General features: G+C 39.3%; 1 protein-coding gene across 1 annotated transcript; it reads right to left on the bottom strand.

The window, feature by feature from the left end:
• Positions 1-29978: 29978 nt before the first annotated feature.
• LOC114471915 (E3 ubiquitin-protein ligase TRIM39-like) lies at positions 29979-40945 on the bottom strand. The gene is made up of 2 exons (XM_028460901.1): positions 40880-40945; positions 29979-31427 (listed from the first exon to the last, which is right to left on the bottom strand). Exons 1-2 carry the CDS (start codon positions 40901-40903, stop codon positions 29979-29981), a joined length of 1473 nt encoding a protein of 490 aa, XP_028316702.1. The 5' UTR covers positions 40904-40945.
• Between the last annotated feature and the right edge of the window lie 31144 nt (positions 40946-72089).

Raw genomic sequence — 72089 nt, 5'->3', positions numbered from 1 at the left:
CCTTGTTGTAGTACACGACCCCAATGTGTGACCCTATAAGTTTTAAAACATTCTGATGTGTAGTTTCAAAATAAAAGCTTGTAAAACTTTCAAATATGAGACTTATTACATATGATTTTGAATTCATTTTTTTTTTTTTTTTAAAAAAAACGCCCTGTTATTACAGTCTCATTCCACTTCAGGGTTGTAGTACACAACCTCATGATGTGACCTGATACGTTTCAAAACATTCTGATGTGTAGTTTCAAAATAAAAGGCCACCAAAGTTTCAAATATGAGACTTATTACATATGATTTTGAATTCATTTTTAAAGAAGTCACTCTGTTATTACAGTCTCATTCCACTTCAGGGTTGTAGTACACAACCTCATGATGTGACACTATAAGTTTCAAAACATTCTGATGTGTAGTTTCAAAATAAAAGCCTGTCAAAGTTTCTTTTTTTTTTTTCTTTTTTCTTTTTTGCACATGCTCTCAAAGGTCAACACTACAAGAACTGTAATCTTTTTAAGACAGCAATGCATGTTTAGTTATTGCAATTAAATAAATTAATTGATTTTATTGCATAATTGTGACCGTCATCAGCCCATCAGGACAGTGTTACACCTAGGTGAGGGGGTGATGGGGGAGGTGGAGGGGGAAGGAAACAGGTAGGAGGGACTCAAGGCTGGAAATGGTCAGGAAGAGTTGATTTTTTTTAAAGTGAGAGTGACATGTGAAGTTGTAGTTGTGCTTATTGTGTTGTGATATTCAGCCAGTCCCCTCCCCCTCCCTCTCCACCTAGGTGTAACACTGCTCTCCCTTTTTATATCCTCCCTATAATAAAAGGTTTCTTACCCTTCCTTAGGGAGGGCTGGTGATGGTCACAATTAAGCAATAAAATCAATCATTTATTTTATTGCAATAACAAAACATACATTGCTGTCTCATAATGGTTGCACTTCTTGTAGTGTTGACCTTTGACAGCATGTGCAGACAAAAAAAAAAAAAGCAGTAATTACATATGGTTTTGGATAACAAAAGATGAATAAATATAGAATTGCATTTTATTTTGACTTAATTTGTCATTGTTTGTACTGGACATTGAAATGAGCTTCAAAGAGAATTAACATACACAATCTGGTAAAAGACAAGAGTGCTGTGTGGTTCCTACTCCTACACTCTTCATGTACTTTCCAGTGTTTTGCAGACATTCTCTTTGTTAACGTGGTCACCGACCGGGACTCGTAACATAGGCAGGACCCTAAAAGCTCATTCTGTACATTGCTTTGGTTAAAAGTGGTTGCTAAATGAACTACTTATCTTGTAATATAACCCTGAGTAAGATAATGTACTTTCATGTGAGTAACTGAACTTGTAAGATTCATGTTTTTAAAAAAATATATTTTATCAGATATTATGGACAAATCAACACAAAGGGGGAAAACCCAAGATGTATTAATTGTAACGTTATTATACGTTAATATTACCTTGTTCTGATTACATTTTCCCACATGGTGAAACACATTTATTAGCTCTTTTAATATGTCACCAGATACCAAAGCACAGCTATTAATTGAAACTCAAATTTGCTAATTAAAAATTGTTTTTATCTACAAATTTGATTAATCGATTAAATCGTTTTTTTTACCCAGCCCTAGTCTGTAGATGTTGCAGGAGGTGAAGTAGGAAGGTGCTGAGTCATTGCACAACTTGATTTATTTTAGCTTAACAAATTGTTATATCATGATTTTAATTGTCATTAATCATTAATAGCCTCTGTAAAAAATAACTATTTATTTCAATAGTTTTTTTTAAAGCTATAAGGAGCCATTGCATAGAGTCAAAGAGCCACATTAGGCTCCAGAGCCACAGGTTGCAGACCCACAGCTGAACATCTGGCCTGGCTTTTACTTCATGACTCGAGCTGTTGGTAAAAGCAAAGTCAAATCAAAGACCCGCCCACAGAAAGGGATGTGGGCGGGTCATTCTGTCCAGGCTGACGAGTTGATTGCCGATCACACAATTCCTGCTTGTATTCACTATGTATTAGCAGGCTCGGGGAGTAACGGATTACAAGTAACAGTGTTACGTAACAGGATACAAAAAGCATGTAACTGTAATCTGTGACAGTATATTAAAAAATGTGTAATCAGATTACATGTTGTTTTTATAAAAACAGGGATTATTTCGAGGGATTACATTTTAAAAGCAAGCAGAATATGCATCAGTGCATCAACACACAGTGCACGTTCACTACAACAAATGAACACGTAAAACAAGCTGTAACAATCTTGTGATGACGTAAACAGCGCGGACACCGTGCGCTTGTCTGGAAACAGACCAACGTGTCCGTGGACTCACAGAGCTGAAGAGTTTTCTAAACAGAGTTGATGGATCAGTACGTGTGTTTTATGTTTCTGTGTCACATCAACACTGTAGTACCGTGGGACCTCTACACAACAATCTGAAGCAGGGCACGTATGGTGTTATATTTATGCCACAACTCTGCTGTCAGTGCACATCTGAACTTTATCACGACTGTAAATGGTCCACGTTATAAAGATTATCTGTTGATTGGATTAAAAGTAAACCAGCGAGTTAGACATGTACACAGAGCTGTGTGTGCATCTAAAGAAATAAATATAACCAATAGAAGCTGATTTTTCATCAATAACTTTAATGCACTTTGTGTTTTAATTAGATAACATATTTAATGTGACTCTTCCAACAGCTCAGTTATAGGCCTGTACAACATTATTTAATGTATGAGTGGGGTCAGGTTCAACTATTTTATTTTATATTGTTGGAATGTCTGTGCTAAATAAACATTTTCTTATTTTTAATTTATTTATTCTTTTAAGCATTAATATTCATTCATACAATTGCAATGTTTTTATTTTAGTGGTTAGTACTAGAGATGGGCGATATTGACAAAAAAATGATCATGATAATTTCTAGTATTTATCACGATAAATAAAAACTCTAAATAAAAAAATTCACAACTTAGTGTAAACAGGTTCCGTACAAACAAATAAATGTGAATACATCACTAGACACATTTAAAAGGCTACAATAACTGCTGACTCTAACAGCTCATGAGCTGATATTTTATGGAATATATTTGTGCATGTGGATCACTATTAGTGTTACTGTATGTAATTCATTTATTTCCTCACTTGAAATAAAATTATTTAAAAAAAAAGCACATTAAAATCACAAATAACTTCAATAGTGTTTTTACTGCTGATGAAATATAATTAAAAATATTGCGTTTCACAAGTTGGGATGAATGAATATTAGTTATTATGTTAATATTTATTTCACACAACGTGTGACATGTTTAGCTTCTATTCTTCCATACTAGTGTTTAATCTGACCATTAACAAATCAATGGCTCTCTGTGGTTTTATGACAGTAAAAGATGTTTTTTACTTGGTCTGTTCCTTATATGGAGTGGTTAGCGTTAGCACTTAGGTCAGTCTGTGTGTCGGTGTGTTAGCTTAGCATAGTTAGCTTTGGGTGGATCTGATGGAGGAACTTAGATTGGTTCCCTTTGTTGGATGGTTGTCTGGTTTTAGCCAAGTAGTGGTTCATGATGTATCACAGCTTCTGGTAGCCGTGACACACACACACACACACACACACACACACACACAGACGGCGGTGTGTGAGGGGGGCGATGGCAGTGCTCACCGTGCAGAGCTTCTGTAAACAACGTTCCGCTCCAGAGAATAATAAGTTGTTGACAACAATCAGGGGCAGTTTTGGTCCATGGAACATATTTTTTTGGGGCATTCTTGGCTAAATTAAGGAACAAATGGCCCGTGACCCTCGCTAATTTCTGACATGGGAATTTATCGTTTATATCGCGGTATGACAAATTCTTACCGGTGAGAATGTTTTTGACGATAAATCATGAACGATAAAATATCGCACATTCCTACTTAGTACACATTCAGAGCCAGAAATGCAATGGGGGACTAATAATTTATTTTGGTGTTTCAGTTTCGGCCAAAAAATTTAATTTGCACACACTGCAGCTCTGCCCAAAAGGTTTTGTAAGGATGTGATTGTTATCACAGTTTTAAAGGCTTTTTAATGGAGGTCATAGTAACCTGTAGACAATAGTTGATGCTTAAGATAAACAATCAAACTTTGTGGGAACAGAATGTGTTAACACACTGTGATTCTTTCCCCGCTTATGCCCCACCCATTCCACAGCCTTCCAGCCGATCAACACTCAGAACACATGTAAACAAGACTCACATTGGCAGAGAAAGCTGCATATAAACATGATGCCTTCATGACCATAGGAAATCATAGTTGTTCCCTGTGCTCCAGCAGCAAATAGGGATGTAACGATTCACTCAACTCCCGATATGATTCGATTCACGATACTGGGTTCACGATACGATTCTCTCACGATTTATTTTACAAAATGGGACTGTAGACAAATTTTTTTTTTTTGGGAAAAAAACTAGAAAATACTGTACTATTTTCCTTTTATTTTTCATTGTCAAAAGAATTCCTTGATAAACTATTCAAAACAATACAATTTAACTAAAAATAAATCTTGAATGAAATAAATAAAGGAATAATACAAATGAAAATGAAGCCTATTAATTTAAATTCTGGTTCTATAATAAACAATGCAAAACTACATAATAGTTTTTTTTTTTTTTTTTTTAAAGTGCAACTGAAAATGTATTTTGTGCCTTAACAATTGGACTTTAAAAAAAAAAAAAACGTGATTGTACTGATTTACGTCATATTTGTTTGGACCAGCAGAGGGTGGTAGTAACACAGTGGTCGGTTGACATGCAGATATCTAGCAGTGAAGAAGAGAAGCTATGCTAGCAGACAGAGCTAATAGAAAAACGTGACTTTTACAGATATTCAAGTAATATTACAGATATTCTGTCGGTGCTAAAGGGGTAATGAATCATTTATTAACATATTTAAGAGTAGAAGGCAGCCAGAAAGAAAGTATTAGCAGACTCCGCCTGCCGCCTACACTTGTGGATAGCGTCCTCTGCTGGTTAAGAAAAGTACTGCGATTCAATTTTCAGAAAATCGATATCAACCGTGATACCTCTGAATCGATTTTTAACTGCCTTGCGATTAATCGTTACATCCCTAGCAGCAAATGATGAGAATGAGCCAAAAAAAAGTGAAAAATGAAGTTTTGTCAAGTTTACTATTCACAGGAATTAAAAAGTATTTTCTTACATTTACCAAAGACCTGACTTATTACACTTTAAGACAATTCAGAATTCTTTTAATTTCTGGATGTTTGCTTTTATTTACAATTATTTATTTATGTTTATGGTTGTGTCTCTTATTATACAGTTAGATTTGTTGCGCAATCACTGGAACATTAGAACAAAACCTTTGTGAGACTCAAAGGAATGAGAATGTGTTGAGTTCACAATGTGTCTGTTACCACTTTATTTACACAGCCTGTCCTGTGCTTTGAATTGATTTAAGTCATTGCAGTTTTGGTGTGTGATCTGATGATATTAGATCATTATGGATTACAACATGACGACGATCTCCCAAATCACAGAGATCTTAGAACCGTCTGTAGTTCACATTTTAACCCTTGAGGTGCCTTGTCTGCATCATATGTCTGTGGTTCATACACAGAACATTCGAAGGTTTTTTTTTTCTGCTAAATCACATCATTTACTAGTCAGCATGTCAGCATTACAGACATTACAGATTATTAAGTGCTTAAACAGGTCATAAGGACGCTCTGCCCCCCCCCCCCCAGTGCACAGACACACTCCATCAGTTCTGAGTGTTGAAGCACTGAGACATGTTTGAGGAAACACTGCATGTATTTCTCTTCTCTAACTAACTCTCTGTTGCTCCACAGTAACAATGGGCTGTTTACACTTTCTTAAAGAGACAGTGTCCTGAATGTGATTTACTTTAAAAATGACTTTCAACAACTCAGAGCTGCCCTAAAAGAAGCAACACAACAGAATTTAATCACATTTCAGCCTTAATGAAGGAAAAAGTCAAAAGTGACACAAAATGTTGATATTGTGCTGCTAGTGATTAATAAAAGGGTCTTTTTGGCTCCACTGACTTTGGCCCATTATTGTTTTTCTTGTGAAACAATATAAAAAATAAATGGAGTTTATATCACCATTTTAAGGAAAAATGTGAATATTGGTCCATATCACCCAGGCCTAATGTAATCAAAGCAGTAACTTTTTTATCTTGTAAAGGATATGATTGTCTAAACTGTGTGAAATGAGGCGTTCAAACACTGATTAAAATAGGATTTTATTCATGAGTGTGTTACCTCAATAACAAATAGATATCACTAGATTAGGTAGATATCTGCTACCTAGTTATGTAACAAGTGTTGCTAATGCTACATCACTTTAGTTAAGCAAAGTAAAAAGACTGAGACTAAAATAACATTAATCGTACTTTGAACCAGTTTGATAAATTGCTTACATACATTTTAAATTATCTTTTTTTTTCCTTTTTTTCCATTTAGGGCGATGACTTTAAGTACGTGAATTGGTTTGTTTTATTAGTAAATAACTTTAAAATGGACTAAATTATTTGAATGAAAAACGTTGTGATAAAATCGCGATATGATATTTTTCCCATATTGCCCACCCCTATGCGCAGGTCATGTTAAATAAAACGTACATGATTAATGTAGCATGAGATTCAATTATTAATGTAAATATTCATATTTTTACTAATGCACCAATATAAAGCTGTAGTTTCTACTATTTGCATCATTAGTTTTAATGAGAATGTTTTCCATATCCAAGTAAAACTGGTACTGCTTGATATCCTTAACTGAATCAAACATCAATCAAAAGTGAATCAAATCGTGAATCAAATCAAATCGGGCCCTTGTGATTCAAATTGATATCCAGCCCAAATGATTCTGATACCGTTGCTATTTTTATGACACCACGGTATTATCGTATTACCGCCCAAGCCTAGTGTGCGCGCGCGTGTGGAATGAATTTCTCCCCAACGCGGTGTCAGTTTGATCTGAAACTTTTTTAACAGCTTCCACATAGTGGTGTAACACTACATCGATCAGAATCAGAATCAGCTTTATTGGCCAGGTACAGTTTAGAACAATACGAGGAATTTGACTTGGTAGTTGCAGTGAAAGAATACACGAGCCGGGGTCTGCAGAAACTTCCTGGTGATAAGAGATGAGACAACCTTGGCTTTAGCCTTGGCTAGCTGGGGAGCCGAAAGGGAGATAAGCAATGTGTTTCTGATACAGGCTATGTCAATTTTCGATAGCCTTCTGTCCTCGGTCTCTTTGCTGTAATCCAATGAGTGGCCTAACTTCCACTTCCAAGCCGGGTCTCCAACTTCTCCCAATTGTTATCCATAACGCGTAAACGATCGGAAAGCAGCTCTTGCTTGCTTTTGATATCGATCAACACATGAGTCTGAGTGTTCAGAGCTCTGCTATATCCTTCAGAAATCACTGGCAGCTTTTCCAAAACAGTCGCCAGCGTAGTATGGACTTTTTGATAGATTAGGAAACCGCCAGCTCCGATCAGCAGCTTGGACATGCGGGTTCACCAACCCCGGTTCTTTTTGTCGAAAAAAATCTGATTGATAGCACTGAGAGGCCAACTAATTAATTCCATTATTCCAGTTTTGGATGAGTTGCAGAGAGAGGCTCTTGTTAGGCTCACAGGACCAGACAAAAGCAGCAGCTGGGAGAGATAAGAACGGAAGGAAGGGAGAAACAGAGAGTGTGACTGTCCTTGTCGAGAGAAGCAAGAAGATCCACATCCACTTTAGCAATAACTGAGGCGCATCGCGCTGGCGGTGTCAAAAAATGGTGACCTGGGGCACTCTGGGGGGCTGGGTCGGTACGCCTGGGGGCTGGTGGTGCGGCGTGCAGCGTCCCCTCGTTGCCCAGGGCGGCCGGGGGTGTGATCGTTGTCCTCGGGCGTGCTGCTCCCGGTGCTGCTTTTATTCCGGGTCCTTCTGGCCTGGGGTCCGGTCCCTGCTGGCTCTGGGCCCACTGGCACTGCCCGCCGGCTGCCCGTTCGTCGCGGCTTTGGCCGTCTGCTGGGCGTGGGCCTTGGCTCCTCTGCTGGGATCTTGGGCGGGGGGCTCTCTGGGCGCTTTCCTCAGTGGGGGGGTGAGGGTGGTGGGGTGGATGTCGGTGGGGGGCCTTGGGGTTGGGGGTTGGGGCGGTTGCGGAGTGCGCTGGCTCCTCAGCTTCTAGGTGCTTTCTCGGGTGTGTATGTGGAGGGCGGTGGCTGCCTCTCGGCTTGGTGTCTAGGAGGCGTCTGGGGGGCTGCTCGGCCGGGGGGGGTTGCCTGGGCTCGCTGGCCCCCGCTCTTTCTGTTATTCTGGCTGCGTCCTCGAGTCCAGGGCAGCCCTTGGGTTTACAGTGGCAGTGTATTGCACATACATCGGTCTACGATGCATTAGCATGCCTTGGACTGTGGGATAAAACTTGTAGTGGGCTTAACTTTAGACACGTTGATCCTAAATACCTGTTTCAGGTATTACTACTCACTCCTTCCCTCTGCCCACAGCCACCACCATTATAGTTAAGCCTCACGTCTACAACTTCACATCTCACTTTACAGTAATCAGCTCTTCCCCACCCTTCCATTTCTCTTCCTTGAATCGCTCCTCCCTGCTCTCTTCCCCCTCCACCTCCCCTCCACCCCCTCACCTAGGTGTAACACTGCTCTCTCTTTTTATATTCTCCCTTTAATAAAGTGTTTCTTACCCTTCCTTAGGGAGGGCTGGTGATGGTCACAATTATGCAATAAAATAATGCAATTTATTTAGTTGCAATAACAAAAAAATAAAAAATAAAATGCATTGCTGTCTAAAAAAGATTGCACTTCTTGTAGTGTTGACCTTTGACAGCATGTGCAGACAAGTAAAAAAAAAACTTAAAGCTGCTCTGGGTTTAATTCAACATTTGCTTTTTTTTTTTCTTTAACCATTTATTTACAAATTGTACAAGTGCTAAATTCTCCAGGTGTTCATAAAGGGTAATGGATTTAATTTATTTCCATGTACCAGTTTTCTACAAGTTCCTAAAAACGTTAAACTGAAAGCTGCTCTGGGTATGGAGCATTTGCCCTCTTTTTTTTTTTTTTTTTGTTTGACACATTCTTATCTAAAAATTTTACTTATAAGTGCTAAAGGTAACAGATTTAACTTGTTTCCATGTACCAGTATTCTACAAGTCTGAAGAAGAAAAAAAAAAAAGATATGGAATTTGCTGGTTTAAAAACCCTGCATGTCTTAAAGTTGGGTTTCCCAACCAGGGGTACGCGTTCCCCTAAGGGTACATGAGCACATTGCAGGGAGTGCGTGGAAAAATTAAGAATTAATTTTTAAGATAATAAAAAAATATTCTGTGCTTGTGCGCTACGACTTGTTTTTAAAATTTAAATGCCTGTTTAAAGGGGACATATTCAAAGAAGCTCCTTTTGTGGTAAATGTCATAAAAGTTGTATATAACACAGGCAGGTTCTTTACTTGTTTTGTATTTATTTATTTATATTACTTTTCATTTACTTCTTATTTTTTTTCTCATTTCAACTATTATTTTTCTTTAATAACAATATGATCATAATATATCTAACTAAAAAGCAAGGGACGTGTGTGTGTGGAGCAAATATCTCCCGGAAGCGGTGCGAGTTGGACCTGAAACTCGGTCGACGAGTTCCAAATATCCTGAGTGTGTGTATCTGTTATTTTGGAGTAATTTGGTTATTTCCAAATGTTTATTTTAATTTTATTTCACTTCTGGACGGCCCCAAAATGAAACCTATTCAGCTTTTGACCTCAGGGTGTGAGGGGGCGCTAGAGCACCATCTATATCTATTTCACTGCACAGCTCACTTCCGGTGTGTGCGTGAGCTCCTATGGACTTCTCTTTTCTCTTTTGAGGAAAAATACTTTTTACTGTTTCTTATTTGGTGATAATGTTTCAAAACGTTCATTTTCATGTTAGTTTGATCGTACGCTATTTAGACCGGACAGACCTCACCCGGAAGTTATTGACGGCAATGGTTGCTGTGTTGAAAGCTGCACAGTTTTTCCCGGCGTATGTGTGAGAACCAACGGAGGAGATTAGAGTCTCAGGTATAGTCTCACACCCACACACACACACACACACATAGATCAGGTGGGCTTCACTATCGATCACCGTCTACATGACATGCGTGCAGGCATGTGAGTGTTGAGTGAATAACGGACCACCATTTAGTCCGGTTACAGTCTGTGTCACTACACCCGTCCATAGGGTGGTATTGACTGTAGTGTTACAGTCAGATCTAAGCGTTTACATGTTACATAGTGAAGGTCACCTGATTACTGCAGCTTCTCTCACGACACACCTGCCTCTACATCTAACTACTGACAATAGAGAAGTTTAGTGAAAGTTAGGCAGGTACACGTGGATGGACTGGTGCGTATGAATTTAGAATGGATCCCCTCCCTCCGCCCCCAAAACACACACCAAACAACAAAAATATGAAAATGACTCAAAATACACAAAACTAAATATTAAAACAAAAAATAGACAAAAGACAACAGAAATGCAAAAAACTACACTAAAACAAGATACAAAATGACTCCAGAATCACACTACAAATGCAACAAAAAACAATAATTATACAAAAAATTGCACAAATGACGTAAAACAAAAAAACGAAACAATATTTATACAGGAAGTACACAAAACAACAACAGAAATGCACAAAAATATACAAAAGGCTCCAAAAACACACGAAATGACTCGAAACAACAAAAATATGAAACTGACTCAATATACAATAGACTTGTTATGTTAGACTGCTGCTGTTTTCTGCTTTGATGATAATTGTTGTATCATATAATGATATCAGTGTGTTTCTCTCTAACTCCTCCAGGAAGCTGCACACTCCCACCAACTTCCTCCTCCTCTCTCTGGCTGTGTCAGATTTCTCTGTGGGTTTCCTTTGGATTTTTCAGATCCTGCTCTTAGACGGCTGCTGGGTTCTAAGTGCAGGCTGGTGTGTCTTTAATGCAGTTGTAACTGCTACTGCCACCTCTGCTTCAATAGGAACTGTTGTGTTGATATCAGTTGATCGTTACGTGGCTGTTTGTGATCCAATGCACTATCAAACTAAAGTTACTCTAAACAGAGCAAAGATAGGCATTGTCCTGTGTTGGCTGTGTTCTGTGATCTTTTACAGTGCAATGTTCAAAGATAATTTAGAACATCCAGGTAGGTTTAATTCCTGTGCTGGAGATTGTAAAGTGTATATGCCATTCATTGGTGAAATTGTGAATCTTTTTCTGAATGACATCATTCCAATCAGCATCATAGTGGTCCTGTATGTGACAGTGTTTATGGTGGCTGTGTCTCAGGCCATGCGCTCTCATGTTACAGTGGTGACACTTCAGAGTTCACTGAATGTTAACAGGTCAGAGCTGAAAGCTGCTAGAGCTCTGTGTGTAGTGATTGTTGTGTTTCTAATGTGTTTAACTTTACATTGTTTCATTTACAACAGGATTTGCTGATATCAGAGCAACATCTTTTGCTTCTGTTTTATGTGTGGTACTCTTCAACTCTCTGTTTAACCCTGTGATCTATGTGTTTCTGTATCCCTGGTTCAGGAAATGTGTTTTTTCTCTTCAGATCCTGAAGTCTGGCTCCAGTGAGGCCAACATACTGTAAATATTATAACAATTTACTTATTTTGTTTATGTTTGAAGATTTGTCATGACTGTGAAAGCATGGTGGAGTGAACTAACTTAAAAAAAATAGCTTTTAAGTGATCAATCTGTTGTTGTTTCACAGACCTGACATGTTTTGATATTTTTATGTAAAACTGATCTGAAGTACAATCAGAAGTTGCTGATGTGGAGACAAATGTGCACCAATCACAGGCACAGCAGGTTGATTTCTGTAGAGTTCAACAAATGATAGAAATGATAAAACATACATGTTTCATATGTGAATAAAACACCTCATCTATTACAGTTTGTTTAAAACATAGTGTAAAGGTTAGTTAAAGTTAGGCAATTAAGAACAGTGAAGCAGGAAACTATCAAATATGAACCGATCACACTTTACCTGTTGTTTACGGTGTAACTTTTATAGACTTATGAAATAAAAACTAACTGTGAATTAAAAGTGCTTGTGTCCTCATTTCTGGGAAAACACCACATCACACAGCTGTTCATTAATGTCTTGAAATGTAGTGAAATGTACAGATGCAAAGAATAATACAGTATGTTTAAACATTTCACAGCAGTTTTATTCATCTCAGTAAAAACATTAGTTTTTTGGTGGAAGGGGCTTTAAACTCAAAGTCTGTACAGCACAGACTATAAACTATAAAATAATTAATCCCACAATGAGGAAAATTCAAAATCATTGACGATGAAAAAAAACTGACAGCTGTGTGCAGTTGAAAATATGACGTGCTACAAAAGTAAAAAGGTTAGAAAGTGTAACTGACAATAAGAAGAAAGGAAAACAATGCTTTGAAATGAAAAAATAATTCATAATTAAATACATATGAACTTAACTCTGTTAGCCTTATTGAGTGTGTGAGTAGAAAGCACACTGGTGTGTAGTATGTAGTGCAGGGCTATTCAACTACATCTTGCTGTGGGCCTTAATGTTGGAAGGCTATGGTTTGTGGGCCAGACATTCCTGACACAGTGGCTCTTTTTTTTACCTTGTCTGCACATGCTGTCTAAGGTCAACACTACATGAAGTGCAATCTTTTTACAACAATGCATGTTTTTTTTTTTAATTGAAATTAAATAAGTGACCAGCAGCAGCCCTCCATAAGGAAAAGTAAGAAACACTTTATCTAAAGAAGGATATAAAAAGAGTGGGCAGTGTTATACCTAGGTGAAGGGGAAGGGAACAGGGGAGAGGGAGTCAGAGTAGGAAAATGGAAGGGGTGGGGAAGAGTTGACTGTTTTAAAGTGAGAGTGAAAGCCTACGCTGGCGACAAGCCTAGCCAGCCAGACCCCCGAGGGCACCCACTTGGCACCAGAAACCCCCGAAGGCAAGGCCCCCAAGGGAGAACCTTCCCCCAACCCATGAACCGGCAACCATCCAGCAGGGCCACGCAGCCTCAGAAGGGGAAAGGAAAGCAGCCCAGGCCCCACCGCCCACAGGACAACACGGTGCACTCCGGTTGGACGACTGTGACATCACGAAAAAGAGGAGTTCTCGATATTTATATAATCGCACAAGAATGTAGTTAAAGGTATGTGTTATAAACGCAACAATAAACAGATAAACAGGTCAGTGTTCCTAAGGAAGGAGAACAAGAAGGTTGGACTCTCTGGATTTTTCATAGCCACATTTTTTATCAACAGCCAACAGAGAAGAGATAAAACTGCACCAGTAAAACATGAACTAAATCAAAGTTGCTTCAGTTTACAGTGTAGTTACAGTATGAGAGGAAACAATATAGTGAATGTGATTTTGTTTTTACACATGATGATGTTTTGGTGATGTAGTTACTTGAAATATAATCTCAAGTATTTTATTTTGAAAAGTAACCGGATATTTTATTGCGGAGTATGTGGTTAACTTCCTGTTTAGCTTAATTTGCTCTGTGCGGATTGACGCGTCATGCTCCGGTGTCCACCAGAAATAGAAGTCCTGCGTATATCTGGCGGAGGACATCGGACTACCGCAGCTGGGAAAGAGCAGACGCATCGCAGTGGACCCGGTGGAAGTTAACGCATAGACTGGAGTGGAAGTCAATCAGCTCCGGTGACACAGCGGAGACGTAACGCAGCAGAGCCGCATTCAGTGGAAATTGGGGGTAAGCCTAGCATTAGCAAAAACCTTGTATTAGTGTTAGCCTAACAATAGCATTAACCTATCAATAGCATTTACCTAGCATTAACATTAGCTAATAATAGTTAAGCATTAGCAAGAACCTATCATTAACTCATTCAGTGCCAGCCATTTTCCATTTTTTGCTGTGAGCTGCTGGATACTTCTTATCCCTACATAGCGCCATAATCTCCCTCATCCCTGCTTCTCTCTTCTTAGCTAATGGTAGCATCAGTGGCTAATCTGTCATCTAAAGGTGCGCTGCTGCCACCTTTAAGACACCAGTTGTCACTACATCAACAGAGAAGCCTGATATTCACAGCAGAACTCCGTCACAGCGTATCCTAGCAACCTCCATGAAAAAATGCAATTGACGAGTTTTTTCGCCAATGGCACTGAGCGTTTGGAAATTACAAATGATCTCATCAATGGTACTGAGTGAGTTAACGTGCAGTGCCCATAGTATGTATATATTTAGCACTGTAATATAGGCTAGCATACATCTGCAGTTTGCTGAGAGAGAGAGAGAACTACAAATTAAGTTTCTTCTCTTGATTCTTGTTTTTTTATTTTGCCATTGAAAGAAGCCATTACGTCTCAAAATAACTTCACTAATCAATCGATCCAATTCATAACACGTGTTATGACAAAAAACTTCACAGAACGCAGGTAAAAGACCTTACTCTTTGTTATCTAATTATTTCACGACTTTGATGCTTTAGACTCACATTACATAAATCAATTCTGTCTTGTATTGTTGAGTATTAGAATATCAAAAGTTATGTCCAACCCTCCTCCTTTATCTGGACTTGGGACTCTGAGAGAAGCTATGACATCATCATCAGCAAAGGAACTTTGTTTTATTCATGACAACCTAGGACATCATTAACACATTTCTTAACATTGAGCTGTTGCAAAGTTGCATTTATTAACGATATCATTGCAGTCCACACAAATCCAACGTTGCACTAACCAAGCAGCGGCCATGTTGAAAGTCTCAGCTCTGTCTGTCCCTAAACCGCAGGATTCGTTGCTTTCATAGATAGATGTAACATTAGCATTACCTAGCAAAGGCATTAACGTAGCAATAACCTAGCATTAGCCTCGCAATAGCAATGATAATGCAGTAGAACAGGAAAAAAATGTATAACCAGTTAGAAGTCATTTAAATAGTAGTATGTGCTGAGCTGGCTCCCGGATATAGGTACATTTCCTGTTTCAAAATAAAAGCTTCCCAAATATACAGCTGTTGGTGTGGGTGTGTGTGTGTGTGTGTGTGTGCAAAAGAGCAGCAAAAGAGCAGAGCAGAGCGGAGCTCACAGAGGAATTTATTTACTAAACATGAACTTTTTCTTCTGAGAAATGATACGATACCTCAACATCAAACTCTATCATTTACCATCTGACTCTGGCTCTGAGGTAATCATCTACTGCTTTTTTATTTGCTGGCTCAACTGGAAAGCTAAGTAGCAGGCTAGCTAGCTACAAGTAGCAAGCTAACTAGCAGAAGAATGGCTCTTTCCACAACAGAATACAGCAGTCTTCTCCAAAAGATTACTGAACTGGAGACTACAGTGCGAGGAATACAAGTAAACATTGAGGTTAATGGACACTGTGGATATGATAATGATACGACTGTGCCGCTGTTTCAAAACAGCGGAGTGGATAAAGCTAACTCGCAACCAGCCCGTGCTAACAAAGCTATCAGGCCTAGGGAGGATCCTGTTCCCGTTGATAAGCCAACAGGTGCGAGTCCTCTTTGGAATACTCTGGGAGCTAAGCCTAAGAAAAAGTCATATCCACTTCAAAGGCTAACGGGCCGAGCAAAGCGCCCTGATATCAATAATGAGACGGACTGGCCTGCACTGGCTTCGCAGACTGCAGCCTCAACATCGACTCCCTTGTCTGCCCAGGCACAAAAGTGGACATCTGCTAAAGGCAGGAGTATCACCAAGTCACAAACCCAGTTTCATGTAGAACTGGGTAATCGATTCGCCCCACTGCTGAATGACCAAGGATCTGGCTCTAATGAGGTCAACACACAACCTTCTGGAACTGCGAAGACTGAAAGTGCTTCAGGAAAACAAAAGCGACATGGTAGGCCAAAGCAACAACCTCATACACTGATAGTGGGAAACGTTTCTGTTAAAGATGCTCAGAAGATGTTTAGCAGCAACGTGAAAGTGATCTGCTTACCTAATGACACAGTATCAGACCTGGCTGACAAAATCTTGCATATCGTTGCAGATTACCCACATTTGAAAAATGTTGTGATTCATTTTGGGTTAAATGATTTAGCCAAGGAGGAGTCTGAGGTGTTAAAGCAGGATTTCACCCATCTGCTAAAAACTGTGAGCTGTTTACTGCCTAAAGTGTTCATCAGTGGCCCGATACCTCCAGTCCGCAAAGGAGATCTGAAATTCTCAAGGATTTACTCTTTGAATAAATTCTTCGGCTTGTGCTGCCCTTTCACTAAATTTTATAGAAAATTTTCCTATTTTTTGGGAACGTGGTCATCTTTTTAGAGCAGATGGACTGTGTCTAAACAAGGCTTGAGTAAAACTCTTCACATCCAACTTGTTTTACTTCACCAGTCACACTGCTATCAGTTCTAATAAAGACAGAGGACAACATGTACCATTGGAGAACAAAACAACAAGGAAAGAACATGGAGTCGATGAGCTTCCAGCAAGAAATAAAAATCGCCAAAATGAAGAGGTCAACCCAACCCCCACATCTCAGGACCCACCTGCTTCACCCCAAAATTCACCTACTTCCACCTCATCCAGCTTCTCTCCTACCCCTGCCTTCTTGGATTTAACTGCCCAGATGAACGAGCTGGTTCTGGCTGGCACAAGACTGACACCCCACCCTTTACCCCACCATGGTCAATCTGCACCACCCATCCCTCTTCGACGATACCAGGCTCAGGATCACTCTTCTCCTCAGGCCAGCTGTGTTCATCTTAGAGCGACACAGGTCTGATGTGTGCTGGGTCCGGACTGCAATAGCTCTATTTTTAGGAACAACCAGAAAAAGTCAGGGCCCTATGGAGTTAATGCAGCTTCTTTAATTCCTGTGGTGACAGGTAACACAGGTAAAATTGTGAAATTAAAGAAAAGCAAAAAGCTTTATAGAGATAAAAATTTGACTCCTATAACATGTCATCCAAAAAGTCCACCAGTGTCTCCAGTAAAGTCTTTAAAATTAGCTCTTCTTAATGTTAGATCTCTTGTTAACAAGTCACTAATAATTAATGATTTTATTTTGACACATCACTTGGACTTTTTATTTCTTAATGAAACATGGTTGAATGATGGTATCAGTAATACTATTCTCAATGAAAGTGCACCACAAGACTTTATTTATTTAAATAAGTGTCGTACTTGCAGGAAAGGTGGTGGAGTTGCTGCCATTTTTAAATCAATATTTCAGTGCAAAGAAATAATATTTGGGGATTTTATCTCCTTTGAATATATGTCATTCTTACTGAAGGGTGATTCAAGAGTTCTGTTTTTAGTCGTTTATAGACCCCCAAAATATTCTGGAGAATTCATGGATGAGTTTGCTGAACTGCTGTCAGTTGTATGCACTGAATACAACATTTTAATAATAACAGGTGACTTAAATATTCATGTAGACAATAACATGGACAATACTGCCAAAGAACTGTATGCTTTAATGGATACTTTTGGTCTTACACAACATGTGACTGGTCCGACACACACTCAAGGTCACACTTTGGATCTGGTTATCTCTAAAGGTGTTGATATCTCTGCTGTTGATGTAAGAGACTTAGCTCTATCTGATCATTTCTGTGTCTTTTTTGACCTAGAGACTGTAACATCTGTTCCCCCTACTTCTGTGTGTTTAAAGAAAAGGTACATAAATGAGAACACAAGTGCACAGTTTATGGAAGCCATAGCAATGACACCAACATTGAGTGCTGAGACAGTTGATGATCTTCTGGATGAGTATAATAGAAACGTCTGTAATGTCATAGATGTGGTGGCTCCAATCAAAACTAAGAGAAAACCAAACACACAGAAAACACCTTGGAGGAGGACTGAGATAATGCAGAATTTGAAATCTGACTGTAGAAGAGCTGAGCGTAAATGGAGATCAACAAAACTCCAAATTCATCTAGAACTGTACAAAATAAGTCTGCGAAAATTCAATGATGGCTTGTTCAAAGCAAGGCAGCAATACTTTTCTGAAATTATTGCCAAAAATGTCAACAACTCTCGCACGTTGTTTTCTGTAATTGAAAAGCTCACAACCCCCCCAGATCAGATAGCCCCTGAATTACTGTCAGCTGGAAAATGCAATGAATTTGCTGTATATTTCAATGAAAAAATACAATCAATAAGGTCAAACATCAGAACAAACCAGCAAAATCACAAAAAGCTTGAACAGCTTCAACCACTGAGGGATGAGTCAATTACAATGTTAGAGTTTATTACAGTGAACCCAAAAACAATAGAGGAGACTGTTCAGCAGCTGAATCCATCAACGTGTTGCCTTGACACAATACCCTCAAACTTCTTTAAAACTGTTGTAAAGTCAATTGTCACTGATTTGTGTCAGATAATTAACTGCTCATTCCAATCAGGCACCATACCTAAATCCCTGAAAGTAGCTGCTGTGAAACCTCTGTTAAAAAAGAGAACACTGGATGCCTCTATACTGGCTAACTATAGACCAATCAGAACCTTCCATTCATAGCCAAGATCATTGAGAAGGTGGTCTTCAACCAACTGAGTCAATTCTTAACATTCAACAAAATATTTGATAAATTTCAGTCAGGTTTTGGTTCTCATCACAGCACAGAAACTGCTCTGATCAAAGTGATCAATGACATAAGGTTGAACACTGATTCAGGAAAAGTATCTGTTCTCATTCTATTGGATCTAAGTGCTGCATTTGACACTGTAGATCATACAATTTTGTTGCACAGATTGCAAACATGGGTTGGACTAAATGGAAAAGTAATGCAATGGTTTAAGTTCTACTTGGAGGAGCGAAGCTATTTTGTAAGCATTGGAAACTTTGAATCTGACAGATTACCAATGTCCTGTGGGGTTCCACAGGGATCTGTTCTTGGACCTCTTCTGTTTAGCCTTTACATGCTTCCTTTAGGACAAATTTTACAGAACTGTAAGGTTGATTATCAGAGCTATGCAGATGACACACAACTATATCTATCACTGAACCCAGATGACCATGGTCCCATTGAGGTGTTGTGTGACTGTTTAGAAAAAATAAACTGCTGAATGAGTGAAAACTTCCTTCAACTAAACCATGACAAGACGGAGGTGATTGTCTTTGGTAACAAGGAAAAGAGGACTGCTGTCAGCAAGTATCTTGAGTCTCGATCTTTAAAAGCTAAAGACCAAGTCAAAAGCCTTGGTGTTCTGATTGACTCAGATCCTACATTCAGCAGTCAGATCAAATCTATCACAAAAACAGCCTTCTACCACCTAAAGAACATCTCCAGAGTGAAAGGTTTAATGGCTCAGAAAGATCAGGAGAAACTGGTCCATGCTTTTATCTCCAGCAGACTGGACTATTGTAATGGTCTTCTGACAGGAATCCCCCAAAAGAGCATCAAACAGCTACAGCTGGTTCAGAACGCAGCAGCTCGGGTCTTAACCAGAACAAAGAGGTCAGAGCACATTACTCCAGTTTTAAAGTCTTTACACTGGCTCCCAGTCAGCCTCAGAATAGACTTTAAAGTTCTGCTGCTGGTGTATAAATCTGTGAATGGGTTTGGTCCAGAATACATCAGTGACATGTTAGTCAGGTATGAACCCAGCAGGTCTCTGAGATCTATGGACACAGATCAGATAGTGGAGCCCAGAGTTCACAGTAAACATGGTGATGCTGTTTTTAGTTGTTATGCTGCAAAGAAGTGGAACAAACTGCCAGCGGAGCTGAAGTCAGCATCACATGTGAACATTTTTAAATCAAAGTTAAAGGCACTTTTTTATCTACTGCATATGATTGAGAGAGAGACTTTTTGTCATGTTGTTGATGTAATGATGATTTTACTGATGATTTTAATTGATTTTACTGATTTTACTGATGATTTTAAATGTTCTTATTGATTTTAAACAATTGAATGTTTTATCATGTAAAGCACATTGAGTTGCCTTGAGTATGAAATGCGCTATATAAATAAATTTGCCTTGCCTTGCCTTGAATCATGGTTTGATCCCACTGTGAGTAAAGCTGGCAGGCAAACAGCATGGGATGGATTCATATGTTAAAAGCATGAACTGTGTCAGTCATTGGTGGATGTCAAAACAGGCATTAAAATCTTTCAAGTGAAGAAATGTAATAATTAAAAAAAGAAGACATTAATAGGGATGTAAATGCTGATATATATATATATATATATGCACAAAACCTAGTGCTCACGGCTCGTCACTGAAACCAGTGACGTGCCGTGAGCACTAGGTTTGGGTAGGCAGGGCGTTGCAAATTGAGACCACCAATAATAATTCCATATATTTCTGCTGGCAAGTGTTAATTCAATTCAATTCAACTTTATTTGTATAAAGCAATTTACAACAGTCATCTCAATGCGCTTATCAAAATATAAAATTCATAATAAGAAAGAAAAAACCCAACAAAATCCACATGAACAAGCATTTAGCCATCTAACAAAACATGAGCAATTATTTAATATAGCCTCCATACTCTCCCAACAAGATATATCTCATGACACGACAGCGCATCGTTGTTTGTGTTGGAAACAGAGAAAATGACAACAACTCAGAAAAGCCTCAGTGAGGAGCATTCACAAAGTCAATCCTTCCTTTCACTGTGAAAAATACCAACAATGTTCTGACCTTACCTTTGCTGAAGCTCTGGTAACTCAGGTGTTGGTCTCTCATCTTTTAAAAGCTGTCGTTTTTCCTCAAAACAAAGTTTCTCTATCGCCTAGCGCTGTCATCCTGCCTGTAGTGTTATCCCTCCCTCTAGCTAGAGAACGTAGCAGCAGCGGCCACATGAAATTAATTCACTAATGTACTGTGAACTTACATATAGCATTTAGCATAGCTCGGTTACGTCCAAAGGCAGCGTAGAGAGCTGCCTTTTTACGTAAATGGTTGTCATCTTGGGAACTGACTGCGTATGTGCAAAAACACATAAAAACACGCTATGGGAACAGAGGTAGAACAGCCGTGTGCTTTTGGGAGGGGGCGTGCGAGACTGTACAGCCGTACCATGAAATAGCGCCGTTTAGTCATTTGGGCTATGAAATGCACAAAATGCTGACACTGTCAAACTTTGTACCCATAGCCGAAAACAAACCACATATTCAGACTCAGAAATAAAACGCGTCCGCTGGTGTCACATTTTCCATGAAATAAGCACTTTTTATACACTGCGATTTAGTTTTTGGCCTCTAGCGGACTCTACCCATGAGGGATGCACATATTCAGACCTTTCTGCTAATATTTATTACGTGTGGCACGATCCGAGCATTTCTGGAGTTTTCCTGTGTTTCGGTCTTTCACACTGCTCTCTCCCATAGGGTTAGGGTTAATACATGGAGGCGGTGCCTTCCTTCTCACTCGTGGGCGTGGTTCCAGCGCCTCTAACTGACACGCCCCCAGCGTTAGAGAGCAGAGGGAAGTGCTTGTTTTAACATGATTTTCAGACTTAATTTTATATACGTAACGATTGGTTTCATCTTTCAGATTTGGCTCAGTGGTCAATGACACATGTGTCTGTGGTGTGACAAACTCATAACACAAATGTATTTGTGCTTTACACGGACTTTAAGCTGGGGGAGCTTTCAGGCACTGCAGGATTTGAATCCATGATGACATGTTACTAATACTAACATTTGTTATTGTGGTCCCAGCAGCTCTTTGGTCTTGCCCGTGTTGGAGTCATTGAGTGTGTGGACAGGTGTCTTTTATACAGGTACCAGTTCAAACTGGTACAGTTAATATGGGTAATGAACGGGGAATAGTAGGGCTTCTTAAAGAAAAACTAACAGGTCTTTGAGAGCCAGAATTCTTGCTGGTGATCAAATACTTAATGTATGCAATAAAATGCATTCTTTTTTTGTTAAATCATACAATGTGTTTTTGTGAAAAGCTCTTTAATTCTAGTGTGAACGACCACTGAAGCAAAAAGAAAGGACTGACTGTGTTGTCTACAGAGATAAACATTCAATATCTGAGGACATTTGGCTGGACCCAAACAAACACTTAGTGGTCACATGGTTTCTATCTGTGGATATAACTGATAGAACAAATGTGTTGCTTTCTCAATATTTACTGTATGCGTTATATCTTTGATGCAATAATCTTTTCATAAAAATGTATTTCTTTTTCAATGTGGACAAGAAAGAAATGTATTTTAATCTCTTGAATGAAATAAATCAATAAACCTCAATGAGAGACCCTTCCATTCTCTTTAAACACATAAGAGGGAACAAAGCAGCAACGTATTTTATGGAGAGATAAGTTCAGACATTTTTGAAATGACGTATTTGTAAAATAGAAATCTTAATTGTAAAGGGATAGAGAATAATGACAAACACAATGTATTATGAAAACCACAGCTATTCTAACATACAGTACATGTTTTTGGGCTATGTGAAGAAGCCAGAGTACTAATAGAGAAATACCGCACAGGCATGATGAGAACATGCAAATTCTACACAGAGGGGTGTCAACCCCATGCAGGCCTGGCTGTAAAGTAAAAGAGCCTCCTTATTTTATTGTTAATGACATAGAGATGGCCAGTGTATCATGATTCAACATATATTGAGTTTTGGCGATATATGTTCATGCAATACATTTTTATTGCACTGAGATGGAGCGTTTGTGTACATGAAGTGTACAAGTGTATGTAAAGTTAAAGGAGTGAACAAGGGTTCATTAGCATGTTAGCTCTCTGAAAAGCTTCAAATCTTTCTAAACAGCTTCTGTAACATCTCACAGCTTCTCCATCAGCTGCTCTGCATTTCATTATGAGGTGCATTCACTTTCCCCAGGAGAGTGTGGGAAAATAGAGTCTCTATAGGAAACCCTAACATATGATCCCTGATATCCAGGTTAGAAGAGTGCTTAGATTGATCAGAAAGAGCTGAACTAGTTTGAAAAACACTTCTTTATCAAAGTCTCCTCTTTACAGTAGAATATATTCAACCATTAGCAGGAGGCAGAAAATCCCAGGTTGAGTGAAGGCAGTACAGGGTGGTTAATTGTTCACCCTCTCCTCTCTGTGTGACCTGACTCACTTTGACTTTCACACGTCATTGAACACTAACTAAACCAGATACACAGACTCATTGTGACCCTGTATTGACTGTGTTTGGGGCCAATCAGCATCACTTCTAGATTGTGGATATCCATCAGATGGTACTATTGATATGTTCAACAGTGATAAACAGTGAATGAAAGCTGCTTCAACTGTTTACTGTTATTAATAATTAAACTTCACTTCCCTTATTAAGAGATTTTATGAACTCACCTGTTCACTGGTGTTGTGGATTATCCTGCAGCTGCTCCCAGGGTTTTCTCCAGTGCTGTTGAGCGTAGGGGACCCCAATGTTGTAGTGATGGCGCCCCCTACGCTCCGTTTTCAGCAACGTAGGGAGATTTTCTGTTGTTTTTTCATTTTTTAATCAATACTATCGTAATAATTGTTGCACACTTGGACACAAAGGGACTTCCAGATGTTCACGGGTTGGTTAAACTCATATTTTAATCTGAATAATCCAGAAAGACATACATCAGCCTCACCATCTATTTAATACAGGCGATCTGGACGGATGTTCCAGTCTTTACCTGAGGACCCCTGCAGCCCTTTAGCTGCCCCTGATGCTGCCTGTGTGTATGTAATAACTGTCCATGTATATAAGCTCTGAGGAGAGCAGACAGTCTGTTCTCCTCAGAGCTTACAAACTGGAGAACACCACCATGTAGTAGTTTTCATTAAAATCCTACATGTCCCATGATTCTTAGCTCTTCTTTGTAGTCCTTGTTCTCCTGGGACGTGTTTTAAAGGTGTTTCTACTGTCGTAGCTGGTCTGTCAGTCTCTCCTCTCATGATGAAGACCAGGGTGGAGCAGCCATTTATAAAGTTTATTAAATTAATTTATTAAAACCATGATAAAGCTGTTATTAAGTCACTGATTCTCAACATGTGGCTCTTTATGTCTTCATTTTAATTATTATTTCCCCAGAAAACCTTAAAAAGGGAAACTTTTTAAACCCTTTTTTTTAATCCTTTTCTTTGGCTGTTTTACAATTTTCTTTGTCCCATTTTTGTCACTTTTCAAAAAAAAAAAAAAACGCTTTTTCTTGTTTTTTTCAGATTTTTGCTCCTTTTGCCAAAAAATATCTCTCTTTTTGACACTTTTATTCAATTTTTGTCTAATCTTTAACCATTGTTAAGCACTTTTCATCCAAATAATCAACCTTTGGCAAAATAAATAGCACTTCCTACATTTTGCCTCTTTTTGTTCCACATTTTGCTCATTTAAGCTACCTGTAACCATTTCATACCACCTGTTTCCTCTTTTTTGTCATTTTTTTGCCACTCTTGACTGTTTTTGGTCCATTTTAGTCACTTTTCACAATTTTCTTGCCACTATTTTGCCACTTTTGGACCATTTTTTACCACTTGTTATTTATTTTTCATCACTGTTAACTCTTTGTTTACCTTAGTCAAATGGCTGGATGTGATTGGCTGATCACCATTCAATCAATCTAACTGGATCAATACGTTCTCAACAATTAATTCCTCTGTAAAAAGTGAGGGAGATGATTTTTAGTTTTAATTAAAGTGGATGATGTAAAAAAGACAATTATTCTGAAATGTGTCGGTTTCTGAACCATTTTATTGTTGATGTAACAAAGATCTTAGAACTCTCACATTAACTAATAAATGACTTTGATCACCGTGCTTTCCTTTTGTTGTCATATTGGAATAGTTTTTGTAACGTTACACAACAGATGGATTCACTCAGAAAACAATATACGGATATATATATATATATATATATATATATATATATATATATTTAGACAGTATATTTATAATCTGCTGTGCTAAAAATATTGACCCCCAAAATATAACCTTTTTGTTTTAGTATTTATTACTAACACACAACTACAGAGATTACACTAAACTAGAAAAATAACTTTTTTTTTTAGAGAAATAAGTGAAATATTTTTTTAAAATATAACTTGTTTAAACAGATTGAAATATGTATTGTTTAGTGCATGTCTAATAGTTTTTTTCTTACTTTATTAATATAGTTTAAGTGAAGGCACAACACGTTTTTTTTAAAAGAAAAAAAACTTTATTCACATTGTTCCATTATTACAAGGTTTCAAACAGTTTTAAATGAAACTTTAGCCTCAAGGTGTGGAAATAAATTCAAATGTGAATGACTATAAATAATAATAATAATAATAATGGTAAAAAGTAAATCATTCAGGGTTTTAAAAAGTAAAAAGCCTAATTCAACATCTCTTCCTTTTTTAAAAAAAAAACGTCACTTCCGGTACGTTTTTAGTGTGCTAGCACCATAGCAACAGCATAAAGCATGATTATTGTTTCCGAAACAAACAAATAGATCCTATACATAAACTGAATAGATACTATATAAGTTAAGGATACATTTCTCACTAGTATCCTTTACTATTTCTCACAAAGAGAGGGAGACAGACGGGGAGACGAACAAACATGAATGAGATGAACTGTGTGTGGAACATGTTGTGAGTGTGTGTAAGTTTGTAGTTATAGAAGTATGTATGTGATCTATTGTGGATGAAGTTGCTGATGAAAGTTCATTCATGTACCTTGAAGATGATGTCAGGGTTGGACCTGGAGGTGCTGTTTGAAGCAATGCAGCAGGACGTGCCACCGTTGAGTTCTGTTGCGTTTCCACAGAGAATAGCCCCTTCAGCCGTTCCAGGCGGTTCTGGCCTTCACAGCTGGGTTAGAGAATGGCTCGTGGCTTACCCCAATGGGTCGCGGGCCGGGCTTCTTTCGGCTGTTACGCACATCACTAGATGCTGGATTCGTCCGAACCAAGCAGCTGTTGATTCCAAAAATCTAACTGTTTCAACTAAAAATAAAATGAACTAAATTAAAAGGTGGGGAAGGGAAACGCGTTGAGTATGAAACGCCAGCGTCCCAAAACTGAAGTTAGGAGCGGCTTTCTTCCTTTTAAAGCTTATCTTTGGGACTTGCCTCCCAAGAAGGAAACTTCGTTGATTGGTTTAAAGTTGCCAGCATCTCAGCTGGCTGCCCTTGGCTGTGTCTGGTGTGTGTGTTTATGTTTCTTGCTTCTCTCGACGAGGACAGTCGCACTCTCTGTTTCTCCCTCCCTTCCTTTCTTATCTCTCTCCCAGCTGCTGCTTTGTCTGGTCTTGTGAGCCTAACAAGAGCCTCTCTCTGTAACTCATCCAAAACCGGAATAATGGAATTAATTAGTTGGTCTCTCAGTGCTATCGATCAGATTTTTTCGACAAAAAGAACCGAGGGTGGTGAACCCGCATGTCCAAGCGGGACGTTTGCGGCTGGATACACTCTTGACCCTTGGAACAAGTGGCGAGTTGTGTGTCTGTCCATCCTTTCCGTGGAAGACGAGGAGGACATCTACATGATTGGAATAATGATAGTAGGCATGCTGCTGATCGGAGCTGGTGGCTTCCTAATCTATCGAAAAGTCCGTACTACGCTGGCGACTGTTTTGGAAAAGCTGCCAGTGATTTCTGAAGGATGTAGCAGGGCTCTGAACACTCAGACTCATGTGTTGATCGATATCAAAAGCAAGCAAGAGCTGCTTTTGGATCGTCTACGCGTTATGGATAACAACTGGGAGAAGTTGGAGACCCGGCTTGGAAGTGGAAACTAGGCCACTCATTGGATTACAGCAGAGAGACCCAGGACAGAAGGCTATTGGAAATTAACATAGCCTGTATCAAATCACATTGCTTATCTCCCTTTCGGCTCCCCAGCCAGCCAAGGCTAAAGCCAAGGTTGTCTCATCTCTTATCATCAGGAAGTTTCTGCAGACGGCGGCTCTTACCCCCACTCCCTCCCCCCGCTCCTTCCCTGCATTCCCACCTGGAACTGTTGATGCTGAACTTTTCCACACGTCATCTGGTTGTCAGTAATGCAGCTACAGGTCTTCAACTTCAAATGCCTCGTTGGCCATCTTTCCCCACCTCCCATCCGCAGCTGCATGGAGGCGTGGTTGCAGCGCCCATTGGCAGCACGCCCATGTCCCCAAACGGCTGGAATCCTGCTGTTCTTCCCACCTGACCCCCTCCCCCAGCCAACCTCCCACCCAACCCTTCCCACATGCCTTGTCTCAAGTTGTTTGACTGTGTCATGCTTACATTTATGTTTGCAGAGGCGGTTTTTTTTCCTGGTTTCACACTGCTTTCTCTGTTTAGGGAAATCAGTTTCAAACTGGCAGTTTTTTTTTCCCCTCACCCCTCCTCTCCTCCTGTTGTTGATCCCTTTTTCACCTAAATATGTGGGTGCCGCAAAAGGCTGCCCCGGTGAGTTGATGTCTTCTTTCACTGCAACTACCAAGTCAAATTCCTCGTATTGTTCTAAACTGTACCTGGTCAATAAAGCTGATTCTGATTCTGATTCTGATGTGAGACAAAGACAAACAGGAGGGATGATTCCTAGATTTACACATAAACCATAATAATGAGTTCAGCATTCAAATAATCTTTTCAACATCATATCTTGAAATATCATGTAATACGAAAGAGTTTGATACCAAACATGACTGGAAACCATCCTAGGATCACTTTAGGAACCGGTTAATGAATTTTACTTGTAATTACTCATAAACATAAATGTCAAAAATCATGTTATGCCTCTTCTTTACTATATGGTTGCAGTAGATACCTTAAACTAACTTTTGTGATGTTTTCTAGTATTTTAAGCACTTTTTAAATGATGAAACATTTAAAATAGCATTCTGTGGGTATTAAATTATCTGAAAAGAGTGGAATAGGACAGACATGGTTTGCAATATCAATTTCTGTAGAAATCATTCCAATAATGTTTTAGTTTGTAACTTTTCAAACATAATACAATTTCTTTGTTCTCCCTTCTTCACTGGGACACATCTCAGAGAAGAGGCCTGGAAAGTGTCCTTCTGTGACATCTCACCACAGGGGGTCAGTGGGACAGTTCTGAGATCTTACAGCATCCCAAAAGTATCTGTTTGTAAAGGAGGGAGAAGACGGACGTTCTTCCCCCGTGTGGAGTCGTAAAAAAGAGTTCGTACTGAATATTTCAAAGAGTTGAGTCAGTCTTTTTGGCTACGGTATTGGGTTCAAAGGCCGCATAGTGGGTTAGCTATGCACCTCAAAGTTACAGGGGCAGTTATTGTGTAAACAGTTTGTGATAAAGAAACAGGCTCCTTGGTTAATTCCTGCTAGGAAGAGAGTCTTTAGGCTTGATGTGGTTTGGTTCCCTACACCGACATACAACACTTAAAAATAAAATGCACCACAATGATACTCAACATATTTTAATTCTTTTTTTTTAATTCAACTTTTATTTCATCACAATCCAAACACCAAATGTGAAACTTCTTTAATAAAATGTTTCCTCCCACTGTTGAGAAACATACATGTTAGGTTGGATGGAGTGTGTAACCAACCTGGAGAAGTGAATGGTTGCAGAGAACCATTGAATCTATTGTTGGTGAGACTTCATCATGACACTGATCATTCACTTTGATTGACAGGACAGATGATCAGAGGTGCTGAGTTTTTACCACCATAGTTTAAACCAGGACTAAAGTATGGGTGTAGTTTATGAGTGAAGCAGCAGTGAGTGAAGGAGTAGATCAGAGCTGCTGCATCTACATCATAAAAGGAGACCACACCCTCCTCATAGTCCACAAACACACTCACCCACACCAGGGGTGTGTTCTCTCCCCACTGCTATTCTCCCTCTACACCAATGACTGCACCTCAGGGGACCCCTCTGTGAAACTCCTGAAGTTTGCAGATGACACCACCATCATCGGTCTCATCAGGGATGGGGACGAGTCTGCCTTCAGACGGGAGGTGGAACAGCTGGCTCTCTGGTGCAGTCAGAACCACCTGGAACTGAACCCACTCAAGACTGTGGAGATGACAGTGGACTTCAGGAGAAATCCCCCCCCCACTCACCCCCCTTACCATTCTGAATAGCAAAGTGGCTACCGTGGACTCCTTCAGGTTCCTGGGATCCACAATCTCACAGGACCTGAAGTGGTCCTTCCACATAGACACAACCAGGAAAAAGGCACAGCAGAGGATGTACTTTCTGCGACAGCTGAGGAAGTTCAACCTGCCCCAGGAGCTGCTGATAATGTTCTACACCTCCATCATTCAGTCTGTTCTGTGCACCTCCATCACTGTCTGGTTTGGATCTACAACCAAACTAGACCGACACAGACTACAAAGGATAGTCAGGACTGCAGAAAAGATCATTGGTGTTGATCTGCCCTCCATCCAAGACTTATACCTGTCCAGGGTCAGGAAACGGGCAGGTAGCATCACTGCAGACCCCTCCCACCCTGCACACAATCTGTTTAAACTCCTCCCCTCAGGCAGACGCTACAGATCACTGTACGCCAAAACTTCCCGCCATAAAAACAGTTTCTTCCCTCAGGCTGTCACTCTGATCAACACTAAACAGTCAAAGAGTGTCAGACCTGTTTCTGTTCTGTGATATAACCTGGAACTAAACATATCAACCCTGGAACAACCTGTCACTGTGAATGTTCATGGACATAATTTTTTCATTTAAATGTTCACCTATTTGCACTACTCATCAATGCACTACTGCACTATTATCTTATTATTATTATTATTGTATTCTTATTTTATTTCATTATTATTATTATTATTATTATTATTATTATTATTATTATTATTATTATTATTATTATCTTGTTATTTTTTATTTAGTTTGCACATATTAGTCTAACTACTCTTATATTTATGTTTATACTTCTTTTTTATTTTTATTTTTATTTTTATTTTTCTCTTTTTTTATTTATTTTTCTTTATTCTAGTTGATTGTTATTATTTAATGTTATACTACCTGAGAGAGCACAGGTCACCAAAAGAAATTCCTCGTGTGTATTCATTCACCCCTGGCCAATAAAGTTGATTCCGATTCTGACCTTCTCAGGAACACACTTCAGATGAAGAATGACTGGATGATCTTCACATGCTGTATAAACATTTCCATCTCTGAGGATCACAGTCCATAAACCATTCTTAGGAGTCTTAGTGATGTCTCCCTTCCTGTTGATGGATTCTTTAACCACTCCTAAATCCCACTCAGTTGTTCCTTTAACCTGAACCTCAAAGTAAAATCTACCTGAACTGAAATTTTGTTTCCCTAAAACACTGACACAAGGATAAAATCTCTCTTTGTTGTGTGGAAGTTTCTTCTTCACATCACTGCAATAAACTTGTTTTCCATCATCAGACAGGACGAGGTTTGGATGAGCTGTAAGAGGATCAAGAGTCACATCTACTGCAAACTGCTGCAGCCTCTTCATCTCTAACATCTTTATCTTCATCATCTTGTCACTGAGTGTGTCCTCCAGCTGAGCCACAGCTCTCAGCACAGTTCCTTCATATGATGATGGATGGACCATGACCTCTGTCCAGTCCTTGGTGGCTGGAGGAGCTTTCAGGGAGCAGAAGTGTTGGAGGAGGTGGTCTTCAGAGTGGGAGAGCTGCTCCACCTCAGAGCTTCTCTTCATCAGCTCAAAGATTTCCTTCTCCAGCTCTTTGATCAAACCTTCAGCCTCTCTCTCTTCTACTTCCTGTTGCTCCTCCATTGTCTTCATCAGCTCCTTCAGGCCTCTCTGACCAAGCTCCATCAAAGCAGTGAACATCTCCACACCTTCAGCTTTCCCTCTGTCTGCTGCTTCCTTCCTGAATCTCACTGACTCTCTGATCTCCTCCAGCTTCTCTCGTCTCTTTTGGATCATCTGCTGAAGATAAACTTTCTTGTCTTCAAACAGATCTTCTCCCAGAGGGACTAACTGGTGACTCCTGTGCTCCAAAACAGAACACATCAAGCAGACACGTGTCTGATCGCTCTGACAGAACAGCTCCAGAGGTTTGCTGTGCTTTGGACACATCATGGTTTCCAGGTTCTCCACAGGCTCCACCAGCTGATGTCTTCTCAGGCCTGATGCTGTCAGATGAGGCTTCAGGTGAGTCTCACAGTAGGAGACCATACAGTCCAGGCAGGACTTCAGGGCCTTCACTTTGGTTCCAGTGCAGACGTCACAGAGAACTTCTCCTGGTGCTGCTGCTTTCTGCTCAGATTCACGTCTGAACTGAGAAACCATCTCACGCATCATAATATTGACCTTCAGCTGAGGTTTAGTGCTGAACACCTGATTACACACGGGACACCTGCTGGTGGTACTGGTGTCCCAGTGTGTGCTGATGCATGTTTTGCAGAAGTTGTGTCCACATGGTGTGGTGACTGGATCAGTGAGCACCTCCAGACAGATGGAGCACAGGAAGTGATGTTCAGACATCCCACTGCAGGCAGGAGACATGTCCACAAACTGAGGGACAGAGACAAGCAGCACATTAACAGGACACTCTCATTGTTGTGGAACGTTCCTTTACTAATGTTTCTGAGTCCATCTCACTGAGATCACCTCTAGTATTTAGCATTGATTCAGTCATCCTGTAGTAAATAAATAAATACACGTCATTTCTGTGCAACTTGTGACTGAAATTCACAAATTGTGATTAATCGGGATTATTTAGTCAGATTTGCAATTGATTGGTTATTTTTTAATCCTTTGACAGCTAATTTATATTAAAAAAAAATACGTTCCCCATGAGCAGTAGAGACCTTTCTTAGATTATATCACACATCACATGACTTTTAGTGGTGGGTGGTAGATGATGGAAACCAATGGCAAACTGTTTACACATTTAATCTCTAACCTAGAAGCTGCTTAGATATATTTGCACTTCAATCCTGTTTTTTTTTCAAAATGAACATTACATTTATATCAAACCTCATTTGGACTCCGTAGAATGAAAGTTAAAGATATGGAAAACGTCACGTTACCAATTCTAAACTTTAGTTCAAGCTATCTTCAATGTTCCTCAAATAAAGATATCTATGTAGTTGTAGATATCTGAGAAGATGTTTGGACTTGGCAGAAGTAGAAAGTTGTTATTCTGTTTGTTTTATTCATTTTTATATTAACTCGTCACATTTCCTGAGATGCAATTGCCGTTTGCTAAAAAGCAAAAGTGTTGATTGTCTAAAAAAGGAAACAAATGGTTCATTCATTCCTGAGTCAAATATGAGCCTTATCTTGATTTTGTAATGTTCCCAGCATGTTCAGAAGAGTTCGGTTGAACCTCTCAACCGGATTACCCCGAGGATGGTATGGAGTAGTTCTGATTTTGTTCATGCCAATCACTGCACAGAGTTCTTTTATTGTTCGAGACTCAAAATCTGGCCCTTGGTCACTATGGAGTTTTTCTGGAACTCCATAGTGAACAAAAAAATTTTCCCACAGGCATTTTGCAACTGTTTTTGCTTTTTGATTTGGAGTTGGTATTGCAACAGCGTACTTTGTGAAATGATCAGTCATTACTAAAATATTTTTTATTCCGCTTCGATCAGGCTCCAAAGACAAAAAATCAATACAGACGAGCTCTAAGGGCCTGGAAGTCCGGATGTTAACAAGAGGGGCTGCTTTTTCCGGTGGCGATTTCCTCTTGATACATCTTTCACACGTTTTTATCTTGTTGCATACAGCAGCTGTCAATCTAGGCCAATAAAATCGGGAGCGCACAAGGTCCAAAGTTCTCTCGATACCAAAGTGCCCCATCTGGTCATGCAGGTTGAATAAAACTTCATCCCTACATTCTTCTGGTAGGACCAGCTGGTAGGATGACTCCCCTCCAATCTGTCGTCTTCGTACAAGAACATTATTTTGGAGCTCCAGACGTGGTAGTTCTCTTAGGAGTAATGGCAATTCAGGAAGTTCTTCTCTCAAAGAAGTTGGAGGCGTTTCGCCCCTCTCGAGTTGCGCTATCACATGTTGAATAATGGGATCAGCACGCTGTTTAGTGGCAATCACATCATGGGAAAGAGCTGGAATGATAGGTGAAGCGAACTGCAAATCATTCATAAAGCTGTCAGGAAGACCGTTTGATGATATGGCAAAGGTTTGGACAAGGGTGCAAATTTGATCTGGGACTGCAGAGCTATAAATTAGTTGCCGGTCACAGATTGCCTGCACAGTTTGCTCATCCACGGCAATGGTTGGTCCTAAACCATTAAGATGATGTTCAGCAAATCTGAGAATTCTTTCACGTTCCTTCTGTGACATAGCATCATCATACAACCCACCATGTGGTCTACGGGAAAGAGCATCAGCATCCGAATTTAACTTGCCAGCCCTATAGACAATGCCAAAGGAAAAAGTAGACAGGGCCGAAAGCCATCTATAGCTAGTTGCATCTAACTTAGCGGATGTCAGCAGGTATGTTAGGGGGTTGCTGTCAGTTACTACCGTAAATTGAGTTCCATAAAGGTAGTCATTGAATTTTTCTGTAACAGCCCATTTTAAAGCAAGAAACTCAAGTTTGTGAGCTGAATACCTGGACTCACTAGCTGAAAGGCCTCTGCTAGCATAGGCAATAACTCTCTTTTTGTCATGGTCCTCCTGGTAGAGCACTGCCCCAAGGCCGGTGGAACTAGCGTCAGTGTGCAGAATGTAAGGCTTGAGGGGATTAGCAAAAGCAAGGACAGGCACTGAGGTGAGTTTGTCTACAATGGCCTTAAAAGCTTGATGGCATTCAGGGGTCCAGCGCCCTCCAAAGGCCTCCTTTGGGTTAAAATACTGTTTTAGCTTTGGTGTAATTGACCTATTCTTTTTCTGTGATGGAGGATATCCAGCAGTGAGATCATTCAAAGGTTTAACAATGGAAGAATAGCCTTGCACAAATCTTCTATTTCTATTTCTCATGTATGAATATAATTTCTCTTTAACTAAAAAAATATGTTAATCTATGGAATTTTCAGTGGAATACTGGATTACAAAAATATTCAATAGCTACAGCCTTGAAACATATTGTAGACAATTATATATAACATGTTTGATGTGAATCCCTGTTTTAAATGTTAACAAAATGAGCTAAATGCAGAAACCAGTTAGAAAATCGTAACTTACCTTTGACGTTAGACGTCCTATAATTAAGCCCTTCAGTGTTTAAAGGTGTTCCCATAAAAAGCAGCAGAGCAGCAATCCGTCACTTCCTTTCAGCAGCTCAATTCCAATGTTTCCTCAATTTACAATTTATATCTTTGAATAAAACAAAGTAATGATCACATGTTAAATGTGTCACATTAAAATGAATAAATACTTGTTCCTGTTGATTTGAGGCCAGTGAAATATGGGCCTGTGATAATACGTAATAATAATAATAATAATAATATGTAGCTTTACGTGCAGTGAGACATTCTGTTATAGTTTCCAATGTATATATTATATGCCGCTAACACACACACACACACACACACACAAAAGTTACTTTGAGACAGTGTATCTTACAGATGGGTGGAACAGAGTCAGTCTGGTTCAGTTTAGATGCACAGAATGGAAGCGAACCTCTAAGTGCTCTACATAGTGCAGCGTTGGATGCAAGACGGTGATCAAAAACAGAAAAAGCTCATCCACAGTGATGATGTGATCAGTTCTAACTCCACAGTGATGATGTCATGAGCTCTCCAGTGATTGGCTCTAGCGCGCACGTGACTCCGCTGGCTCTGCTCTCAGGACCATTTTATGAAATAATTTAGGAACGGTATCATTGTAGTCGAGACAAATCCGATGTCGCACAACTTTGAACCAAACAGCAGCCATGTTGAAAGTCTCATGGCACCCTCATATATTTGTTGATGACATATTAATGAAAAACACAACATTTGCAAACCACAGGAGTGAAATTGATCATGTACTGACCTGCGCCAGTGCCAAAATCTCACTGTCCAAGTGTCAATGTTCCCACACAACAGTGAACTATGTCGGTCTCCTAGTCGGTAAGGGTGTGGAACCACAGGCACAACACATTCAGGGTCTTCAGAACTTCAAGGTTCCCCAGCATGTCTCAGGTTTAAGAAACTTCATTGGTATCTGTAGCTACTCCAGGCAATTCATTGACAATTACGCCAATTTAGCCAAACCTCTTTACACATTCCTAAAGAAGGATGTCCCTTTCACTTGGGGTGAGCCCCAACAACACGCTATGCAGACTTTAATCGATATGCTAACGAAGGCTCCGTGCCTCGCCTATCCTGACCACAACAAGGAATTCCATCTGGGCTTTTCAGCACACTGCCTCAGTGCCGGTCTGTACCAGATACACGAACAGACCAGTTGTTGCTTACGCATGCAAAACCAGACCTGATGATGTTACAAGGCCAAGACCCCGTGATCTCCTTGATGATTCGCCTCATGGGGGACAATACACTAGACAATCCCTCCTCCTCTGACTTTGCCTCCACACTTAACTTCGACCATCTGTTCGCTGTCCGTCACTTGTTACGGATAGTCAATGGCATCTTGGTCCATGTTTCTGCTGACTCACAAATGCATGCATTTATCTTCCCGCAAAACCAAAGGGGGGTGATACTGGCACATGCCTATGACGAACTACAGGTGGGAGGTAGAGTCTAATATTACCGTTTTGCTCTGCCCGCCGGCAAAAACGCTTATCATGCAACCAAACTAGAAGAAATTTCTTCCCAAATGGACCGGACCCTACCTCGTCACCGATAAACTGTCTTCAGTGGTGTACCAAATAAAGATTCCCAACACAAAGACCAAACAAAGCTCAAGTGGGTCCACAGAGACCAAATTAAGCTATACAGAACAACAAAACCAACAGACGAGCCGTCAACTGCAAGCTGAATAAACCCTACAAGCCGAGATATGGTATTCCTAATTTGCCAAACAGTCGTCGCATTCAATAACATCTACCACCTCAAGGACATCGTAAACTAGAAACTAGGACTGGAATCCACTACAAAAGCCCTATCCAACCTCTAACGTACATGTAGTTTACACCAGACATGGCCCTAGTCATTGTAATTATTCTCTGTCACATATATCTACCTTCTGCACCGCCACTTTATGCCTTAGGCACACCAGGAAAGTACAAGACCAAATCATTTGATACTCCGATCGCATATTCAAACGCAACCAACCCAGATCCGAGGGTGCACTATGCTATAATAGGGGAAACCCCAATTACATCACAGAGAAAACAACAATATATATTGAATATTGTCATTCTGGTTTTATACATCAACGCATCATCTCAAGGCAAGGGCAAAATATTGAGATGTATATCGTATATCATCATATAGCTTGAAAATATTCAGACATTTAAAAAAGGCCATATCGCCCCGCCCATTTGACGCAAAAAATATGTCGACGTAAATGTTTTGTATTGATGCATCGTCCCAAACATATATGTTGTCCCACACCAGTCCAGAATTGATATAATGCACTGGAAATCTGGCCCCTCATCAGCCAAATGCTTAGAACGAAGAAGACCTTATAACCAATAATGGCGTTTGCACCAGCAGTGGGTGGGAGGAGCTTGAGTCGTTCCAAAGATCTTTACAATATCAGCTCATTTACACAAGATTATGACTTAATATGTAAACACATTTAGATTAAAACAAGCAGTATTTAATCACTGGATTGTGGGAAATCACTAAATTAGTCATTAAAGTTGACATTATTATTAGAAACTCACCTTGGTCTCAAACGTTGCTCACTGATGACAACCGTTGGTCTACGTTAATCTATATTTAAAGCTACTTTAGTCGTTTCTGACGGTGCAGGAGGAGATTCTGTAGAATGATGGAGATTCTGCAGCTTTTATCTTAGCCTGAGTTGCCATGACAACCTGTCAACATTGATCTGATCGAAGCTGCCCTTTGATTAAATGTGTGTCATATTATCATAGGAAGATCAAATATATTAAATTAAATAATGCAAACACACATTTTACTCCTCATAGTGGATATACTGTATGTATGGACTGTTACATCAGGCATAATTACTACCAATGAGAGAGCGTCTTATACAACAATAGAAAACTAATGAACATTTTACTCACCAGGGGGCGCTGTTGGCCAAAAACTTACATATAAGTCACTTCATTGTATAAGTCACAGAGGTGTAAAAAGTACTAATATATCCTCAAGTACAGGTACAAGTAAATCATACATAAAATACTCAAGTACAAGTAAAAAGTAGCTCAATTAAATAGTATTCAAAGTTAAAGTTACTAGTTACTTTCACCCCCACAGTTATTGTTGGTTCTCTTACAGACAGTAAACATATCATGTAGAAACCATAAAAAGGAAAAAATGAAATCTTCCACAATTGGAATCTAATTTATTTTCCACAAAGGCATCTGTATTAAATAAAATGTTTGTCAAAATGTATATTTAAAAAATAATAATAACACAAATTAATTCAATTCACAATAAAAAAAAAAAAAAAAAAAAATGTATCAGGCTCCAAGTATAAATACATTTATAAACTCTAAAACTGAGAAAATAAGTGGTTTGCTGTTTGGCGCTAATGTGATTAGTTGGCTATGATCTAATGCATTACATTTAATCGGATTGGTCGGCTATGATCTAATGCATTACATTTAATCTGATTGGTCAGCTATGATCTAATGCATTGCGTTTAATCTGATTGGTCAGCTATGATCTAATGCATTACATTTAATCTGATTGGTCAGCTATGATCTAATGCATTACATTTAATCTGATTGGTGGGCTATGATCTAATGCATTACATTTAATCTGATTGGTGGGCTATGATGTGATGCATTACGTTTAATCGGATTAGTGGGCTATGATCTAATGCATTACATTTAATCTGATTAGTTGGCTATGATCTAATGCATTACGTTTAATCTGATTGGTCAGCTATGATCTAATGCATTACGTTTAATCTGATTAGTGGGCTATGATCTAATGCATTACATTTAATCTGATTGGTGGGCTATGATCTAATGCATTACGTTTAATCTGATTAGTGGGCTATGATCTAATGCATTACATTTAATCTGATTGTTGGTTTATGATCTAATGCATTACGTTTAATCTGATTAGTGGGCAATGATCTAATGCATTACATTTAATCTGATTGGTGGGCTATGATCTAATGCATTACATTTAATCTGATTGGTGGGCTATGATCTAATGCATTACTTTTAATCTGATTGGTGGGCTATGATCTAATGCATTACATTTAATCTGATTGGTGGGCTATGATCTAATGCATTACATTTAATCTGATTGGTGGGCTATGATGTGATGCATTACGTTTAATCGGATTAGTGGGCTATGATCTAATGCATTACATTTAATCTGATTAGTTGGCTATGATCTAATGCATTACGTTTAATCTGATTGGTCGGCTATGATCTAATGCATTACGTTTAATCTGATTAGTGGGCTATGATCTAATGCATTACATTTAATCTGATTGGTGGGCTATGATCTAATGCATTACATTTAATCTGATTGGTTGGCTATGATGTGATGCATTACGTTTAATCTGATTGGTGGGCTATGATCTAATGCATTACGTTTAATCTGATTAGTGGGCTATGATGTGATGCATTACATTTAATCTGATTGGTGGGCTATGATCTAATGCATTACGTTTAATCTGATTAGTGGGCTATGATCTAATGCATTACATTTAATCTGATTGGTGGGCTATCATCTAATGCATCACGTTTAATCTGATTGGTCGGCTATGATGTGATGCATTACGTTTAATCTGATTAGTGGGCTATGATCTAATGCATTACATTTAACCTGATTGGTGGGCTATGATCTAATGCATTACATTTAATCTGATTGGTGGGCTATGATCTAATGCATTACGTTTAATCTGATTAGTGGGCTATGATCTAATGCATTACATTTAATCTGATTGGTGGGCTATGATCAAATGCATTACATTTAATCTGATTGGTCGGCTATGATGTGATGCATTACGTTTAATCTGATTGGTGGGCTATGATCTAATGCATTACATTTAATCTGATTGGTGGGCTATGATCTAATGCATTACGTTTAATCTGATTAGTGGGCTATGATCTAATGCATTACATTTAATCTGATTAGTGGGCTATGATCTAATGCATTACATTTAATCTGATTGGTGGGCTATGATCTAATGCATTACATTTAATCTGATTGGTGGGCTATGATCTAATGCATTACGTTTAATCTGATTAGTGGGCTATGATCTAATGCATTACATTTAATCTGATTGGTGGGCTATGATCTAATGCATTACATTTAATCTGATTGGTGGGCTATGATGACCGCGCACCATCTCTTCACCGGCAGCGCAGAGCGAGCGAGAGCGAGAGAGAGAGAGAGAGAGAGAGAGAGAGAGAGAGAGAGAGAAAGTGCCTCTGCAGGACATGTAAAATTTTCACTCGTACAAACTGTGACCAAAATGGTTGCATACGCAACCATTTTGGTCACAATTTTGAGCCCTGATATATTTATATTCTCCTCGTCCTCCTCTACCTGCTCATTCATTATCTGGCTCCACTGCACAAAAACTTTGAGACAATGTGCATGTGGGTCAGATTGGAGTCATATATCATTCACACTGGAGCCTGATACAGATCGCATTTTAAATGGTAATATGAACGGACAAATAAAACATAGGAATTGAGCATTAAGGCTTGCAGTGTGGACTCAGCCTCTGTCTCTCTCTCTCCTCCGCGTCACCTGACGACAACCCATTTAACACTGACTGAACACATAAGTGCTCCTGGACATAGAATCATGTTTAGGCATTAAATTAATTATATTTAATATTGAATCTTTATCTCCTATATAAGTGCATTGCATTTTTTTTAAACATGTAATTATTATTTTTTTTTTTTAAATGACTATCAAAACTGATTTCATTGAATTTTTATGACACCGCGGTGCAAGGTATTACTGTATTACCGCCTAAGCTACAGTTACAAGCAGCAACACAATCAGAAGGAGGTCATCAGTTAGACAGGTTACCATTTGAAGCACAACTTGTCTGTTTGCTCCTTTTCAACAAACCAATCTGAGCTTCTCCTCATATTTTCTCCTCATTATTTAATCATATGTAAATAAGCTTCAAATCCATTCATTTGATCAGAGACAAGTACTAATGTCCATCCTGCCACTGAGCTGTGGAGGCAGTGATGCTTTGGTCAATGTTCTGCTGGTAAACTTTGGTTCCTGACGTCCATGTGGATGTTCTATTGAAGTTGATCTCCTACTGAAGCCTAATGCTATGTCTGATCCATCTTTAACAGCCACTGTTCTTTCTAGGAACACATTTAGAAACTAATGTTTGTTTGGTTCCTTCTCTGTGTTTAATCTCTAACTGTTCTACAGGACTCTGGAAGCCAGAACAAAGTGACACCTCAACGTTCTCAGGACCATGAAGCTCAGCCACAACAAAGAAACAAATCTAAGAGAAAAACTTCAGAGCAAAGAGTTCAACAGCAGAGCCAAGCTGGAGTTAAAGCTAAACATACATGTGACCAGTGTGGGAAGGCCTTTAGCTTTAAATCAGACCTCACTGTACATCAAAGAATTCATTCTGGAGAAAAACTTCACCGTGGAATCAAAGCTCACAGATGTGAACAGTGTGGAAAGACTTTCAAAGATCAGATCAGATCAGATTTAACGAGTCACATGCAGACTCACTATAGAACAGAGCTGTATCACTGTGACCACTGTGGGAAAATATATAAACACAAACACACCCTCACTGAACACCTGAGATCTCACACTGGACATGAAGTGTGTCCCTGTGACCAGTGTGACAAAGTTTTTACAACATATGGAGATTTAAAATCTCACCAAATCAGCCACTCATCAGAAAGACCTCATAAATGTGACACATGTGGAAAATCTTACAAGTACAAATCTCACCTTAATCTCCACCAACAAGTTCATGAGAAGAATGTTCTCAGATGTGATGAGTGTGGGATGACCTTCAGCACTTCATCTGTTCTCCACTCACATCTCTGTGTGGATGGAGACATGGAGCAGGAATCATCTTCAGATCCCAGCGACACACGGATGGTGACGACACCTTCTGGTTCCAGTGTTGGACTGAAGAACCCAGAGATCAGGCTGCACAGGATTCCAACATAAACCTGCTGTCAGCTGGAAAATGGACACCAACAGTTCAGGAAGTTGTTATTGTTGAATAGTGTTTAGTTGTCTTTTGTTTGTGTCCATAGTTTAATGTTTGATTAATGTTGCTGCTGCCTGTTGGTATGTTAGACTGTTTATTGTTCCAAAGTTTATTGTTCAGTGTTTTAAATAAATACATTTTTTACACTATGATTTTCTTCCTTTGAATCATCACTGAAAGTGTACAAATATCAGGCAATTTAAAACGTGTATTTAATCAAAATCATAAAAATGAGACAATACATTTATTAACAGCAGCAATGGTCTGATAACAGGATGCTAAAAATGTATTATTTGCTACTGTAATGTAGGAAAAGGGGTGGGACTAATAAGTTATACTTCCACCCACTTCCTTTCAAACACAAAAAGTGTGTGTATGCAATAATATATGTAATGTTTTTTGTTTTTTTCTGGAGGGAAGCTATCTACATCAAATCTTTAGTTTATTGTAATATTGTTTCTTGTATTATTGCTTATTTTTTGTGTTTACTTTGTACAGGAGGAATAGTTCATTCAACTGTAAGTTTTAAGAATTAAAATGCATTTACAGGAAGAGAGAGAGTGATTTTAGTCTTAGATTATCACAAAGGTCAGAGGTCATGATAACCACAAACACATCTTTTAGAAAGAAAAACACAGTAAAAAGGTTTTTCTAATAGATTATAAACAGTTCTTAGAATGTTCTGTAAGAAGATGATTTGACGATTAGAAGAAGAAGAATTCTCTTCAGAATCCACCAACATGTAGGAAAAGCTTGTCCATCAGGAAGAACAGTTTCACTGTGTTGACCAGCGTTCCTGGTTTACTCCTTCAAAGTAACTAAATACTCTTGTTCTGTTGAGCAGCTACACTCACCTACTTCATCAACTCCCAATCCTCTCAGTGAGAGGGGAATTAGCTCAAATGGTAGAGCGCTAGCTGCTCAAAGGCAGGGTGACAATTTTTACACTCCCTCACACAAAGGAAAAGATGCAAAAAGCAATAGTGAAATATCATAGACAGTGTCACCTGTACCTCTATATAGATATTTATGGTGTATTTTAACAGAGTCACCAGACGTGCTCCTTGCTGTGAGCTGGACTTGAACCCACAACCTGCTGCCAACACAAAGTCTGGGTCACACACACTCACACAGCAGGATAATAATAATAAGATTATTATACCTGTGTAAGTGAGAGGTTCCCACATCCTCCAACTGTGTTTTTCTCACTGTAACATATCAGGAAAATGTGTTTTTATTTTCCATTATCAACTACATTATAATTGTTATGTATTTGTTTGAGATGTGCTCTTGTATTAATATGTACTTTAAGATTAAAAGTGACAGTTAATGTAGTCTACCATCAAATATCTTTATTTGTTCTGGTTTGCAAACTGAACATTTCAAAAGGGTAAAAAAAAATACAAATAAAATAATAACAGAAGATACTTATGTAAGAACTTTTAGAAAATAAAAACCAGTAATATTTATTGAATTATGTCGATCAAAGTGTAATAAATGCAGTTTTTTAAAAAAGAAAATAATTCATTATAATGTACATTATACTGTTGTCATGTTTGTACTCACCTTCAAAAATTAAGAATTAAAAAACTAAACTTAGACTTTAAACATATTAGAAAAAAGACAATTTAAGTTTTTTCATGTTTTTATTGTGTAATGTTCCTTCATGCACCATTATCTTTCCTCTTTCTCACTGTACTGTGTACAGGACCATGTGTGTGTAAATATCTCCTATTGTTTATTACCCTGTTTATTTATCTACTGCTGCTGAAACACTGCAAATTTACTCTTTGTGGGACAAATAAAGGTTATATTGTTTTATCCTAAATGTAACGCTTAATGATGAATTAAAAATAAACAGGTACACATACAGTCATTTACTTGGGCAAACAATGCAAAAAAATCCTCTAAACTATTTACACATCTTAACTACAACTGATAGTGTATAGAGGTACTGTTACTTTAACAGATGTCTTCATGTGTTAAACTTAAAATACACTGGTGTGTGTGTGTGTGTGTGTGTGTGTGTGTGTGTGTGTGCGTGTGCGTGTGTGTGTGTGTGTGTGTGTGTGTGTGTGTGTGTGTGTGTGTGTGTCTTTTCTAGCAGCATTTAAAGAAAAAACTGCAAACAGGGTTGATATAAAATATAAACACAGAAAGTAGAGAGAATATACAATTATTATTTTCAAAACTCATTTTATTACACATTTTTGGCATTCAATTAACAAAGTTTTCCACACTTGGTACATACAGTAAGTATGTGCAAAAAACAGGATCAGGGATAAAGCAAAACAAAAGAAAAATGACAATAACAGTATCAAAAATAGTAATAGTAGGATTAATAGCAACAAGTGTTAAAGGGGACATATCATGGTTTTAAATCCTTCCTTTTTACATATAAATCATACAGTTGTGGTCTATATAAAGCAGAACTGCAACGCTTGGGTCTGAATTCCTCATTATTATAGCTCCACCCCTTTTCTGATGTGCTACTGAGAGCAACTCGTTTTGGTGCTGTCTCTTTAAATGCAAATGAGACACTTCATACCCCGCCCCCTCTTCAGGTGACACTCGGTTCAACTCCACCCTGCTCGGCCATTTTTGTAGTTTTATAATAGAGATATGATTATGTAGCGGAGCATAAACTTTTTATTCAGAGTTTATTTATAAAATGTCAACAACGTTAGACTTGTCCATCCAGCCTTACATGTTCCAGCCAGAGTCTGACCCAGTGGAGCGAGATGAAATGAAGATGATGAACCTGCAGAACCCTAACAAGTGAGCTAACACAAGCACCGAGCTAACGCTAGCGCCAAGCTAACGTCACAAAATGCATTTTAATTCAGTCTTTTCAAAGACAAAAACGTCAAAATGAAATGACTAATGAAAACTTTAGACTTAAATTAAATCACGTAGGCCATATCATCAAGGATCTAAAATGAGCACACAGCGCTAACATATGGAGACGGTGCAACTGCTAATGCTAACAAAACAATGACAGGGATGTCTTATCATCACACTTTTTAGCGTTATTTACAGCTTACCGAAGTGCTCTGTTCATCGTCTCCAAAGATAGAAGGAATTGAACCCTCAATCAGACAAAGTCTTTCTGTAAATCCTTCTTTATACTGGTGGAGGTTGATGAAGCAGTCATCATTGAAGTGCTTCACACACACAAAAATGACCTTACCCACAGATGTGGTACATTTCTATAAAAAATAAAACTCAACCTGACACTTTGAAAAGGTTCTGATGCTGGGAGACGGTGTAATGAAGCGTGTGGGTTACTACATCCAACAACCCAACATTTTGACTTATCCTCTCGTAACTTCTGCATCCTGGAGCTTGGACTACAAAATAAAAGCCAGAAATAAAAATGGTGGATTGCTCGAAGTGTTGGACCTGGAGTTGATGAACTAATTTGGCAGTTCTGCTGCAAATACTGTGATGTAATAGTTCAAAAAACGTAATAGAGAATAGAAAAATAGAAACAGATTGAAAAATATGAGCAAAACAGAATATAAAGATATCTACGGAGCATCTGAAGAGATTAATTTGATTTTTTCTGTACTTCTAAACAATCTAAATATACAACAAAATGCATTTAAGGGCTAAAAAATTGGATTTATCATGATATGTCCTCTTTAATTCCTCTTTAATTCAGAATAAAAGTTAAATCCTCTTTAATTTCACCTTGTAAACATTTAATTCCTAATGCAAATTTAATTTCAAATTAAACTTAAATCTGAATTAGGTGGCTGGTTTATTCTGATTTCATTTCTGAATTAAATAATTCCTCTATCTTGTAAACACTTAATTCTGCTTTAATTTAATCCACTTAAACACTGTAATTAACTAGTATTTTTAATATGTAATTTATTTCAGTATTATTTTGGGCTGAATTTGAGAAAGTCTGAGTCTTTAATCGTTCTCCTCATAAAGTCTGTTTCTGTTTTTCTGTCCACATTCACACAAATAAGGGTCTACATGGTGGTAAAATACATCAAGGTCTTAAAACATTTGTCTAGTGCAAAAAAAATGCAGCTTTTGCCAATATTGCAATTTTTGGACAAGATTCTTTCACTGTCACTGATGTTTCCATGCAGGAAAATAGCAACAAAATGTGAAATGAGATCAAATTGTTGGTTATCTTTTACTGAGGCCAAAATGTTTGATAATTCCAGGGGATCTATTGGGGGATTTACCATACTGTTACAGATTGGTACAAAGTGCACAGCCATGTCCAGCTCATCATGTCAATCAGGGAGATCTGCTGCACCAGTAGAGTTGAGCACGACTGTGAGTTGTTGACAATCAGCTGGACTGGATGATATAAGGAGGATTTTCAGGATTTGTCTGTCACTCATGTTAAAGTTGTGCTGACTGCAAATTATTAATATCTTTATAGCTTAAGTCAAAAAGTAAAAATCAATAAACAGATGAATATCCAGCACTGTGGACGATGTCATTGTGATAAACTCTGACTCAGAACCAGTCTCTGTAACTCACAGTGTGAGATAATAAGTAAGTTACACTATGAGATAAATAAGTCACAGTGTGAGATTATTTATTTATTTTTTTATCCATGTCACCTCCAGGGCTCCGTATGTATTAGTGAATATTTTTGAGACAAATCTCTCTCATAGAATGGATGGGTTTATTTTTTAGCTTGTGTTGGTTAAAGCTGTTTATAAATCACCACCAGAAAATAACACTATTTTAATAAATAATTTCTTTGTGCAATACCTCTGTGAACTGTAATAGTTTAAATTAATGTGTGTTCATTACTGCAATTTTAGTAATTTTATGTTAAATCTGGAAGTTTAGCATCTTTTCTCAAAATATGAATATCAATAGTAAAACATTTTAGTCATAAGTATTTAAATTAAAAATAATCTTTGACGAGTCAACCCACCACTATCTATCTATCTTTAATCTGCATCTTGTTTTTGTGCAATGCTTTACTATAATAATATTAATCATTTGTATTTTGAACCTGTTACTCAGATATTTAAATTAGCTTGTATTTACATGTTTGTGTTCTTTTATATGTGTTTGTGAAACACTTTTATCAAAAGTAAATAAAATGTCAAAAAAGTAATTTTGCTCATGTTTTCTCCTCATGTAAAGCATCTTTGTGGTTATGGTGACGACCACTATGTAAGTGTTAGAAATGATTCTGATAATAATAATATAACAATAATGTAAATGTCAATTACGTGGTAATAAAAATATTAGGGGCTCCAAAAGAAAATCTGTCCTCAGGCACCAGAGAGGTTAGGGTCGACACTGCCCGTCATTCTTTGGTTATTTCGTTTCAAAACCAAATTAAAAAATAAAAAAAAAAAATAGTTTTTTTGTTTCATCCAGAAACAGGAAATTTTAAAATCAAAATAATGACAACATATTACATCGTTTTGTTTGTCTTTTTTACAAAGTGCAGTTGATTCTATATCTATGCCATAAAAAATGTGTGACTGCAGGTGACAGAACACATCTTTTGAGGAGGAACGTCTTTTAACCCTCTGGGGCCTAAGGCGTTTTTGTTGTTTTTTCATTGTGTTTGATTTTATCTTTATATTTCATATAAGGAAATCCATAAACCTTGTATGTTTGGTATCATTTTTTTCAGGAAAACCTCCCAAATATGACTATGAAGTATTTTCTTTAATACAGCATACTGTATTAACACAGTGGATCTAAAACTCTATAAAAACTAAAATTTGAGTGGGAAAAAAGTTAGGTTTTTTTTTTACTATAAAAGTCACAAACATTTTTAACGAATCATTTTTATTGCTTGTTTAGCAAATCTAAACTATGTATTTAAAAAATGTTTGTACAGATGAATAAAAAAACACAGGTATATATATATATATATATATATATATATATATATATATATATATATATATATATTTACAGTGAAATGGAAGCAATGTCAGGTGATTTTGTACAAATATTTACAAAAAAAGTATGAATCACAAATACAGAGAAAGGCAAATAATCTGTGCCTCATTGTGTTGATATAAAACAATAAAGTACTATACTAGACACTACACACTAACTAAACAGTCAAATCACAGTAATAATCACTATTATCTCAAATCTCTGAACTCACCCTCTCTTTCTCTGTCTCTGTTTACCTCTACAGCGTCTTCCTGCACAGAACCTGCACTGACGGCTTCAAAAAATGTCACAAAGAAACACACGTACATTTTCCTCATAACTCCACTTCTATTTGGCCTATCAACATGATTTAAAAACTGTTTCGTAGTTTGACATCCGCACTTTCGACACGGATCGAAACGACGCTGCGCTTTTCCGCTATTGGCTCTTTAAAACGATCATGTGATCAGGACGCGCCGGCGCGTGGTCGGCCCCAGAGGGTTAATTTAACGCATGCCTCGAGATGCGTTCAAAGTCCCTGGGAAACCCAGAAATGTCAGTAATTTGTAAAACATCCCCACACAGCCCTGACACCACGTGAAAACAAGAGGACATGACTAAAACCAGACGTATGGTCACCATACATGTCATCATTGGCGTGGGTGACCGTGGCTCAGGTGGTAGTGGGTCGTCTTCTGATCGAGAGGTTGGGGGTTCGATCCCAGTACCTGACTATGTGTTGAAGTGTCCTTGGGCAAGACACTGAACCCTAAGTTGCTCCCAGTGGTCGACTAGTGCCTTGCATGGCAGTCCTGTCCCACTGGTGTGTGAATGTGAGAGTGATTGGGTGAATGAGCTGATATGTAAAGCACTTTGAGACTGTTTCAGTGGTGATAAAGCTCTATATAAATCAAGTCCATTTACCATTTACCATCATTATTTAATAATGAATGGAAGATAATAAAAATGCAGTGTTATAGTTTGGTCACATGGGGGAGATTTATAAAGTTTTATTATTGTGAATACATGGAATTTTGGTGTTGTTTACCATATCTGCATTGAAAAAGGAAACTTGGGATGAAATATTAATTAAAACATATTTTCAAATAAATATCAAAATAATATCAATTCACTGGAACACATTTGTCATAAATATCATGTCTGCTATTAAAAACTGTATATTACAATAGTTAGCATATTAGCCCACACTTAGCTATAATAGAGCTTTTCATCTATAAACCCTTCTTAGAAACCAATGATCACACAATGTCCATCCATCTTCATACCCGCTTATTCCCGTTTATCAGGGTTGCGGGGGTCTGCCGGTGCCAATCTCCGGCTCTCATAGGGCACTGGGCAGGGGTACACCCTGGACAGGGCGGCAGTCCATCACAGGGACACAGACAACCATTCACTCACTCATTCACTCCTATGGGCCATTTAGAGACTCCAATCAACCTTACAGTCATGTTTTTGGATTGTGGGAGGAAGCCGGAGTACCCGGAGGAAACCCATGCAGCACGGGGAGAACATGCAAATTCCACACAGAAAGGACCCAAGTCCACCACAGGGCTTGAACCCAGGACCTTCTTGCTGTGAGGCGGACGTGCTAACCACTAAGCCACCATCACACAATGTGTTGCCTGTTATCTCACGCTACGAGGTGACTATTGTTGGAATTGTCCCTGTATAAATAAAGTTTCATTGAATTAATATGTGACCTTTGACAAATAAACAGTGGTTGCAAATATCAAAGTACTTCTGTGTAACTCTATTGTAGTCCAGTCATCACATTTATAAACTATCTTAGTCATCTAGGATCTGTGCACGTCTGCATTGACTCCTCCCACCAGAGCGTCATGTTTAAGGGAAGAAGAAAATGAAAATGGATGATTTATTATTCATTTTATTTATGAGTTAAAAATGCAGCTATATTCTGAAAATGAAAAAGTATTTCTGTTAATGGATTTTAAATTGAATTATGGTACAGATATACTTCCATAGTTTATACAGTTGATGTAGCGTTCTTATTCTCTATTACAAGTTCACAGTTGTTTTTGTTTGCAATGCCTTTGAATAAGTTGTTTTGTGCCTGACTTGGCTAGCTACGCCACAAGTTTTCCCTCAGTGTCCTTAGGTCTCACATGTTAGATGGACCTTGAACTGAGACATGTTTGAATACTTTACATTGTAGTGTTGCACAAATGTTTGATCATTTTGTTTTTGCCTTCTTCACGTGACAAATCACAGCACTTTATACAGCAGCATATTATGTGTTTTGTTCATTGCTATTTGTTTTGCTTTAAAAAAAAGTCTTAAATTGTCTTAAATTTGACATAAAAAGTGTGCAGCAACCACTGTTTCTGGTGTATGGTTCATACTGTTAATAAATGTTGATGGTACTCATACTCCTGGTTGTGATTCTGATAAGATGTTTATTCTAAGAACAAAAACTGGTTTTAAAATTTTGGTTTTAGTTTTAATATAGATTTAGGTTTATTTCAAAATGAGTCAACTTGTATCAAGAAACAGCTTAATCATTTTTCACTAATGCTGAGTCATTTTTTACTTAGATTAGTTGTTTTCTTCTTGTTCCGAAGCTTTAATTTGCAAAAATTTAAAAAAAAAAAACTTTTTTTCTCAAGAATTATTTGTTTATAGTCAGTATATTTCACTTATTATTGTGCTGTAGGAAGTTTGATTTCAAGTAATTTAATCTAATAATCATCTATTTCTACTTATTTTAACCCTTTAGAATATTTATCAGGACCTTCTTATTTTAAGATTTAACATCTTTTTTCAATATTTCTTGTTTAGTAAATTTAACTTACTGCATGAACAGATAATGTCTCTTGTTTTAATAATTTTCTTCAAATGTAGTGTTTTATTCTTATATTTTATCTCTAATTTACAGCAAAGGCTTTGTTTTTAGATCAAATAGAGAGCAGCAGCTTTTCTGGGACAGTCCACAACAACATTAACTATGATATTGGTCAACAGATGAACTCCTCTGTCCTGTTGGTTAGGACAACGTGTCTAACAATAAAAGCCCATCATCACAGAGCTTCATTTGGACATTTCCTGATTAGCAATCATTTATTAGCTTTAGGTTTGGACCAGACGTGGGCCACACAATACTCAATCTAGTATTGGCCACACCCCAAAGTAAACGCTCAAAATGAAGGAACAACACACAAAATAATAGCAAAATGAACAAAAAGACAACAAAAGTGCAGAAATTTACTGTAAAATTTCACAAAATGACCACAAATATGCCCAAAAAAATCTGGAAAATACGCCAAACAATAATGAAAAACTTAATAAACACAAAACAAGAACAATACACAAAGACCCTGTCCTCTAAAGCTGAGCCCAGGTGGTCGCCTTGCGCGCCATCTGCTGGAGGGGTGCCAAAATGCAAACCCACAATTTTTATTTGTTAATAATTTAAAAAGGTACAATAAACAATAAAAACACCCTTTACAATTACTGTACACGTTTTCTCTTAATTACATATTAATATTAAAAATCTGTAACTATACCTGCTAATCTTCTGCCCATATTTATATTTATTTTAATGTAATTCTTGTTCTATTCTATGTAATTCTATGGTGTTGTTTGCACATTGTGTTCTTTGATTTTAAGATTTTTGTTACTGACTAGTAAAACCAAACAGAAAGTAGAAATGTCCTTGTATTGAAACTTTTATATTTTAACTGTTGATTGCAGTGTTCTGCATCGCTTTTGGATTTTGCACCATTGTTGTTATTGTTCCCTCGAAACAATTACAGTATAACTGTAGGTGTTATATTGTATTATAGTGTATTATGCTAAATGTTAAAATAGGTTCTATTATGATAGCTGTGTTCATCGCCATGACAACTGTTGTGATGGTGGTGAATATTATTTTATGGAGACGGTGTCAGTCCCCCGACCCATATTTCACAATGATTTTAACATAAAATCAAATAAAAGAGCTATCAATTATAAAAATCTGAAAAAAATTAAAATCTCAAATCTAGAAACACCAAAACATAAAAGCATTAGATGTGCTCTATTAAATATTAGATCACTGAGATCCAAATCTCTACTAGTAAATGACCTTATCTCAGAAAATAACTTTGATTTATTCTGTTTAACTGAAACATGGCTGTATCAAGATGAATATGTTAGTTTAAATGAAGCCACTCCTCCCAGTCATTTAAATACTCATATGCCACGAGACATAGGCCGTGGAGGTGGTGTAGCAGCTATTTATCATTCCTCTCTCCTAATCTATCCTAAACCAAAGGCCAGTTACACTTCCTTTGAAAGCCTGGTTCTAAATTTATCTCATACCAAATCAAAAACCTGCCAGCCAGTCTTATTTGTGATAATTTACCGTCCTCCAGGCCCTTATTCTGAATTTCTATCAGAATTCTCTGAGTTTATATCAAACTTAGTCCTCAGTTCTGATAAAATACTGATAGTAGGAGATTTTAATATCCATGTGGACAAAGATAGTGATAGCCTGAGCTCAGCCTTTATGTCCCTAATAGACTCAGTTGGCTTTTTTCAAACTATTAATGAAGCTACTCATCGTTTAAATCATACTCTTGATCTTGTTCTAACATATGGCCTTGATATTAATGAACTAAAAGTCTACCCTGAAAATCCTCTGCTATCAGATCACTTTTTAATATCTTTTAACATTATCCTAGAGGATCTCGCACTGTGCAATAAAATAGTTAGGAGTAGAAATCTGTCCAATAGTGCTGTGGCTAAATTTAAAGAGGCCATTCCTGCTGCCTTAAACTCAGTGCACCATCCAATAAATAACTATGATACCTGTATTAATCATAACCCCTCTCAACTGGATCTGCTTGTCGATAGCTCTGCTAGTCTACTAAAATCCACCTTGGACTCAATTGCCCCATTGAGGGAAAAAAACTATTAAACATCAGAGGAAAGCTCCGTGGTTTAGCTCTGAAACTCACACACTCAAACAAACAACCCAAATTCAATTCAAGATGGCGCCGCGGATGGCTGCTGTGGTGTGTTGGTCCGCACTTTTTTGTCTTGTTTTTGTTGTAAAATCCGCAACTGGCTTCTCTTATTCAAGAGAAGAGCTCTTGAATGTCAGGGCAACAACCCCGAGAGATTTATTTCCCACTTTCATCGCTTCCTCTGTGGATTTACTGGACATTTTACTCAAAGGTGTGCTCACCTTTGCTCACGCAGTGAAGCGCCGGAGGAGAGGAAAAAGAGCTGGTGCGCTTGTGCGCCTCCGCCAGCGCGGCCGGCGCACACCGTTACCGGGGATATTCCTCTCTAACGTGCGCTCACTGTGTAACAAAGTGGACGAACTCCAGCTGCTGTTAGGTAGAAACAGAGACTTCTCCTCATCTTCTGTTCTGTGCTTCACGGAAACGTGGCTGTGTGGAGCGGTACCGGACTCTGCGCTGCAGTTGGCCGGCTTCCAACTTCACAGAGCGGACCGAGACGCGGAGCTCACCGGGAAGAAGAAAGGTGGAGGAATCTGCTTTTATGTGAACAGTAACTGGTGTAACGACGTGACAGTGATCCTCCAGCACTGCTCTCCTCACCTGGAATCCTTTATTATCAACAGCAAACCCTTCTATTCTCCCCGTGAGTTCGCTTCATTCATCCTGGTTGGTGTGTACATCCCACCGTCAGCTGATGTGCGCGAGGCACAGCGCACACTCGCCGACCAGATCCTGTGCGTGGAGCGGACCTACCCGGACTCTTTTATCATTGTGCTTGGTGACTTTAATAAAGGGGACCTCTCACACCAGCTCCCCAAATATAGACAATTAATTAAATGTCCGACCAGAGAGGAGAAGACACTGGATCACTGTTACACCACACTAAGCAGTGCTTATCACGCCGTTTCCCGTGCTGCACTGGGCCAATCGGACCATTTGATGGTCCATCTGATTCCTTCATACAGACAGAGGCTGAAGCTCTGTAAACCTGTGGTGAAGGAATCTAAACAATGGACCAGTGAAGCAGTGGAGAAACTCCAGGAGTGTTTGGACTGTACTGACTGGGATGTTTTCAGGTCTGCAAACAGTTCTCTGGATGAGTTTACAGACGCTGTGACGTCCTACATCAGCTTCTGTGAGGACAGCTGCATTCCATCAAAGACCAGGGTGAGTTATAACAATGACAAACCCTGGTTCACAGCTAAGCTCAGAGGGCTGAGGGCAGACAAAGAGGTCGCTTTCAGGAGTGGAGACAGAGCCAGGTACAGAGAGTCGAAGTACACGTTTGAAAAGGAGGTGAGAAGAGCCAAACGTTTGTACTCAGAGAAGTTACAACATCAGTTCTCTGCAAATGACTCGGCTTCTGTCTGGAGAGGGCTCAGGCAAATTACAAACTACAAGCCCAGAGCCCCTGCTGCTGCTAACGACCTCTGCCTGGCCAACAGTCTGAATAACTTCTATTGTAGATTTGACAGACAATGGGACAGACCTGACTCCAACCCCCCTCACACCTCTGACCAGCCTCACTCCAACACCTTCACCCCCCACATCAAAGCTACAGTTTCACCCCAGCTGCCTACAGAGGCTCTCTCCCCTATCTTCCCCCCCTCCCCCCCCCCTCCTACAGAGACACCTTTCTCCATCAAAGAGAGAGATGTGAATAGACTTTTCAGGAGACAAAACCCCCGTAAGGCTTGTGGACCGGACTCTGTCTCTCCTTCTACCTTAAAGCACTGTGCTGATCAGCTGTCTCCAGTGTTCACAGACATTTTTAACACCTCACTGGAGACATGCACCGTACCAGCCTGTTTTAAGGCCTCCACCATCGTTCCTGTCCCTAAAAAGCTGAGGATCACAGGACTTAATGACTACAGACCCATCGCTCTGACATCTGTGGTCATGAAGTCCTTTGAACGCCTCATGCTCTCCCACATCAAGGACATCACCGACCCCCACCTGGACCCCCTGCAGTTTGCCTATAGATCCAACAGGTCCGTAGACGATGCTGTAAACCTGGCTCTCCACTTCATCCTCCAGCACCTGGACTCCCCAGGCTCCTACGCCAGGATCCTGTTTGTGGACTTCAGCTCTGCTTTTAATACAATAATCCCAGCTCTCCTTCAGGACAAGCTTTCCCAGCTAAACGTGCCAGACTCCACCTGCAGGTGGATCACAGACTTCCTGTCTGACAGGAAGCAGCACGTGAAGCTGGGAAAAACCATCTCTGCTCCCCGGACCATCAGCACTGGATCTCCTCAGGGCTGTGTTCTTTCTCCTCTGCTCTTCTCCCTGTACACCAACAGCTGCACCTCCTCTCACCAGTCGGTCAAACTCCTGAAGTTTGCAGACGACACGACCATCATCGGTCTCATCGCTGATGGAGACGAGTCTGACTACAGGTGGGAGACAGACCGGCTGGTGTCCTGGTGCAGCCAGAACAACCTGGAGCTCAATGCTTTAAAGACAGTGGAGATGATAGCAGACTTCAGGAAGAACCCAGCCCCCCTCACCCCCCTCACCCTGGGAGACTCTACAGTGAGCTCTGTAGAGTACTTCTGCTTCCTGGGGACCATCATCACTCAGGACCTCAAGTGGGAGCTGAACATCAGCTCCCTTATCAAAAAAGCTCAGCAGAGGATGTACTTTCTGCGGCAGCTGAAGAAGTTCAGTCTGCCAACAAAGATGATGGTGAACTTCTACAGCTCCATCATCCAGTCCATCCTCTGCTCCTCCATCACCATTTGGTACGCTGCAGCTATGGCCAAGGACAAGGCCAGACTGCAGCGTATCATCCACTCTGCAGAGAAGGTCATCGGCTGCAATCTGCCCTCCCTCCAGGACCTGTACGCCTCCAGGATTTTGAGGCGTGCAGGAAAGATTGTGGCCGACGCCTCCCACCCCGGTCATAAACTGTTTCAATCTCTCCCTTCTGGTAGGAGGTTTCGGTCCATCAGGACCAGAACCTCCAGACACAAAAACAGCTTCTTTCCCTCTGCCACCATCCACATGAACACACCCCAAGTCACCCACTGAACCCCCCCCTCCCCCCCCCACCCGATCACCACCTCCACCAGCTTGATATCTGCTGCACTGTATATATATATATTTATATTTATCCTATTTATCCTTTATTCTCTATCTATCTTTTATTTATTTATCCCTCATCCTTTATATTTATCATTATTATTATTATTATTGTTGCTGGGTTGTTCTTTGTTGTTTTGTTTTTATTTCTTTTATTTCTTTTTGTTGCTTGTTTTGTGCACCAACCACCAAGTCAAATTCCTTGTACTGTCCTTAAAACTGTACATGGCAAATAAAACATTTCTGATTCTGATTCTGATTCTAAATTAGAGAGAATGTGGCGCTCCAATAAAACAGAGGAGTCACGAAAACTCTGGCAAGAAAGTCATAGTAAATACATGACAGCCTTACGACATAGTCCATCTACATACTACTCCTCACTAATTGAAGAAAATAAAAATAATCCGAGGTACCTTTGCAGCACTGTAGCCAGGCTAACACAAAGTCAGAGCTCTATTGAGCCCATGATTCCTCTAGCCCTCAGCTGTGAGGAATTTATGACATTTTTTAATGATAAAATTCATAAGATTAAAGATAAAATTAGCAACTCCCTGCCTTCACCTGGGCCTGCTGTACCATTAAATGTAAATAGGCCTAACCTAAACTGTTTCACACATATAGGACTTCAGGAACTTAACTCTATTATTTCATCCTCCAAACCATCGACCTGCCTTTCAGATCCGATCCCAACTAAGCTGTTTAAAGAAGTTGTTCCCCTAGTCTACCCATCTTTGTTGGAGACAATAAATATATCCCTATCAATAGGCCACGTGCCACAGTCCTTTAAAGTAGCTGTAATCAAACCCCTTCTCAAAAAACCTACTCTTGATTCCAGCACTTTAGCAAACTACAGGCCTATATCTAATCTTCCTTTTATTTCAAAGATTCTTGAGAAAGTTGTGGCGGCTCAGCTCTGTGACTTCCTTCAAAACAAGAGCCTGTTCGAGGACTTCCAGTCAGGTTTTAGAGCTCAACACAGCACAGAGACTGCTTTAGTTAAAGTAACTAATGATCTACTCTGAGCTTCAGATGAAGGACGACTCTCAGTGCTGGTTTTATTAGATCTTAGTGCAGCTTTTGACACTATAGATCACTATATTCTACTAGAGAGATTAGAGGAATTACTTGGAATCACAGGGACTGCCCTAAACTGGTTTAAGTCCTACCTATCTGATAGGTACCAGTTTGTACACGTGAATAATAAGTCTTCTGTGTACACTAAAGTAAGCTACGGGGTTCCTCAGGGCTCTGTGCTAGGTCCAATCCTCTTCTGTATCTATATGATCCCCCTTGGTAATGTTATGAGAAAATACTCTGTTAACTTTCACTGCTATGCTGATGATACCCAACTGTATGTATCAATGAAGCCAGGTGAGACAAATCAGCTATCTAAACTTGAGGCCTGTCTAAAGGACATTAGGGCCTGGATGGACCAAAATTTTCTTCTTCTTAACTCAGACAAGACTGAGGTCATTGTACTGGGCCCACGACACCTTAGAGAAACCTATGCTAGCCTAACTGCCCTAGATGGCATTACTCTGGCACAAAGCACAACTGTTAGAAACCTTGGGGTTCTATTTGATCAGGATTTATCCTTCAACTCTCACATAAAACAAACTTCAAGAACTGCCTTCTTTCATCTCCGTAACATTGCTAAAATCAGATCTATCCTGTCTCAGGGCGACGCCGAAAAGCTAGTCCATGCTTTTGTTACCTCTAGACTGGATTATTGTAATTCTCTTTTAGCAGGCTGCCCGAGCAAGTCGCTAAAGACACTTCAGCTGGTTCAAAATGCTGCAGCACGTGTACTGACTAAAACTAGGAGAAGAGATCACATTACTCCCGTATTAGCCTCTCTGCATTGGCTTCCCATAAAATATAGAATAGAATTCAAGATTCTTCTTCTCACTTATAAAGCCCTAAATGGACAGGCACCAGTCTATCTCAAGGAGCTTGTAGTGCCATACAATCCCCCCAGAACACTACGCTCTCAAAATGCTGGACTACTCGTTGTTCCATTCGTCTCTAAAAGTAGTATAGGAGGAAGAGCTTTCAGTTATCAGGCGCCACTTCTCTGGAACCATCTACCAACCATGGTTCGGGGGGCAGACACCCTCTCTACCTTTAAGGTTAGGCTCAAAACATTCCTCTTTTGTAAAGCTTTTAGTTAGGAACCAGCTCATAGCTCATAGTTAAGATGCAATAGGCATAGACTGCCGGGGGGGGGGGGGGGTCTGGCATGCTCGGTTGGAGAGAGGTTGGAGAGGGCGTTAAGAGAGAGGTCATTTAGGTTAGAGAGGGACCGGAGAGGGTCCAATTCCTCTCTCTATGTCTGCTTCTTCCCTTGTGTGTTTGCTCCTGTACTCCTTCTGGCTTTTGTCTTGCAGGTCCGTGGGATCCTCAGTGTGGAGTTACAGAGTCTCAACAACTCTGTCTCCACCCTTTCCTCTGTACACACCCAACACAGCATAACGTGGATGGCTGTTCATCATAGGAATGGGATCCACACAAGGTTCCTGCTGCTTAACAGAAGGTTTTCCTTGCCGCCATGATGAATTCATGTTGGGTGTGGGATACATATGTATGTGTATATACGTATATATGCATATGTGTGTATCCATAAAATGAAGAGTCCGTCCTTAAGACTGCTCTACTGTAAAGTGTCTTGAGATACCATTGGTTATGATTTGGTGCTATACAAATAAAGATTGATTGATGATTATTTACTGATTTTACTCATTCCTCACTTTCTGCTGGAGCTCAGAGAACAAATATGATTGGTTCTTTAGTCAGGTCTGTGCTCCACACATAGACCACCTGGTCTGGTCTACATTGTAACAGACTGTGTTCTATGTTCTGGTTATGTTCCACTGTGTGTATTCAGTGGTGAACTGATGCTGAGATTTCCCATGGTCATGAAGGCATCATGGTTACTGCAGCTTTCTCTGCTAATGTGTGTCTTTGTTTACATGTGTTATGACTGTTGATTAATGATATTGTTTGAGTGGCTGATTATTTCATGAACAAATACTGTTATATTCTATAGTTTATGCTTTTATACTAACTACCTTTCCATTGTGGTGGAGGACTTGACAACACACCAAGGCTGCGTCCTAATAGTTCTTCCTATCTCCTTTCCTATCCACTGTCCCTTCAACACTGGAAGTGTTTAAGCCATGATAAAGAGCGTCCGAGTGTTCTTTAAGATAAGGAAAATAGATTATTGCATCACCTAGAGGAAGTGTGTCTGATTGTCTAAACAAACGTGATGGCCCTTTCCTAACTCCTTTCCTAACTCCTTTCCTTAACACTGTGACGTTATCCATGGGGTTAAGGAAAAGTGAATAAGAAAGGAGATAGGAGGGACTATTTGGACACAGCCCAACACACCCTAACCCTACACCACACACACCAATACTATAGTCATTGTGTGTGTTTTTCAGTCTTCTGTTGTTGTCTTGCTTGTAGTGAGGCATTTTGTGCATTTCTATAGTCCTTTTGTGTATTTTTCCTGTACAATATGTTTTTTGGACTCATATTGTGTATTTGTGTCATTTTGCTTTTTTTTGGGGAGTATTTTTGTGTATTTCTGTTGTTGTTTTGCTTGTTTATTAGTACTGTAGGTTTGCTGAGTCTTTTAGTGTTTTTCTTGTCTTTTTTGTACTTTTGTTGTAATTTTCTGTATTTTTGTATCTTTTGTCATTTTGTGTATTACTGTTGTTGTTTTGTTCATTTTTGTAGTTTGTGTTTTTGGAGTGTTTTTCTCTTGTCTTTTACTATATTTTCCTGCAATGGTGTAAGTCACTGTATTTTTTTTAATGTATTTTTGCTTTTGTTTTGTGTATTTTTCTGTCATTTTGTACTTTTACTTTAAAGGCAGCATAAAATTAGACAGGACCGTATGTGGCCCCCTGGCCGCCAGTTGCCTATGTCTGGTATAAGGTGTTAAAATACTTAGAGTGCCCTCTAGTGGTGAAAGTTGGCATTAGTTTGAGGCCTAGGGTGTTACAATCGTTAGTTTTTAGGGCAAAAATCCCTTAGTAATTAGATTTAATATAAAAGGTAAGAGAGAGTGCCATCTAGTGGTTAAATTTAGCATGAGTTTGAGTCTTGGAGTGTTAAAACTCAGGATGTCCCGATACAACTTTTTCATTCGTTGTGTGAAATAAATGTGAGCATAAATAATGTCACTATTCATTCGTCCCAACTTGTGAATTGCAGTAATATTTTAATTATATTTCACGTGTTCACAGACAAAGCTGGTCCCATTAGACAATAATAAATGAATTACATACAATAATAATAGTGACCCACATGCACTAATATAATCCATAAAATATCAGCTCATGAACTCAATGAGTCAGCAGCTATTGTTGCCTGTTTAAATGTGTCTAATGTTGATGTATTCACATTTATTTGTGTTTGTAAAGAACCTGTTTACACTAAGTTGTGACATTTTTAATTATTTTTTTTATTTATACTTTTTATTTATCATGATTTTTATCGGTATCATGATAAATACCAGAAATAATTTATTTTTTTTGGTCAATATCGCCCATCTCTATTACTCAGAACAAAAGTCAGCAACAGTAGGGATGAGAAAAACTGACCCATTTATTATTAACCAGTTGGTTGTATAAATTTTATCCTTTAGCATGATATCTACAGTATTCTACAATTAAATATATATATATATATATATATATATATATATATATATATATATATATATATATATATATATTTATTTATATATATATATATATATATATATATATATATATATATATAATTAAAAAAATTGGAAAATTGAATCCGATATCCAATGTTTGTTTTCAGGCTGATATCAGACCAACATCGGATCGGGACACCCCTAGTAACAATAAATATCTAAATATCACACAAACAGAACAAGATTTTTCCATTCATCTTTTTAATTTAAAACAAAAAAGCACTGATTATGTTTTTTTCTTTTATTTCTTTTTTGGTTTTAAATTGGTAAAACAAAATAACTTTACTGTTTATTTGTTGTTTTGATTTGGTTTTGAACCTGAATCTCCAAAGAATGAACGACGCACACAGATTGAGTACATGACTCCGCCCCCTCCTGCTCACCTGCCTCAGGTGAAATTGATCAGTTTGATTAGGTTCCTTATTTAAGGTGTGGCTGCTCTGCTCACGCTGTAATCTGAGCTCCAACGTCCTCTACACAGAGCACAGTGTGAAGATGGCGCCTGTGCTCGGCCAAGCCTCTGCTCGACTCCTATGTCGGCTCTTGTTGAGTGTTTTTGCAATTTATGTGGTCATATCAGCCCGACTATCAAATGGATTTGTTTCTGCTGTCCGGAGTTACGATCGTGGCTCTCTTTTTTGCATAAAGGAGTCTATGGAGTCCCTATACAGTAAGTGGGACAGGTACAAACAAACTTTTCCTCCCCCCTTTGTTTGCCCGCGGGACTCACCTGAGTACGTGTTGCTGTCTCGAACTCCGGGCAAAAAGAGGAGGCAGAGGAAACGAGGCTGTCGGTCCGGCGTCCAAGTTAGACGCAGGTCGGCTCCACGTTTGGGAACCGACGCCCTGGATCGCCGGGTCAGGTGCTTACGGAGGATTCCTCTCCTTGGTGTGCGCCGCGCTGGCGCCGCGCTCTCCTCCCGTGTCATCTCCTCCGGTTCCCCGGAGCCAGTGCAACGTTGGAATTGTGATCGTTGGGATACATCGCCTCCATATCTTTCCGTGTTTACACCGGTCAACAACCACCTGACTTCCCGTCACAGATGGAGAGCACAAGACCGTGTTTCGTGCCTTCGACCAATCCCGCTGTGTCCAGCTCCAGCTGACGCAAAGTCCGTGACGTCACCCTTGATTCGGCTTGGCCTATTGAATGCCCGTTCTATTGCAAACAAATCTTTCTCCTTGAATGAACTGTTTACCATGAAAAACATGGATTTTATGTTCATCACGGAGACATGGCAGAGAGAAGAGGAGTTTATTCATCTAAATGAACTCTGTCCTGACGGCTGCTCAGTTGTTGGGAAGCCCCGCCCCTCTCGTCGTGGAGGAGGTCTTGCTATGGTTTACAGGGACACTTTCACCTGTAAAGTGATGAATACTCAAGTCTTCCCTTCCTTTGAATCACAAATGTTTAAAGTTGGTTCGCCTTGCTCATTTTATTGTATGCTGGTTTATCGTCCCCCTGGACCTGCTGCTGCCTTTTTAAAGGATTTTAGTGACTTTTTATCTTCAATAATCAAGTTGGAAAATGTTTTAATCCTTGGAGATTTTAATATTCATGTTGACGACAGCACATCCTGCCCAGCAGTGGAACTTTTAACAATGTTTGAAACTTTTAATTTTGAGCAACACGTCTTTGGCCCTACTCATCAAAAGGGTCACACGTTAGACCTTGTTTTTTCATTTGGTCTTAATGTTGCCAACCTTTGTATAGAGGATGTCCATATGAGTGATCATTACTGTGTTTTATTTGATTTAATCTCCAGTCCTGAGCCTGTCCTTCCTGAGCTTAGGTCACAGAGGCGGATCATCACAGAGAACACAACAGCAACATTTTCTGCTATGTTTAACTCTGAACTGTTCTTGCAATGTAATGATGTAGACAGTCTCATCCACAGCTTCAATAGCCATTGTGAGTTCAATATGGATCTGGTTGCACCTGTCAAATCCAACCTGGTGACTCGCAAAGCACCGAGTCCCTGGATTAGTGATGGTATTCGTGATTTGAAGAGACTATGTCGAAAAACTGAGCGTCTGTGGAAGTCTTCCAAACTTGAGGTTCATAGGTTGCATCTGAGGGAACTTATGTCTTCTTTAAACGAAATTATAAAAAATGCCAGATCTGACTACTTCGTCAGCTGATCACTTTGAACAAGAAAAAACCTCAAGTATTGTTTGATACTATCAACTCTATTGTATGTCCTGCTGCTCCTCTTACACCTGTGTTCTGTAAAGCTGACAGCAATGATTTCCTAAACTATTTTATCGATAAACTCCAGGATATCAATGATAATCTTCCTCTGCTCTCGTTCCGCACACCTGGTGCTATTGAGCTTGTTTCCCACGAGTGGTCCTCCTTTAGCCTTGTAACACAGGCCGATGTCTCATCTATGGTAACCAAAATGAAGCCCTCTTTCTGTGTGTCTGATGTTCTGCCCTGTAGATTTTTTGTAAAAGTCTTTGATGTCATTGGCCCCTGGGTTACCGATCTGATCAACCTTTCCCTGTCAACTGGTGTTTTCCCCAGTTCTTTCAAACACGCAACTGTAGAACCACTCCTCAAAAAGCCCAATCTGGACCCAGCAGAGTTAAAAAACTTCAGGCCCATTTCTAAACTTCCGTTTTTGTCCAAAGTGTTGGAGAAGGTGGTCTCTGATCAGTTGGTACCCTTCTTGGAGAAACACAATATTTTTGACACTTTTCAGTCCGGTTTCCGTAAGAATCACTCCACGGAAACCGCCCTGCTTAAAGTGTCCAGTGATATTATGATGTCCGCGGACTCTGGAAAATGTGCTGTTCTTGTGTTGTTAGATCTCTCGTCAGCATTTGACACTGTGAATCATCAAACCATGTTGACAAGACTGCGTGACCTGGTTGGAATGTCTGGACCAGTCTTGGAGTGGTTCTCCTCGTATATGTCAGGGAGGAGTTTTAGTGTCTATGCAAATGAGTTCCTGTCTGACCCTGCTGATTTGCTGTGTGGGGTTCCCCAGGGCTCTGTTTTGGGCCCGATTTTGTTTTTACTCTATATCCTTCCATTAGGGAAAATGATCCAGACCTTTGATGATGTTTCCTACCATTTGTTTGCGGATGATATTCAGCTTTACTGCTCTTTTAAGCCCTCTGAGATCCAGAAATTAAGCTCTCTGCTGAAATGTCTTGCGCAAGTTAAACAATGGCTCGGTGCAAATTCCCTACAACTAAACCCAGACAAAACGGAGGTGCTGGTGTTTGCCCCTGATGACGCTTTGCCAGGGATTCACCAGTATTTGGGCGACCTGAGTTTGTCTTCTAAAACAAGCCTTAGAAATCTTGGCATTATCTTTGACAAAGCAATGTCATTAGAGCACCACTCTAAACAGCTGACAAGGAACTGTTTTTACCAACTGAGGAAAATCTCTAAACTACGTTCAATTGTGTCCAGAGATGATCTTGAGATGATTATCCACACCTTTGTGTCTTCCCGTTTAGACTATTGTAACAGCTTATTTTCCTGTCTAAACAAAAAGGTGCTGTCTCGTCTCCAGCAGGTACAAAACTCTGCAGCGAGGTTACTGTCATGGCAAATTTTATATTCATCATCATATCCTCAAATGTATGTTCATGTGTACAATTTGTCATGTTTTAATACATGACGACTCCATTAATCTTTACACTTTTGAACAGCTGAATCATGATTAAACAGTACAGATCGTATTATTCTCAGTGCAGCACAGTCTCTGCCAAGGACATACACTGACGTACACACTTATCAAGACAGATAAAGACTGGAGCCAAACCTTCTCATAACATCTTCATCATCCTCCAACATTGCCACTATGGGCATCTGACTCCCTCCCTTTTGTCTCTCACTGTTGGGACCTTTTCTTATCTGTATAAAAAGCTTAAGCTTTGAAACTGTTGGGGCGGGGCGCGGCACTTCCTTTGGACGTCCGCCTGGACGGACGCTAATTTTGTTTCACTTTGTTCCACTTTGTATTCTTTTATTTAGTTTAGAATAAAATCATTTTTTATTAAATCATCAATGCTTCTCCTGGATTCTATCATTCAACCAGAGCAATGAATCATGTCTCAAATGAGGTCAACCGTAAATTCTGCCGTAGCAATTGGCGATCACGAACAGGACCATCTTCTGTCCACCCCTCGGACAGAGACTGGATCACGAACCATCGGTTGAACCTCAAACACCAATTCGGACTAAGGTAAAGCTGCCTTTATAAATATATATATATATATATGTAAATTTTCATTTACATATATGTATATATATTCGCTCTGTGTTGATTTTTTTTTGGAACCAGTCAAGCATTGTATTGATTTTCAGCTTTGAGCTTTGATTTTGATCCTCAGCTGTTCTGTGTTTTGACGCAGTGAACTGCCATGAGAAAGGCTCAAATGGTTGAGGTTCTGTGCTTTTTAATGCTGTAGGTTCTCTCTGGTTTTCTTCGGGCTCGGATATTTTGTTTAGGCATAAAATACGGCTGGTCATTATTTACTTTGGTTTTGTTCGGACACCCACAGCCTGTGAGGTCCTGACCATAGATAGACGGGCAACAAGGTTTCCAAAACATCCCAGCGGTGCCATGATCTGAGTTCACCTCTGTACCGAAAGATTAAAACCCCAAATCTAACCTAAATTGTGTTTCTGTGAATCAAACAGATGAAGAATCCAATAAACAAATGCATACGCATATACAATCTTGGTATGATGTGAACTCAGATCATGATTCAGTGAGTTTTACTTCTTTTTTTTGTTGTTTGGCTTTAAGGCTCTCATTTTGGAGAGAGCCGGCTTTGGGTTTTTTTGTTTTGTTGTTCTCTCGCAGTGAGCTGCTGTGTTTTTTGTTTTTTTTTTCTCTCAGAACAGACGTGTGACCACACACACACACACACACACACACACACACACACACACGTACAGAGGGAGAGAGAGAGAGCACACACACAGGCACGCGCACGGGCGCACGCACACGCACACGCCACACCCATCCCAAGAGAGAGGTGGCGCCCCTCACTGGCCAGTTTAGTGCACTACACACTTGTGACACAACATTGTGATTTCTCACTTCTCCCCTGCCGATAGAATAGTGCCATTACACACAGACACTATTTTTATTTTTATTTTAAATTTTATTTTGATTTCATGTTTGATGGGCAACACACACACACACACACACAGATGAATACAGTATTTCATTTTATTTTATTTTAATATTACTGTTACCATCATTATCATTTTTTATTATTTAAATTGTTAGTTTCTGTTGGCTTTGTGGTTGTCCCCTGAAGAAACGACATCTTCAATGAAAGAATGAAATCACCTTCAACTCTTACGCTAATGGAATGTCAACATCATTCAAAGGACCAAGCATCAGAAGGAAATGGACAATCAAAGGTGTGTGACCTTTCAGGACTCAAGGACTCAACTCCCATTCAGCAAAGCAATGCTGAAATAACTCGCTCAGTCCCAAGTCAACTCTTCATCGTCTATGAATGGGCCGCATGCCAATGCTGGATTAACACATCCTGCCCCATCATCAAAGACTGAGAACCTGTGGGCGTCGGAGTGGTTGGACACTCCCCCACCAATGAGTTGCGAGTTAAATGCCACGACTACTGCCTGAATGATGGGCAGCAACTGCAGACTGGTCACACGTCTGCTGGAAATCTTCACCAAAAAGACACTGTTTCAAAAGCCACAAGGATACCAAGCAACAAGAAGTCCACCACAGCCTTTGGTGGTAGAGCTAAATCACTTTAGCCTTGAACTTTGGCATGGAGGGGGACAACTAGCAAATAGCCAACAAGCTTCTCCTTCGCACAATACTAACCCCTCTATCTTCTGACTGTGCACTAGATTATTTTGTTTTCATTTATTCTCTCACACGCAGACAGACCAGACATACAGTCACACACCCACATTCATAACTATGAGAAACACAGAACTTCACACAGAACCCTTCTGTTTGCCACATGAGATCAAGTGTGCCCATCATTTATCTTTGCTTTTATTCATTATGTTGCTCATTTATTTACACTGCTTTGGCCTTTATGAGAAAACAACAAACAAAGGGGAAGAAAATAGTGTTACTGATAAGGCTTTTCTTTCATTTATTTTCTTGATTGAGGGGAGGGCCCCCACAATGCAAGATATGGTTACATCCGCTGAAGACAGAGCCCTCTGTTGCCTCAGCTTTTGGAGCTGAAGTTTTAATTTTTATTGGCCATGATTTTTTTTGAGCTCACACGTTTTTCTCCTTTGTTATTTCTGAACGATTCTTCTTTTTCTCTTTTGTTTTTACTCAATTTCAGGAAAATTGAGACAGAGATTGAGGACTGCAGCCTCAACAAGTTTAAATTTTGACATTTTTTTTGACCGATACCTTCGTAAACAATCTGTACCTTACCCTTTTTGAAGCTGCTTGCGACAGACAGCCTAGTTCAACATTCATTGTTTTCATTTTGCGCGCTCCCCCCCTTAACCGCGTCGGACTGTCTGGCCGGCCCAAAGCCACTCGACAGCAGGGGGGGGGGTACCAAATTTTTCCTGAGAAAAAATGTCCCATTAGTTGCTATGAGTACATAGGCAATTACTTTTCAAACAAGAAGTCCTGGTTTAATGTGCAGAAAAAGGATAGACCTTGCTAGGGAAAGCACTCTTAGGGGGATAGTGGTCCACCTGATTTGATACATGCTTGGTAACCGAAGACCGTTCTGAACAAATTTCTACGTTCCCTTAGAGTGAGGGTTATTAGAGGTTGCGTGCTCCGTTCAATCTTAAGAAGTGCCCAAAAGAAAGTCCTGACAGTCTGCGTTGGTTTATAATTCTCCTGCTAATTCGGAGGGTTTTTTTAATCTCCGGAGTAACGAGTGGTCGAGTTTGAAATTCTCCCTAGCTTTATATTTTAAATAAAGACACAGGTCGAGAGGTTACCCTTCCCCCATACTCCTCCCAACTTTATATTTTTCTTAAAGTCAGAAGTTGGAAGGTTCCCTGGAAATTCTCCCTACTTTATATTTTCATAAGGCAAGGTTGAGAGGGTCTCCGGCTAATTCAGATATTTGTTTTAAGTTTCTGGAATTTGCAGCTGTTGAGAGTTTCCCGCGGTTTGGTACCGCGGTTGAGTTTGTTGTTAGGCATGGCCATGCGATTCCTGCCTGATCAGCAGATGAGTAGACTGTCAGTACTGCAAGGGACAATACTCTAAGTGTAGACTCCGCCAAGGCGGAAGTAAAAAGGAGCGTACCTCTTAGTAATCAGATGATACCAGTGAAAAGCAATTAATTAACACTAAAAGGTTGCCAAGCATGGGGGGGCAATAAGAGCTCATTGACCCCGAGAGACGAGGTGGACTGGCTATCGCCATTGGTGGGTTAGATGAGACCTATATTCCACTTAGACACTGCAGCAAAACCTTGTGAATGCATGGACGTGAAAATTGAGGCATGAACGTGTGCGGTGCATGAGTGACTGAATGATGACACGTTACGTATGCCTGAGAGAACCGCGTTGTGAGTGCGAATGTGCCGTGGACGTGTCATTGAGTGATTGACCGATGAATGGCTGTTTGACCACACATGTTCCTCTGTTTCACCTTCTTTTCCTCCTGGGGTTTGATGCACTTGATCTTCTCCCTGTTTTTGCCAATTATGTAGTGGGGTGTTCAGAAAACACTGCTGCTTGTTAAAAGAACTATGGTTTTAGGCCTTGGGCCTTCTAAAAAGTTACCAGGTTTTAAAGGTTTTTTCTGGGTGTTTAAAAACACCAAACGACGTTTTTTTATATATGATACCACTTTCAGTGGAATGACTGGCTTTGACCTTGACTGACCTTACTGTTCATGTTCAGTGTCCATGTTTTTTTGTTGTTATATGTGTATACTCGTTGTGGTGTGCACTTGTCTACGTCTTCGTCTTAGTTGTTGTTATTATGTAGCTTTTTCCAAAATACAGGTCGCTGTAAGGAGACGAATCAGATCCAACTAAAGAAAAGAGATATTTTAAATTATCCAGTTAAGTCTTAATGGTTTCCTCTCTTTCTGTTTCTGAGTGTTTCCTAACAGAATGCCACCGCCTTCTCGACTCCGATCCTTCCTCTTCGCCGCCATGCCTGGTCACTGCTTCTTATGATAAAGGATGAGAATTAAAGGGAAGTATTGTCCATAACTGTAACTGGGAAGCAAAGGGGAAATAGAAATAGACACGTGACAATATGACATATTGTGGATGTTCTAACATAATATCTATTCCAGAGACTACAGAGACTTCCAATCCAACTGCAAAAGTGGGGACAGATCTTCAAATTTCCAAAGGGAGCGTACAGTTGACCCTGGCTTTGACCTTTTAAGGCTGAGGAGGAGGAGGTCGAGGAGGTTGGAGGGCACAAAGGCAGGCGGACACAAGAGAGAGGAAAACGGAGACACATCCAAAATGATCAGATAAGTGATTTTCCAATGATATTTATCATATGGTTTTAAGAATCCAAATGTATTCTTATGTAAAAAAGGGAAGGGAGGGGCCAACGTCCCTCTGATTTTTGATTTATATTTTATCATAGGAAAATAATATACCCCAAAACCCTCCAACCATTTTCTTCTTGTTCCAACAGCACTTAGCGTGCAAGACCATAAAACACCTTCACTGGGTTTAGACACTTTTAAGGGAAAAATTAAGTGTTCTCAACATTGGGTTGGTGGCCCAATCTGGGTCGCCTGAGATTTAAAAAGGGTCCTCCTGAAATTCTTGATAATTGATTGAAATAAGAGATAGTTTAAAGTTAAGTAACTTCCAAGCATTTAAGGAAGCTCTCCAAACCGTGCTGGGGCTCGTCACCCCCACGAATGGGATAAATACAGAGAGCAAAAGACAATATGATTGTTCGACTCAACTTAACTTTAATTCTGTCTAACCTTAAAGGGCCAATAATCTTGCTAAACTCTGGTTCAGACACAGAATAGGAGACACTTTTGCCACCAATTGACCTTCAAAATTAAGTAAATTACATCTCAAATAATAATTATGAGGGAAATGAATGAAATAAATGAACTGACAAATTCAGCTCTATAAAAGAATTAGGCTATGTAAATAGGTGTGGAGTGTTAACATTATTCAGAATAAATAAAGGATAGAATAAGATTTCTCCTTCACAAATAAGAGATAGCAACGAAAAATGAAACAAACAATTTAAATAAATAAATAACATCATTTATTTATTTGGTTAAACTCATTTAGCTTTCTCACATCTCCATGTCTCCCAATTGTATGTATTCATCTTGAGAAGACATGTAATCACACTCCACACTTCTCCGTCTGACTTGCATGTCCTTCTCCGTCCGACTTGCATGTCCTTGTAAACAGTGGTTCTCAAATTGCTTCTCACCAGGTAAGTAGATGTACCACAGATAATCACTGCAACTCCAGCTATGCTTCTTCTTACTCCAGGAAAAGAAAATCGAATTAATACTTCCTGCTTTTCTTTCAGCCTCATATTTTCCCACTCGCGTGCGAATGGGCTACAGAGCTAGCATGGCTAAAAAGCTCACTAACCCACACCTAACCATTGTGTGATTGTGCAGCAGCACCTTTTAGGATCTGAAAAGCTCTCAGATCCTGACCTCTGACCTGTCTCTGCCATACTAACTATTCATTTAGTTAGTTAACTAAACCTAACACCCCTAAACTTCTATTCTATTCTATTCTATTCTATTCTATTCTATTCTATTTTTTATTTTATTTTATTTTATTTTATTTTATTTTATTTTATTTTATTTTATTTTATTTTATTTTTTATTTTATTTTATTTTATTTTATTTTATTTTATTTTGGGTGAGTGTTTTTCCCCCCCACCCCCTTTTTTCTGTCCAGGTACCAGCTAAAGGCCTACCAGGTACCAGGTACCAGCTAAAGCCTCAGTAGTGGGATCGCGCCTGTGTTCAGGTACCAGCCAATCCCAAGAGTTTTGTTTTGGTGTTTTTCCCCCTCTTCTGTTCAGGTACCTTCCGATCCCAAGAGAGGTTGCCAGGTGTGTGGAGACTACCCTTCCTCAGACAACAACCAATCATCTACAACGCCGACCGAAATGAACGACCCACACGGCAGTGAAGGTCGCGGAGCAGGCAACATGGATCCAAGATGATTGCCGACACCAGCTGATGCTGAGACGGAGGCTGACCGAACAATGAAGGGGGAACCGACAAGGCCACTGAGACACACACACAAGAAAACTCTCTAGAACAAGGGCCTAGCTTTGTTTATAAGCCACACCAAATGCTCATAGCTAGGTTGAGGGAGGACAAGCTCACACCTAGCTGCAGGAATACAGTCATAAACCCTTCTGCTACGATTGAGGAAAATACTCAAGGTTCTTCACTCATGATGCTATTGGTTACCCCAGTTACCACTGAACTCAGCCGATGAAGACGAGTGATGTCCTTGATGCAAATGATGATTTTTGCTTATCTAGATGTAATAAAGGATGATTTTTGATGATTCATGCCATTGATAATAATGATGAAGTTTTTTTTAAGGTTTATTTCCACATTTTTCTTGATATATCTGTGCCTCACAAAAGAAGAATATATCCAATGTATGACAATAACGATGCTAATGGTTAACCCTGACAGACAGCAAAGGTGGAATATAATAATTTTGTTTCTTGATTTGGTCGTTGAGGCGACCAAAAGTGGGGAATGTCATGGCAAATTTTATATTCATCATCATATCCTCAAATGTATGTTCATGTGTACAATTTGTCATGTTTTAATACATGACGACTCCATTAATCTTTACACTTTTGAACAGCTGAATCATGATTAAACAGTACAGATCGTATTATTCTCAGTGCAGCACAGTCTCTGCCAAGGACATACACTGACGTACACACTTATCAAGACAGATAAAGACTGGAGCCAAACCTTCTCATAACATCTTCATCATCCTCCAACATTGCCACTATGGGCATCTGACTCCCTCCCTTTTGTCTCTCACTGTTGGGACCTTTTCTTATCTGTATAAAAAGCTTAAGCTTTGAAACTGTTGGGGCGGGGCGCGGCACTTCCTTTGGACGTCCGCCTGGACGGACGCTAATTTTGTTTCACTTTGTTCCACTTTGTATTCTTTTATTTAGTTTAGAATAAAATCATTTTTTATTAAATCATCAATGCTTCTCCTGGATTCTATCATTCAACCAGAGCAATGAATCATGTCTCAAATGAGGTCAACCGTAAATTCTGCCGTAGCATTACTGACTCGCACAAACAAAAGGGCCCATATTACTCCCATTCTAAAAGCCCTTCATTGGCTTCCAGTCACTTTTCGTTTCAATTTTAAAATTCTGGTGCTGACCTTCAGAGCCTTGCATGGTCAGGCTCCCTCCTACATTAGAGACTTGTTGTGTCCTTATACCCCCTCCCGGATCAGAACCTGCTCATGGTCCCCCGTACCCGTTACAAGACCAGAGGAGATCGCTCCTTCCAGGCGGTCGCGCCAACGCTCTGGAACGATCTTCCGTTTTCCCTGCGTTTGCTTGATTCCGTTGATGCTTTTAAGAGCCAACTGAAAACCTATCTGTTTCAGAAAGCATTTTAAAATTCCAGTGATAAAGGGTTGTTTTATGACCATCATATTTTTGTGACTGCAACTGTAATTTGTATTGTATTGTATGCACTGTATGTATTGTGAAGCACTTTGTGACTCCTGTCTGTAAAAGGTGCTATATAAATAAATATTACTTACTTACTTACTTACTTACACGTCACATCTTCTCAGCTTTACAACACGGTACGTGAACGTTTAACAGACCAGAAAGTCAAACACATTTACACATAAACTACCTAAATAATCTTAAATAAATAATTTTAACTGAAACAAATGAAACTAAAATAACTAAATGAATATAACTATTTAAAAATTAATAAAAAGAACTTTAGTTCATAAACCACAGCTTGGACTGTTGAGTGGGCCTGAGTGTTGTTGCTAATTAGGGTTAGGTGTGTGTGTGTGTGTGTATATATATATATATATATATATATATACACACACACACAAAAGTGTGTTGTGCTGAAACCACACATGTCATCCTTGGTTCTGGACAAGGCATGTTTACCACATCAGACCTTCATCAGCCTCTGGATCAGATTGAAGAGGTACCACAGCCAGGCAGGAGATGCAGGTTTTAAAAATGCACACAAACTCACAATTCTATTGCACCAAGGGTAAAATATAAGACCTGTTTCATCAAAAAAGTAACGCTAGTTC

The sequence above is a fragment of the Gouania willdenowi genome, chromosome 1 (assembly GCF_900634775.1).
Source record: "Gouania willdenowi chromosome 1, fGouWil2.1, whole genome shotgun sequence".
In the NCBI taxonomy this organism is placed as follows: domain Eukaryota; kingdom Metazoa; phylum Chordata; class Actinopteri; order Blenniiformes; family Gobiesocidae; genus Gouania; species Gouania willdenowi.
Note: the sequence above shows the minus strand (reverse complement) of the source record. Positions and strands in the feature narration are given on the sequence as shown.

Coding starts and splice junctions, on each gene's coding strand:
- LOC114471915 (XM_028460901.1), bottom strand. CDS start 40,903: ATGAACTTGTTGGTGGAGATTAAG. Junction 31,428..40,879: donor ACTTGTTGGTGGAGATTAAG/GTGAGATTTGTA, acceptor TCTGTCCCTCAG/TTTGTGGACATGTCTCCTGC.